We start from the raw sequence: 72,089 nt of genomic DNA, 5'->3' as shown, positions 1-72,089 counted from the left end.
TCTTTGATACTGTACAGCATTTGTCTGATCTTGCTCCTCCTAACCTTAATGGACAGTGTTTGTTCTACAACATACTTGTTTAGGTTTAACGTGCTCTCTTCTGTGCTGTCTTTAGGTGGTCATACACAGGCTAAGAACTCCATGTTTAAGTTATATAGAACTGTGAACTGTTAATTGTTTTGGGTTTTGAAACACAGATGTGCTTAATAAAAATGCTCTGTTGCATATTGAGCATACCTTGTCACATGGAGCATGCTAAGCACACATAAGCTGTGCTAAAAGTGCTGTGTGTTTTCAGCTGTGATGCAATGCTTATACAAATTTGTAGATGAGGGCACTTTTAAAGCTGGAATAGTAACCTTGACACCATCGTTTATCATAGTAAAATTAAATAAATCACATTGCATTGTTATGCTGTGATTTGACACAATTGTTCTGGGTTCCTACTTAATGAGTGGCTATTGTTTTGTGGGTTTATCTTTAATTGTTCTCCAGAATTTTGTCTTTTATATCTTAGCTTGAAATATTCCTCATAATGCACCTGTTCCGTAATTAAAACTGATACTAGAAGTGTAATGGTTTTACAGATCATGAGATTAATCATATTTTTGACAACTTACAGTGGATATTTGAATTGTTTATCATTGGTACCCTATCCAAGTAAAAAAATAATCCTTCCATGCTTAACCCTTTACAGTATGAACAGAATAGAATTCCGGACAAGAAACAATGAAAGTGCTTATATACTAGTATAATTTGGAGTTGATGTTGGAAGTGTAGTACACTAGTCTAATGTTCCAATCATGCTGAAATTATACAAATTTGTTATTTAATTAACACCCGTGATATAGACTGTTACAAAGTTTCCTAAATGGAATAAAAGTTGAATGTTTATGTAAAAAGCAAAAAAGTATTCAGCAACACATTTCCATATTTTCAAAGTGCTCTTTCCATATTCAATCTATAGACTTGTGACTATAGTTTTTATATATTATATTTTTATATATCCATATTATTTATGACAAAAGCATGACCAGGCTCAATATTTTGAGTAGTGGCTATTTAAATCCTTAAAGCTGTCTAAATATAATCTTGTTAGCGTTTATTTGTAGGATACCACAAAGTTCTGCAGTGTCGTACTTGGTGGTAATACAAACAAGGTAGACATAGGTCACAGTAGTACTGAGAAGTGTGGGTAACAAATAGAAGTAATACAAGAAGTGTAACCTTTATTAAGTCCTATTACAGGAATGGCAATGATACCGAAGATGACAAACAAAGCGATTGGGGAAGTGATGTACAGACAAAACAAGAGGGTGGATGGTCCTGCTGTTGAGTGCAAACAATCAAAGGGTGGAGGGGTTTCAGTGGAAGAGCAAGGGGGGGTTACTCAGAGTAGGGTGGGTTAGGCAGGTGAGTCTTTAGAGATCTATCTACATATGGAGCAATCTGGTGAATTAGTATGCCACTTTGTGCATGACCGTTACAATAGACTTTTATGTTTTTTGGTTCATGCCCAGAATACACTTATGTTGCCTAGAATATATGATATTTAAACTATGTAAATGTTACACATTGTGAAGCTTTATTTTCCCTCTAATTTTTGAATGTTTGTCAGGCTTCGCTACACTTGTAAAACATGACCAATGAATCAGTTAAGATGTCAATCCTATGCAAAGTTTTGGGTAGGGTGGGTGGTTATAGCACATTTTAGGATGTGGCTTTCTGGAGAGAAAACTACAGCACTCATGTTTATTGCTTGGAAATGGGTTGAAGTGTGTGAAAATTAAAACATTCTCTAGAAGTGTGGTGTGTGTGTTTTTTTTGTTTTTAATTTATTTTTTTTAAACTAGCTATTTTGCTCTTCTAGTACACTGCACATTTACAAATAAAATCTATTCTAGCAAAATCTCAGTTAATGCGTAAGAAATAGGATGTTCTATGTTCTAAAACTTGAAATGGGCCGTTTTTACAATGTAGTAATGGAAATGAGGTTTTTGCTGCTGAAAAGCATAGCAGATAGGTGTGAACAAGCCCTGGGGGTATGCAAGACTTTAGTGTTGATAACTGGTATTCAATGAAAAACACTGTTGAGGGGGTATTCAATTGTTAGCGTTAACGGGAAAAAACGAGCGCTCAAAAAATATTACCGTTTATACGGTAATATTGCGCTCGAAAAGCGTTAATACGGTAGTTTACTCGCGGAATTTCAGCTCACCGCTCAAGGGGCTGCGAGCTGAAATTTCGCGAGTAATTACCGTTATAACGCTAAGATTTTTTGAGCGCTCGTTTTTCCTGTTAATGCTAACAATTGAATACCCCCTGGTGTCTTCCAGTAGGGTTCAAAATGTGAAAGTGCTGCATGCACACATTTTAAAGCTGAAATATGTAGTCATCGCTACTGTGCTGTCTGGAGATGGCACAGTGCGAATGTTTATTGTAAGCTGAATTAAGACTGATTTAATATATTGCATAAAGAAAATGGTTTACTGGGAGTTGTCCTGTTAACTGCAATAGTTCATGTTGGGTCATAGCTGAATATTGCAATCTGTAATGGCCTGTGTAAAGCTGAGCCATTGAGTTCTAGGAATTGTTTTCTTCTAAAACGACTATGATAAAAACTTTTAGAAACATTCCCTGTTTTTGCTACAAAGCAGTCTTTGTGGGGCTAACTTTAAAACTACTTTGGCATACAATGACCTTGGAATGGACCTCTGATTTGTGGGTTTGTTATGTGAACCAGTCTGGCAAAATATTGAAGTCTGCATCTAGGTGGCCCAAAGAATTTGATAGAAAATATTTGTGGTCAGATGTTTGTTCACTTAGGTGTAAAGATTTTCAGTAGCTGTATATACTGGTGTTTTGCAACATATTTTTGGTACATTTGTCCAGTTTTGCTGGCAACTAACTTTAGAGCTATTTCCTCTGCAACTTTAATTTCAAATCTGGTAGCCAGATAAAAGGATTGTGGATGAACCATTGCATTTCCCCCAGATTTGATTTGTGATATACTGTGCATGTACTCAAGTGTTTTAAAAGTCTTTATAGTTCATTTGACCAGCAGACATGATCTATTTGTCATGTTAGTCTGTGTTCACCTAGTTATCATGCGTTCTGTTGATGATCCAAAGTGTTCGCAAAGGAAATCCCAGGTCAAAATCTAAGTGTGAAGTTTGACATTAAAAAAAATAGTTTTTCTAATGGGCTTTTGAGCAGCTCTGAAGAGATGATTAAATCAAAACTGATAATTGTAGTGATGTTGAAGGCAAGGCAGTCTAGATAATAGGCTTTTTTTGTATTGAGTGAGTTGCGTTATGGCAGATGTCCTGAAGAGAGGTGATCAGGTGATTTCAGCAGGGAGACCGTGGCAAATTCTGTTTATACTCAATCTGCTGGCTTTTCATAATTTCATTGCCGCAGAAGAGTATCTAGTCCAGTGATGGCTAAGCTGTGACACTCCAGGTGTTTGTGAAACTACAAGCCCCAGCATGCTTTGCCATTTAGCTAGTTATCTACTGGCAAAGCATGCTGGGGCTTGTAGTTTCACAAACACCTGGAGTGTCACAGGTTAGCCATCACTGATCTAGTCCCTACATGCTTAAATATACTAAATGTTCTTTTTCCATTAAGGTTAATGTTCGTGAAGAAATTGAAGAGTTTATTCCAAGAATGTTGAAGAGAAAGCAAGATAAAAGAAGGCTAATGAAAAGTTGTAAAGATCAGAAAATATCAATTGAATGGGGGAAAAATTGAACAGAAGATTGTTCAGATAGAAGCTCTTGAATATGTTTAAGGCTTTAATGAATTGGTTGAATTGGGGAAGAATACACCAAGTTGAAAAATGAAAAAAATGAAGAATGAAGAAAAGTTTAAAGCAAGAGTGACGTAGAATTAAAAGAATCTGGAAGAATGAATGGGTCCTAGGTTAAGTAAATGTATGGTTTATGTTCCCAGTGTCTGTATGATCAAATTAATGACGTTGCATGATTTTAGTTAACAGAAAATTTGGTCATCTGGTTCAAATAGGGTTCCACTAGAGAAAATTATATCATTAAGGGTTAAACATGGACAGTTAGAGGGTAAAAAAAGGTAACCTAACCCCTTGTTTTCCAGGTTTATGTAATTTGTGTTGTATACAGATAGGAATTTCTTAGATATGTTCTATTTTTAATTTACTTTATTCTGTTAGGCATCACGCTCCCATACCAAGTCGCCTGCTGAAAGTGCTGCCCGTGCAAAATCTGAGAGTCGATCTCGCTCCCGAAGTGGGTCAAGGGCTTCCAAGAGATCTGAATCTCGTTCCCGATCCAGGTCAAAATCTCGGTAAGTAAAATCTGGCAATATTTTTAGTGTTGATAAATATTTTGCTTTTTGGTTTGCATTTAGAATGAAGATAATTTACAACTTAACTTTCTATTCAATCCATTGTTACTTTCATACAGTACATTAGAGATCCCAAATGTACTCTTGATGCTTGGCCTAATTATTGAGATACCAATCATATAGTTACGTATGACAAGAAATTGTCCTGTACTATTGCAGCTATAATGCTGAAGCCTTTGCTCTGAAATGTGGCCAGGAGCTTCAGCAAGCTATACCTGGACCCATCCCTAGAATCTAATCACATTTTCAGAGCTATCTTGTGCAAATAAGTTAGGATATCTTGTGACTGTCTCCTAACTCTGTACCATTGGAAAGAAAGGGGATGAGTTATGTTGATTGGCTGATCGAAGTCATTCATAGAAACTGTTTAAATTTCCTGGCTGTCTTTTAAAAAATATAACAAAAAGTGTAAAAATACCATAGCGTGGAAAAGGATTTTACATTTTTTCGATTAGGTCAAGATCTAGAAGGCGCTCCCACAAGAGATATTCCCGCTCCAGGTCCCGATCCCATTCACACAGAAGACGATCAAAGAGCAAATCATACACACCAGAATATAGGCGCCGGAGGAGTCGCAGTCACTCTCCAATGTCTAACAGGAGGAGGCACAATGGCAGCAGGGTATGTGTGATGTATACCAATTTGTTTTCCAGTCTGTATATATTCCCATCTTTAACCACTTGCCACCTTTGATCAGTGTTGCGGTAGCTTTTCATTTCTGCACCATTGTTTTAAAATTGAGGCAAAAATGGTCATGGTGCAGACTTTAACCCCTGCTTTCAACCGGGGGACCAATGGGAGGGTGCATGAGCAGTTTATACAACTCCTGTTTGGAGTACATAGCGCTCATTGAGCTTCCATGTATGAAATCCTGTCCTAAGAATCCCACGCTGATGGCAGTGCAGGAGAGAAGAATCTGTATCTGGTCTCCTGTATGCTAGTACAGTGATCTAACTATTCTTAAATACAATTTACACATTAGTTCTGGCAAAAGGGAACAGCTATCAATCCAGGGTCTCCTCCAGTTAAAGATCATAAATAAAAAAAACCAGTGGGAATGGATGGAATACACGGCTATTTCCAAAGCTATGCTTTCAAAGTTAAACGCTTTATACGCTAAATAACTGGTAACAATTTTAGGTTTGTTAACACTGCAATTCCTTCTAAAAGACGTATGCTTCTGTAAAATCAATATTACTAGAAAAATATTGCCCCCTTTCCTTGTTTCTCTAACACCTGACCACCAAGCAGCTCTGTGACTGACTGACTCTCACTCAGATCAGGTTACAATCTCTTGTGTTGAAGCCGAAATCAATGCTTCAGTTTGTGACAGACTTTTTGCAGTGACGGCCATAGCAGCCATATTAAAATCTCCCCTACAGATCGATTTTGCAAAGGAAACACTGAGTAATAGGAGGACCTCCAAGAAAAATGACCATCAGCATCATGTTAAAGAGGTACAAAACTTGCTGTTTAAAAAAAAGTCTATGTGGGATTCCTGCTGTATTGGGCGTGCACTAATTATGTAAACTACCGAAAACAAAATCTTGAAAGTGTTCCCTAATTTTGCCAACTTTTCTATATAATAGACAAAAGGTATGCCAATTTACTGTCAAAAGAAAGATCTATCACAAAAATCAAGATTACATTTTACTTTAGTAAACTAACATTTTTGTCTGAAAAGGCACTTCAAAATTGAATAAACTGGCTAGGCCATGAAGAGGTTACAAACCAATGTAAACTTGTTTTGCATTTTGTTTTTCTTAGGCAAACCCAGATCCAAACACGTGTGTTGGAGTCTTTGGCTTGAGCTTGTACACAACAGAGCGAGATCTAAGAGAAGTGTTCTCACGCTATGGCCCCCTTGGTGGTGTCAATGTAGTTTATGATCAACGGACTGGGCGGTCAAGGGGATTTGCTTTTGTCTATTTTGAACGCATTGAGGATTCCAGAGAGGTAACTTGATAAATGCAAATATTTGTTAACATGTATGGCTGCGAGCCACTTTACATCCTAAATGCTGTAACTTGGTTATTGGTGTGACATGGATAATGGACTTTTGTCTTATTGATCAGCTGTGTAAAAAATGCATTGATGTCTGACTTCACATGGATAAATTATTTTTAAATATTCAAGGCCTTGACCTTAGACTCATGTCAGTGCTGGTATTGAACCCTAACTGGTGCATTATACTTTCAAGAGTTGGTATAGTAAACTTATTCTGCTATCAAACATAATGAAGCCTAAACTTATGTTTGAAAGTGAAATTTTTTTATGTTTATTTTTGCTGTACCAGCTACTATGCAGTTATCAGTCTTTTTTTTTTTTTTTCAGCCAAAATGTATGTTTGGTTTCATGGTGTATGGTGAATTATCCTTTTACAGTTGTGTATCTGGTTCTGATAAGCTCTTCAAACATAGATTATATATAGCTCTTATAACACTGCCAAATATGTACACGTAAACATGTATATAGTCTACTGAACCTTTTTAAGGTAGTGTCAAGTTTATGAAGTACAAATCTTTAAATGTATGCCCCACAAATTTGGCAAATCCTGTCTTCACTGAACAGACTCTTTAATCCTATAGTGCAAATGTCATTTAAGTGTGCATAGTACACTAATACTGCCGAAAGGTTTGGGAACATGCGCTATTAAAACAATGACAAAATGCTTGTCTATGCCTCTAACTGGTTTCTCAACTATAGTTAGTGTATACATTCCTGTCCCAATATTAGTGGAGTGTCTTACTTTAAAATTGCAACAGACTGGCGCAACTCTGGTTTTATGCAAGTGACATTTTTTTATGTCTCTACATATTTGTTTCTTATGAATGTCTGTCTTATGGGTGCTTAGGAAACCCTGACATATCCTAACTGACGTTTTAAGGATCATTCAAATAAGTGGTTTGTCGGAATTTGCTCACTGCATTCTGGATTTAAAACATGAACAAACTACTGATTTTGCAGATATTGGGTCATAGATGCAAGTGCCTTCATGACTCTGCTGTACGAACTATTGTAAATTGCAGGTCCGAGTAAAACTCAGGCAATGCATGTACGTAAAGTGTTTAAAATGACTTCACCTTTTAATTGAGATTCTGATTTAAAGTTCAGATTTAAGATTGCCCTGTCTGTGTATGTCCTCACTGTGCTTGTAAATAGTTCTCATCACAAAGGTTATGAAGCGGCCACTTCATGCAAATGTTAATCATGGGTAAATTGCTTTTGCTGTTACCTTCCCTTGTAATGGGGCTTTTCCTCTAAAACAAAACTGCCCACACTGTTGTGCACATGTTGGCAGTGTAAGCCTATCACATCCCACCTGGCTACAAAGCTTTTAGTAGTACAGTAGTTTAACTTGATTTTCTAAGATGGTGAGTGGCATGTGATGACTAATGATTATTATACGCACTAAAATTTATATACTATAAGTTGACTACAGTTCCTTCTTGAAGCACTCCTACCACAACCCCCTCCTTTTGTATTTGTGTAGGGCATGTAATTTTATGCAATGCTGTATTTCTGGCAGAGTATGGGGCCTGTTAATGAACGGAGCAAAACCCTGCTAATCATTGCAATGAATTTATTAAAAACGCTGTCTCAGTGATGGCTTTACTTGCCTTTCAAATCTAGTTACTATCGCCAAGTGACTTTGTGCATGCGCAACCTAAGGTCCCGCATGTGCATAGCTGCAGCAGGTAAGCTGCAGTGAGGGATCTGAAGATCCCTCTCCCAGTGTTCTCTATATGTTTAAATGGCTATTGGGGACAAATTCCAAGAACCTAAATTGTCCAGACCGCAGTTCCCATTTACTATTATGAGGACTGTGGTTAATGCAGTAATTTGCCTAATGCAAGCGATATCTCCTGTTGGGCTTTTCTTAAATTAATATTTTACTTAAAAATGCCTGAACCTTGAGGGGGAAAAAAGCAGTTGCTACATGTTAGGGTTTTATAAATAGGGCTCTAGCTGCCCACTGGAACAGCTGGACAGTAACTGACTGGTGGCCACAAATAAACTGGGATTTCAAGTCTCATGGTTTATATGCTCAGCTCACTTAGCTTGCTGACAGATTCATCATCATTATTTATATAGCGCCACTAATTCCGCAGCGCTGTACAGAGAACTTACTCACATCAGTCCCTGCCCCATTGGAGCTTAGTCTAAATTTCCCAATATAGACACACACTCACACAGACAGAGAGGGAGAGACTAGGGTCAATTTTAGATAGCAGCCAATTAACCTACCAGTATGTTTTTGGAGTGTGGGAGGAAACCGGAGCACCCGGAGGAAACCCACGCAAACAAAGGGACAACATACAAACTCCACACAGATAAGGCCATGGTCGGGAATCAAACTCATGACCCCAGTGCTGTGAGGCAGAAGTGCTAACCACTAGGCCACTGTGCTGCCCACACAGATTTTATTTATTCCTTTTGCATTGCTTTATTACAGTTTCCTGTAAACTACTATTTAGCATACAAAGTTACTTTGCAACCCCTTCTCCCAAGAGATCATTTTATGTACCTTGCTCTTCTGGACCAATTTCCTGCACACCTCGAGATCTAGGCAGCCAGTTTAGGAACATGACTGGCAGGTCAGCGCAAAAGTACAAGACGCCACCATGCTGTTCACCTTGTCTGTTTATGCATGCAGCGTCTTCAGAGCCATACCTTTTTAAAAAGGCCCTGTGTTTGGGTCAATATGTTGCTGTACTGTGGAGATAAACTTGAAGACAGTATATGAAACTTTAGTTAATTTCCATCAAAATCCATATTTAACTTGATAGAAAAGAGCTGCTGTATATCCAAAAATGTGTACAAGTGTGAAACACCTTTTCTGGGTTCAGTGGAACTGAAAGACCAGATTTGGGATCTCCATTCCACTTGCATTTAATGTTAACATAAGTAACTAGCATCCAGTACTAGACTTTAGATGAGATCCTTTAAGACTTGCATTGGCATTTGAAATGTTTTATGTTTAGCCGATAGATGAACCACCTCGGTTTGTTACTGTTGAGTACACAATATTTTGCAATGAAAACTTAGGACGTAATCTCTTATGGCTGGAAAGAGCTGCTTTGCAGAACTTGATTTCTTGGCTGCTAGTGCGCCTGGCGGCCACCAGGTGGCAGACAGCGGACGTGTTATCACGGCACATTACTGCGCGCTCGGTGCAGCGTGGTTATCTGCTTCCTGTCACACTCGTGTGGGGTTAGCAGCTCCACTGGGACACTACCTCCTGCGTGTGCGGCCATCAGTGCTGCGGACAGGCCGGAAGCTTTTGACCCTGGCCTCATGTTATGATTGTGAGATACGTATAGTGTGACCTCCGATCTTGGTACATTGGGGTGTGAGACACTTGACTTTGCCAAGCTCCTCATAGTCGGAGTTTTGACATGTAATGTGAGATCTTGGTGTACACGAGCAGAGCTAGTAAGCAATCTCCCACATGTCTCGCTGCTCACACTCCGAACATGGCGGATACCGTGCTGTATTACGTAACATACATATGGAGACACCTTTGGCGTACTCTGGGTGTCACATGAAGACTGATCAGTTCCCGCACAGGACGGCTGACATGGGACGTTACAACATGGTGGAGCTCCGGGCATGCCGCCATTTTAGCGCAGCAGGAAGAGGAGTGGGGGCGGGGAGCGAGCTGTGAGATGGCAGCCGCGAGGCGGGGAGAAGCGCCAAATGGCAGCCCGACCACGTGCACAGCTTAACCCCTCCAGTACCGGCGCGGATATTGTGCACCGCCAGAGGCAGTGTGTTGTGCGGCTGTCACCCGCGGCGGGGCCCGTACGGGGCCGTCTAGATGCGGAGGTAGTTAGTTTATAACAGGTCGTAAAGCGTGGTAGATGTGGTTTAAAAACGTCTCCACAGGTACTGCTTGCTTAAGTATGATTTGTCCTATTTTTAGCAAGTAATACCCTAATGTGCTTGTTTATGGTCTTGAGCTAGTTTTTAAGTCCTATCTATAGTAATGTTTCTGTTTGTTTTCAGGCCATGGAACATGCTAATGGAATGGAATTGGACGGCAGAAGGATCCGTGTTGACTATTCAATCACAAAACGAGCACACACTCCCACTCCAGGCATCTACATGGGGAGACCCACACAGTGAGTAGCTTTTACTGTCCATCTTCATTTTATATAAATGCTCAGGTCAGTGACTCCCAGAATTTGTATAGTTTACAATACATATGTAAATGAATTCCTGCCTGAGTGTTACACTATTCCAATCTTTAAACTCCTATTTCCATTTGCATCCATTTAGCCACTGTCTTAAAATTGACAATTTTAAAAGGTGCTTTGTCTCGATGGATACTACTATTTTTTGAGGCACTATCTTGCCCATAGTAATGAATATGGTACAGACTTTGGAGTAGGTCTTCTTAAAATTGTTGCAGAGACCCATATTAATGTTTATGGTTGAATTGCATCACACTTGGAATGGGTTTTGACATGCTTCTAACTGTAGGGTTATAAATTATTTCTGCAGTGGTGGAAGTAGCAGCGGCAGTAGTAGTGGAAGGCGTCGAGATTACTATGACAGAGGATATGACCGTGGTGGGTATGACCGATACGAGGAATGTGATTACAGATACAACAAGTAAGTTCTATGATCTCCTTCAATACTATGTATATTGTAGACTCTTCATTGTACAAACATGAGTGTTCTCCCCAGAAAATTCTGCCAGCCGGGTGGCATTGAGAAGCTGGCAGGTAGAATAATTTGCAATAATGAAAAATGTTGGCGGTTTTTGCCCAGACCTGTGTTCTAACACACACTGCTGGGCTGCAGTGCTCACATATAGTGCCTGTTACAGTAGGAGAAACAGGACTCTGTTGGGCTCTAAGAGCTGGGTGACAAGTAAAAACAGCTGGGTGGAGCACACAGAAAATTGGTGCTGGGGAGAATACTGATGAACACTAATCAAATTATTCATTGATATGCCCTGTCCTAGCTCCGTTTCTCAGGGTTGGTGGGGAGATATAGATATAGATATTTATTATAAATATTTATTTATTTATTTTTTGCAAGTTTTTCCTATAGCAACCAATCAGATTCTTGTATATTTAGAACATGCTAGGATCTGATTGGTCGATATAGGCAACATATCCACTTATTAAAACCTGCAGTTTAGCAAATATATCCTGAAGTGTTTGATAATTTGCGATGCAAAAGCTATGCAAGTTAGGTCATACAGGATCAAGCTCAATGGAGGGGGTTCTCTTAATGCATGCTTTAGTGCTTGAGGGGGGAAAACTAGTACAGTGCTTCCAAATAGGAACTTATTCTTGCAGCTTTGAGGTATGTGGGGGCCAGGTGTAGCCCAGCCAGTACTTCTATGTCCTTGGATTGGACAGTGTAGAGCAAAGAGCTACTTCCACTACTCCATTCAAACCCAGTGTTTTGTTTTGACGGCCTGTAATGCATATACATGGCCTCTTCCATATCAAAATGATGGAGGAAAGATATGTTTGTTATTTTTAGAGCATATTTGGCCCATAGATACAGATTAATGGTGTGGGGTTTTTCTTTTGTTTTTTGTTTTTTTTCTTTATACGGGGCTTAAGTCTGTTTACACTGGAGTATATTTGTTGGGTTTATGTAACTTTTCATTCTCAACTCCTAGCAGGAGACGATCCCCTTCACCATATTACAGCCGCTACAGATCCAGGTCGAGGTCCCGTTCATACAGTCCAAGTGAGTAGTTTATTTATTTTTGCAAGTACTATTATGGTTACTCGGAAGTACCATTTGAACATGTGTAAAGCTTCCATCACACAGTGGGAAAATAATCAGCCATATTTAAGAGAATAATCCCACAACTTCACCATTGCTTTAAGGAGGGCAGAACATGGAGCATCCTAATGTCTAGTGAAACCACAACCTAAAGATGCTTAATTGCATCCAGTCAACCTCATGTATATGCCAAGACATCAGCGTGGGTGAACAGGGTGGTATTTGGGAGGTGATGGACTTGACATGGTAACCCCTGCATTGTATGTACTTGGTGGTTTCAGGTGCACCTTTGGTGCACAGCCCTGTGCACATTCACAAGATGAATGCAGTTTGAAGGCTAGTAAGAATATTTGGTCACTCATTGTGTGACATGACATATTGTAGACCATTTATAATGGTAGACAGACCAAAATGTTGAATGTAGGGCAATGTGCCTTGAGCAGACAACCACTGGTGGGTGCAGTATGCTCACAGAATGTAGGTAAATTCCTCCATTGCAAATAAACCACTTTAGAATGTGACTTGCAATATTTTCTTTTCAGAATGCATGCAGTCTGTGTTCTGTTAATAGTAAATGTTATTAAGGCTCTTGCAGGTGGCAGTGTTGTGAAAAGCAGAACAGTTATGGGAAATACTCCTAACTGCATGCTGCTTAAAAAAAAATATTTTTGTAATCTAGCTTTCACGCAAGCCATGCTTTAACATACATGTAAATGGCATTTCTTTAAACAGTTTAACAAAAACAGTTTGTGCTTTGGCTTTATTTAGATTAAATGGGTGAATTTGTTTTGCTGTCATACTAAATTTTTTTTATCTCCTCCACCCCATTTATAGGACGCTATTGAAACTTACGAGATGCAGACTTTTTAATATCAACGTTTCCAATTGACAACCATTTTTAAGGATTTATTACACATTTTGAAATCTGTCGTTTTCTGTTGTTCTGTGAACCTGAAATTGATAGCAGCATTGCTTTAGTTTGGTGTAGTATCCAACATCCAGACAGATGCAAGTAAAATAACCTTTCAGAGATGTATCTAGTTGCTTTTCGTTTGTTTTTTTTCTGATTTTTGTTTTTTCTTCTCGGGAGACTTTAAAATCCAAGCAAAGAGAAATCTATTTTTTTTTTTTTTATCCCCAGTGCTTCTGTTAAGTTCCCATTTATTTTGTGAACAAACTATTTAAAGAGCATTCTAATTGCAAGGGAACTTTTGTTTTTGTGATGGTTACTGTGTATAGTAAAAAATGTAAAACCACTTGCAGGTTTGGTGTTTTATTCAAAGAGTCGGTCAGTTCACAGTATAAAGCACGATAGTGACACAGCATGGCTGCTATCGTCATAACGAGTGATATTACATAGCATGATTCGGAAGGCACAGCATTGCAAAGAAACAATTACAAATATCAAATGTTTGTTGAAAAGTAGAACTAGAGTTGTAGGTCAATACAGTAAAACCACCCAATGATAGCTTGCTAAAGTGCACTGACACAATACTGCTTAAACTGGATTTGGGTAAAAAAAATATGAATTGGAATACCCATTTTGCCCTTGAGCAATCATCTTTAACACCCTAACGACTGAAGGTATTGCAATGTAGGTTCACATGGAATAACACCTCTAAAGAACATGCTGTGAATATACTCGTGAAGACCAGAGCACAGGATTAGCCCCCACAGTCATGTTGGTTGCATTCCTCATCTAATAATGGATTTAGTACCAGTAACATGTGTGCTACTTGTAGTTTCAGCATGGATCAGGTATGAACTATTCCTCAAACTGCAAATAAGCCAGGTTTAACATGCAACTATATCCTATCACAAGATATAAGCGGTCTTCCTCCTTGGATGTCTGAATATCACTTTGAAAAAGAGCTCTGTCATTTCACTGGTTTTAATTTTTTGTTGTTTTGGGGGGGTGTTTATGTCTAGACTGGAATAGTCACATTTCTTATCCACGCAAGTCTGCTGTATATCATTTGGTCATTGCCAAGGGAAATGGAGCCAGATTGTTACTCCTGTACCGATGTTTATGCAGGAACTGACAACCACTGTGTAGTGCTGGAGGGTGAAACCAGACAATCTGGTTCCAGTGCTATAATCAAGGTAGTCTGCTGACTTAATAGAGCTGCCCATTAAAATGTCAGAGAAGACAGGACTTCCCCGGCTTAATAATAAAGTTCATATGGATGGTCCTGATCTCAGTAGTTTGAACAAAATGAACAATGTCATACGGTTGTTTTTAAGAATAGAACAGTGGTGGTCTGACTGAAGGAGCCTCTTCTGCTGTTATACTGAATTGGAAATGCTGTTTCCGTGTTAGACCAGAACGCTTCAGCTGCATGCAGTGTTTGCTCTCACAGAGAGCACGTTCCCAATTCACTGTAATGTCACTGTGGGTTCACTGGTCCCTTTATAAAATGCTACAGTATTCTGGTTGTCTACACTCATAAGTCTGTAGACCATTTCTCTACATCATGGTCAAGAACACATCATGGTCTTAAGTGTACAATTTAAGGTCTGTTTTAATGTGACAAAAGGGACTCTTTGCCTATAAATGGCTGCATGTTGCAGTGACCTCCCAATTCTTGGCAATTTCATAAATGGATGTAACAGATTTGTAGACTGATCTAATGGTGTGTATTTTGTGCCTATTGTCATGTAGGAGTGGTTAACAGAATACTGGTTTTATTGTCTCAAGACTGTCTCACATCCATAGAGCAAACTAATGAGAGCAAATACGAGTTGGTAAACATGGATGTTGCTGGCCATACATATAGTACAAACCATGATGGGATTTTTAAAATAACTGACTAAGGTCAAGTGGAAATGCTGTATTCCTTTCCTTTACTACACTACATCCAAGTACCAAACTAATTGAGGTACTAGCTTTTGAAACCCAGCATGATGGGTTTGTTGGTTTTACTTTTAGATAAGTGTGGTGGTAAAAAAAAAAATTGTATCCGTAAATAGAAAAAGGTAGGAAACGATAGGCAATAGTATGCATGCTATTGAGTGTTTAGCTTAAACACAGCTTTTCTTAATGTATCATGGATGGTGAAGTAACTATGTACCCAGCCTAATGAAAACTGGTAACGCTTAATTAAGTTATGCAGGAACAAATGCAAACTAAATTAGTTATGTACAAAACTAACAGGTTATCATTGTACATGAACATATTAAATGAGTAATTACACCTCAACCATGACCCTCCTGCACTCCCAACTGGTCATGGTTTAAAGGTTTCCATTAAAGTACAGATCATAGTGGTTTGTAACGTGTTGTTTTTTGTTTGTTTTTTAATTCATATTCCCCACATGAGTGGATTTTCTGTTCCTTCCTGGAGACACCTGTTACTTCAATCCTCAGCATAAGACTGCTCTCTGCTGCAGACTGTAGTACACACAGCTGATAATACTTATGCTTCACGGTAACTACACACCTCCCCACCAGAAATACAATTGTTTAGGCTGCTGCCTTTATAGTAAGTGTTTCCCACACATCAAATATTGGATCATTTTTACCTTTTTGTTTTATGTCTTTGTAATTTGTATCATAATTCCCTCAATGTACAATGCTGCCACTTTGTAAATGGCTCTATGAAAGATGTTACATAGAGGGCTATGGACCATACTACTTAAAAAATAGTTTGAGGCAATGATGGACACACTGCTCCCAATGCAATTCCAAAACTTTTTTTTTAACCTAGGCACTTCTTTTTCTAGACTGTTCAATGTTAATATTTGTTATTACCCTTGATGTATCACAACCATGCTGGATGATTACTAGATCTGCTGAAAAGTCTAAATGTGGTATAGGGTGCTGCTTGACTGTGAGCGGCATAACACACCCCCCCCCCCCTCTAAACCAATAAATATATATATATATATATATATATTATATTTTTAAAATTGGAAGTGTTTTAATCTGAATGCAGTTGTGTGAGGGGCATTATCAGTGACAACTCTAGTACTAAGCAGCCAAAAAACAATGTGCTCTTTGACTCTGGGCAGCACACCCCCCTATAAAAATATTTTTTTAATATTTTTTTTTTTTTTTTTTTTAAGAAACAGTTGTCTGAATTATAATATTGTGGAGCAGAGTCAGAATTGTAAGGTAACAAGGTAAAGTCCTCTCCCCCCCCCCCCCCCCCCCTTTTCCCCATATTGTCGAGCGTTCACCTGGTGTGGCAGCTGCAAGTTGTTTCAATTTCAAGTAGTTACTTCTCTTGTCAACCATGGATTGGTCTACATATCAAGAGCATCTTAGTACCAGTATTGGCAGTAGTAGTACCTTTGCAACCTCTATTAGTAGAAAAGGGAATGTGGGAAGAAAGTGTAACAAAGCATACTCAAAATCCAAACACTCAATCTCAAACAAAAAATAAACTTGACGCAAGCATTAAGGGAAACGTTTCTGATGCAGTGATCTGTCCAAAAAAATTAAGAGTTAACATTCCATACACCACCTACAGTGGCCAACAAAAGCTAACCATGCCCACTACTTGCTCGTAGGGGTTCTGTTACTAGTACACATACTGGCGTGCCCAACACGGTCATGCATCTTCCTTAACTTCCCGTGCACCACCTTCCCTCTCAGAATGTAGGTCTGTCACATACAAAGCAGCCACATACACCATGAGCCTGTAAGACAATTTGGGCGCTTACAGAAAAAAGTCTAAGGGTGTCTTGGGTGCTATATGTGAGTCTGACGTTTAAGGTTCGAACACTAATTCTAAAGCAACCTAAAATTTCTCAACCATTTGTAAAAATGAGGATGAGTAGTAATGAGAGTATGAGGGGATAATTGTGGATCAGAAAATGAATCTGTATTTGATAGATAATGTGGAGAATGATGATGATTGTGTTGAACTAAGGCAAACACCAGTGGTACCCCTTTATGCCCAGGGTAAGCGCATTGTCATGCCAGGACATAAGACTAAAAAAACACTTATATTTTGATCATCTAGGCACCTCCTCCCTGTTGCACCATTTGCAGCGAGTTCATGCAAGTAGTTTATCAAAAGGTGAAAAACTGTATAGTAACAAGCAGCCCAGCATCAGCTAGCAGCTGAATGCATAGACTCCTCATGCAATCTTCACTGTCAACACATTCATCAGCAACCTCATAAGTACATGGCCCAGCATCCAGTTTTCAAATTCAAACTGACTCTTCTAATACAAACCGTAGTTCCTAAGAGGCATCCTGCTGCTGGCGATACTTCTATACAGAAGGGGAGCAAAAGAGTAAGCATAGTTTTAGACAACAGTTGTCTGTGAACCAAGCGTTTGCAAGAGGAACCAAATATGACAGCCAGCATCCTGTTGCACAGCTGATCACTAAAGCCGTGACAGCTATGTCCGCATTGGATGTGCATCCAATTTCCACCATCAATGCATCAAGTTTTAGCAGATTAGTTGAGGTCATGTGTCCCAAGATACCAAATTCCATCTTGATTCCATTTCTCCCGAACAGCAATTCCTCAGCTGTACAGGAAGATTAAGCAAAATGTAATTCAGTCACTAGAAAATGCCATAGTACCAACTGTTCATTTAAATACGGACATGTGGACAAGCGGTACTGGTCAAAGAGTACATGACTGCGACAGCCCACCTGGTAAGTGTATCATCAACAGCGCAGGTAGCTTCATCCTCCTCCTCCTTTCAGCATAGTGATGCTAGCACACAGTGCTAGGTCATTCACAGGCAAGCTACTCTTTGAACTCAGGAATGTCAAAGCAAAATGTCTCACCCCGTTAACTCTCCTCAGGATTCCTCATTGCCGATAACAGCAAAAATTGTGTGTGCATTACAACTGGGTGAATTTCAGTACGTCTCAATCTGATACAACTTGTGTTAGTAGAATTGTAGAGGATTACTTTAATGATAATGTACAAATCATCACCTCAGACTCTCTCTTTGAATTCTGGGAGTAAAAAAGGCAATTTGGAGCTCCTTGTACAAACTAGCTATGGTGTGCTGGAGTGTGGACAGCTGAGAAAAAGACACAGCTTCCCAAAATGTAGAAAAACTGGTGTTCATCAAAATGAACTACAAATTGTATGAGGGGTACTGTTGTTGCCGTCGATTACAAACACAATCTGTAACGCTATATTTCAGTGGGGACGAACTGATGTTGTATAGATGTTCTTGAAATCATTGACAAATCAAGCACTCCAGCCACAAAAGCATTCCCTGTTGCTGAAGTGCTTGGTTTGTGAAACTAAGCATATTCTTTTTAAAATATGGGTGGGCCCAAGGACAATTCCATCTTGCACAATTTACATTATGGCCTTGGTCTATCATCTTGTGTAAAATGCTATGCGGTCAACGGCTAAATATTCATTTGGTCGACAATAATATTATTCGGTCGACAATTCAAATGTTGACAGTATTATATGCTTAGAGTTAGTGTTAAGGATATTATTGTTGAGCTAATACTTTCTACATTTCAGTTGTCGATCTAATACTGTCGATGTCATTAATGTCGACTTTCCAACTCTGTCTATATTAGGGTGTCCACCATATAATTGTGAGTTATGTAAATGTAGAACATATGTATAACACACGGGTGGGAGGGCCCAAGGACAATTCCATTTTCCACCATTTTACATTATGGTCTTGGTTTATCATTTTGTGTAAAATGTCTACTGATGTCACCGCTGTCCGTCTAACAAGCTCTGAATACTGCTACTGCTGTTCTTCTCCAATGTGTCACACATGCTGCCTAATGGTTGCTCATTTGGTGCATCTTCTTTTCTAAAATAACATTTTAATTGCACTAGACAAATGTGATGATGATTATGTTGATGATATTGTCACCATTGAGAAAGATGACCACTGAGGAAGATGTTTGCCAAATGCCCATTAGTTGATTGTTCAAAGCAGGATCAATTTTCTGGTTTGACAACCAACAACTAACCAAAATGTTTGCTTTTGTGGGGGCCTAAAACAAATCAAGCACCTCAGACACAAAAGTGGCATTCCCTATAGTACTTGGTTTGTTAAACTATACATGTCAATTTTTACATTATGGCCTTGGTCTGTCATCTTGCGTACAATGTCTACCAATGCCGTTGCTGTCCATCTAATGAGCTCTGATTACTGCCTCTTCATTTTTCATGATGCATGCTGGTTTACATTAAAATATTGTGTTTGTGATCTGTCTCTTACCATTTTTCTTCTGGGTGCAGCCCACCTTCGACTATATACTTGTCTAAATATCTAGTGATGTTGCTGTCCATCTAATGACCTCTGATTGCTGCCTCTTCACTTTCCATAATGCATGCTGTCCAATGTTAAAAATATAGTGCGTATGGCCTTTCTTTCACAATTTTCATTCTGGGTGCTGCCCACCTTCGTCTATCTTCTACCATCCAGTGCTCTGCCACTATGTTTCATATGGATGGTAGCATGCTTTGCACACAAAGTCTCTGGTTGTTCAGAATGTCTTAAAAAAATATGAGAGGTCGTTGCAGGAGATGCTGTCTGCGTCCCATAAAATTTTTGGGTATTTTTGGCATTCAGAGATTCCATGTAGATCATAGCAGTAGCTTAAAAGAACCTAATTTTTTTGAGTAGTGTACAAATGAGATTTAATTTTGTGGAGTGAGAGCATTGAAGTGAAAGATATTAAAAAGACCCCAAACTATGGACCCCATACTTTGTTCCGTGTTATACAGATGGGCCATTCTCACTCTACAGAAGGACTATTTGCATCAGTTTTGAGATGTTCAAGTGCACTTCAGTGGAGATTTGCACTTTTTCTGTGTCCAATATGAAATACCTTAACCACACAAAAGTGCCACATGTAACAAAAGCAGTCCTGATACCAAGCAGTATTTTAACAGAAAAATTTAAAAAAATGTATTTACTGATTGAAGAGGCGGCTGTGCAACTGTCAAAATTCCAGCCTCCTGCCACCACAAATTCTTTTTATCTCTCAGCCATACTTGCCAACTTGTAAAATCTTCCTTCTTGATTATCCTGGAGGCAAGGTCAAGTGGCAAGTGCGAAGGGGGTGTGATGATGTGATTTTGGCATTTCACAGCAGGAGGGGGGGGGGGGAGGGGCAATTAAATGAATCACATAATTGAGGGCCCAGTCCCACACATTTCACTAAGAAGTGGGTAAAATCTGGGAGAAAGGCTCACGGGGGTACGTGAAAGCACTCTGAAATTCGTGAGTCTCCTGGACATTCTGGGAGAGTAGCCAAGTATGCCTTCTGCAAACCTTGGCGCACTTTGCTAAGGCAGACCATCTATGGTAACAAGTGCAAAACCAAGGGCTTTTTGCTTTGTAAATGAGACCCACTGTATGTGGAAAGACATTGGCATTGTAAAGGGAAGCTGTCTATGAGCACATTTAGCAATACAACATTCTCATGTTTGCTTGTCTTTTGCTATCTGTCTACCTGCTGCACTGGCATGGAAGCAGAATCAGAGAAAGTAAAATGACCGATCAACACTCTCATACATTGTGCCAGTATGGTAAAACAGACACAGTGACACCTCAAGCAAGATGGACCTGGATTACCAAGCTACAAACTCTGCATTTGGATTAGTTATAGGCAGTGTAGGAGAAATTAATTGAATTTCAATGAAGGAACAAATTCTAGAATTGTAGCATTTCATCAATTATTATTATTATCATCATTTATTTGTTAGGCGCCACAAGGTTTCCGCAGCGCCGTACATAATACAAACAGGAGACCATACAGGGTGACCTAGTACAGAGCAATAAACACAAAGTACCAATACTTCAGAACTCCGGGCAGACATATGAGCGAAGATGGAGTAGAAGAACAGGTATGGAGACAGGAGGGGAGAGGGGCCCTGCTCATACGAGCTCACATCCTAAGGGAGGGTGGACAAACAGGCACAGGAGGGAGCCATTAAAGTAAGGGAGAGAAAGGCGGGGCTGGTGGAGAGAGGGGAGAACGAGAGAAGGATGTTTGCGAAGGTGCAAGAAGGTAAGGGTTAAGTGGATTGTTGGTAGGCTTTGAGGAACAGGTGAGTTTTAAGTGCCCGTTTGAAGGAGCACAGACTGGGTGAGAGACGGATGGAGCGAGGGAGGTCGTTCCAGTGGAGGGGAGCAGCTCGGGAGAAGTCTTGGATTCTGGAGTGGGAAGAGGTGATCAGAGTGGAGGAGAGGCGACAGTCATTGGCCGAGCGCAGTGAGTGGGCAGGGGTGTGAATGGTGAGGAGGTTGGAGATATAGGGGGCAGTAGACTGGGAGAGGGCTATGTAAGTGGTGGTGAGGAGCTTGAAAAGGATCCTGTAGGGGAAGGGGAGGCGGAGGAGGAGCGGCACGAGAGAAAGATGAGTCGGGCAGCCGCATTGAGAACAGAGCGAAGGGGGGCGAGGTGGGAGAGGGGGAGGCCAGTAAGGAGAAGGTTGCAGTAGTCGAGGCGGGAGATGATGAGAGCGTGAATGATGGTTTTGGTGGCATCTTGTGAGAGGAAGGGCCGGATGCGGGCAATGTTACGCAGCTGGAAGCGGCAGGTTTGGGCTAGAGATTGGATGTGGGGGACAAAGGAGAGAGAGGAGTCAAGGGTGACACCCAGGCAACGGAGCTGGGTGACAGAGGAGATGGTTGAATTATTAACCACGATGGAGAGGTTGTGGTGAGAGGGGAGCCTGGGGGGAGGGAAGACAATTAGTTCAGTTTTAGAGATATTAATTTTGAGAAAGCGCGAGGACATCCAGGAGGAGATGGCAGAGAGGCAGTCAGATACACGAGAGAGGAGAGTGGGAGAGAGATCAGGAGAAGATACGTAGAGCTGAATGTCGTCAGCATAGAGGTGATACTGAAGACCGTAGGAGGAGATGAGAGTCCCGAGTGAGGAAGTGTAGAGCGAGAATAGTAGGGGGCCGAGAACAGAGCCCTGGGGGACTCCAACCGGGAGAGGGGAGGGGGTGGAGGCAGAGCCAGATGTGGAGACAGAGAAGGTGCGGTTGGCGAGATAAGAGCAGAACCAGGCGTGGACAGAACCAGAGAGGCCAAGAGAGAGAAGAGTTTGCAGAAGGAGGGGGTGATCCACAGTGTCAAAGGCCGCAGAGAGGTAGAGGAGGATGAGTATGGAGAAGTGACCCCTGGATTTGGCTGAGAGGAGGTCGTTGGTGACTTTGGCCAGGGCGGTTTCGGTAGAGTGGAGGGGGAGGTAGCCAGATTGGAGAGGGACAGTTCTAGTAACCTCGGTAAAGGACTGTAGTGAGCCTGGATTTTGATAGTTTAGAGTGGTCATTTGGCAGCCCACACATGCAATATCTGTCCATTTTGATTAATAAAGACCAGGGCAGCTATTACCTGGCAAATGGAGACCACTGACATCTTGTCTGCCCTTCCGCTAATTCTGATGGCTAGTTTACAAAACATAGCTATTACTGGAAGCATCTATACTCAGTTTAGACCATACTTGCCTACTCTCCTGGAATTCCTGGGAGGCTCCCGGGCTCCTGGAGGAGTAGGCAAAGCTCCTGGATTTGCTGAAATTCACGGCATTGAATGGTGTGGGTGGGGCTTAATCGTGTCATTAAGACCTGCCCCCGCTATTCAATGCTGTGAATTTTGGCATTTTATAGTGAGGGAGGGGCTATGGTGACACGACGACGACACCACGCCCCCTCCTACCCCCTGTCACATGACTTGAGTTTGGAAAGTTGGCATGTATGGTTTAGACAATTTTGATGGCTAGTATACGAAGCAAAGGCAATTGTAAATAGTGTACAAAGTAGAGTTCTTTATGGTCTACAGAGACTTTATGGTGGCTGCAATCTAGCGTCTAGTTTATATATCAGACCACTAATCTAGTAGCTAGTGTATAAAACAGACCTTCAAACTGGTGACAGTTGTATAAAGGAGACCCCCAATCTGAGTAAAGCGAGCCTATGCCCATAGAGTACTCACCCAGCCAATGCTGGTTCTGACCCCCATTATGCTGCTTGTTACATGTGTATATCCCCCAGGAGCTGCCATTAACATATATCTTTAAGCCCCCAGTGCTCTGATTTATTAATAGAAACAGACAAGAAACAATTAGATGTCAGAGTTTACTGTATAAGAAGCTTATACAATATAAGCGTGGCACTTATACAATGTAATAACTATCTGATAGATATTAATGGCATGCCAACAGCAAACACTTATACCCAGAGCCCTCAATGCTAGCCCCCTCCCCCCCAATGGCAGCCCTCATAATGACCATATTCATGCATGTGATAAGCAGCTAAATTCATTACACAAACATTTTATCCCACTGTTGCCTGTCAGCTCCAGTGACAGTGAATATAATAGAAGGAATATTAAAGTCCCTAACTCACATCATTTACAACTTCTCATCTCCTATCTGTCACTACTAATGAACATTTTGTTCCCTATTTATCAAAGGATGAAGAGCCCCATTATCGGCGAGAACTGGTGTTTTCACCAGCAAGAGGGCTGTTATCGCATTACCCTATATATTAAAGGGATTACTACTGAAGTGTTGCCAACGAAGTCTCACCTAAATAGGTTTGAAGGTGAGCCTATTTAACAAGTGCAAATACCACCGTAATGCCATCTCAGAAAAAAATCATTAAAAAAATGCTTTATTTTGAGACTAAAGCATTTTGTATATAGTACTGTTTAAATAATATTAGTCTAATAATTTAAATAAATAAAATAAAGTTTATTAATGTATGTTAAGACAATAGCATTATATATAATTTTTATGTTACTATTATTATTATAATTTATAAAGAGTTGATCATATTACAAAACATTCTACACAGACTAGGTAATCATTCACATTAGTCCCAGCCCCACTGAAGCTTACAGTCATCGCATCGCATGGGTGTGGCCAAGATGAAACGATTCACAGCTAATCGCATCATCAATGCCCTTGTCCTGACCACTTCACTGTGACATACATATAGAACTGTCTGCACTACCATTAGACAAACATAGGCATTTGCATAAGGGCTCCAAAATTTAGGGGACACCTAAAACATTGGAAAAGTCATGAGAAGGATTGGATAGAAATATAGAATAGAGAGAGGGAGAAATCGTGATGACAGATGAAATTAGAGCAAGAGAGATTGACAGAAAAGGAAGAAACCATTCATATACAGAGAAATTATAAGGAGATTTAAAAAAACACCTTAAAGAGAGGGATTCAAGTAGAGTTGGATATACTTTTTTATGTGTAAAATACATGTTTCTGTACTTTGCTCGTGCACAAAAAAAATGGTATGGTCTGAATTAGGTGAATAATATACTGGTGAATGAGGGAATACGTGGGTCTTTATTTAAATAAAATATTGTTCTGCGGTGTCTGTGTTTTGTTTTGTTTTTATAATATTTTTTTTGTGGCACTGGAGGCCTGCAGCAGCATGCTTGTACTCAGGGCCGGTGCTAGCCTCCATGGCGCCCTAGGCATTTTTACAAAATCGGCGCCCCAGCCCCCGCCCTCCTCCCCCCTCCCCCCTCACCCTGTCTTTCCTTACCTCACCACCGCCGCCTCTCTGCTCCGTCTCCTCCCCTCCACTCACTGACACTAGTGAGTGGAGGGGAGGAGACGGAGCAGAGAGGCGGCGGTGGTGAGCAATAGCCTCTTCCCCCCTCCCCCGTGCATCTGAATGCTGTGTGGCCGCCGTGACAGGTATGGTCAGCGGTCGCCCTAGGCAAGTGCCTAACCTTGCCTAATGGGAGCGCCGGACCTGCTTGTACTTCTACAAGTGCCAGTATACCCAAGCAGTTTATGGCTGCCATGGTTTGCTAGGACCAATAGTGCCACAAGAAAATATGCTATTAATCCTCTGTGCTGAACAGGCTGGGGCTGTGTCACATTAGGACAGAGGAACTCCATGTGGGTTTTCCTGTTATATTGTGGCCAGCCCAGCCTGTCATAGCCTGGTGCTGGCTACAGCTTTTGCAGGGGAACCCACCGCTACCCATCATGAGAGCTAGTGCTTAGGTACATTTTCTTTGCAGGGATGCCATTTTTAGAAAATTTCATTTATTTTCTTTTTTTTTTCTATTTCTACATTAAAACACCAGACTGGTGCCATTACCGCATCATGATTGACTTAAAGCGTATTGAACACTTTAAACATATCTTCATACAGCATATGGCATTGTATAATGAGTTGTATATATCTTAATATATGTACAACTCAGCATAAACACGTTATTGCATTTTTTTCGGATCATTCTGAACTTCCAACTCTACATGAGGCCCACACAGAACAAAGATGGAGGGAGATATTAATCACAAAGTAGAGGAAGAAATATTGAAGAGAGTGGATTAGAGATACAGGAGTAAAACCGATATTGATAGACAGAGGAAAATACATTTCTGGAATGAGGAAATTAAAGAATACATTAACAGACAGTGAGGTACCAGAGAACAGTGGTTAGAGTAAGAGACACAGTCTTAGCGCGTGGAGACTTAGACAGAGAGGAGAGTGATAATAACTTAAGGAGCATATTTTAGTCAGAGAGTAAGGTCAGTTAGGGAAAGCATGGTGACAGGCAGAGTTGCATAGTGATGGAAAGCACAGCGAGAGGATTAGTGATTTCTGAATCGAAAATTAGCAGCATATAATAAAGTTCAGGCAAGAGAAGAAACAAGAGCAGGAGGATCAAGGAGTGGAAGCAGATGCAGCAAGATTTCAGGACTACAAGAAGGACTTCAGCCAATCAAGTTCCCAAGAAGGAGGTCAAGATTACCCACTTACATTCCTTCATAAATAAGTCTATCTGGACTGAAAGTAGTGCAACCAACAGATTCTCACTACCAATTTGGGACTCATAAGGAGCAGATAAGTGGTACCACTTAATATATCACTAACCACAAAGAAAGTGTAATAAAAAGACTTACATTGGGGGAGGATCCAGTCACTTTTCAGTAGGGTTACTGAGAGAGAGTTAAATCTAAATCCTTCTTAATTCCTGGTGCAAGATTACTTCAGTAAAACAGTTGCTCCGACACAAAAAAAAAATCTCCCGGGGCACCCAGTGGTGTTAAAATGCTCTTGGTCCCAATCTGTACTTCATCATATTCCAGCCATCTAAATGGATAGCCTGTATGACCTCCTAAGATCTGCATTGGTGCAAATTACTGTGCAGTGGTGACAGACACCACTGTAATTGCTGATTGTGAGGGACTAACCAGCCAGCTGTTTGGGCAAATACCCGCTGCTAGGGTGAGACGAGCAGTGGAGGTTTCCTCTCCTAGTAGAGAAGTGACTGTTAATCTGTCTGGGGGTAAGACTTGCTGCTCACTCTGGTAATGGCAAGGGAGCCAAAACCAGAGTGAGCCCTCTCCGTATAGGCTGTGTAGTGGTGAGAATCCTAGTGATTTGTCCTTCATGACTGCTACACATTTCCCTAGTGGATTGTAAGACCCTGGGACCTACTCATGCCTAAAGGTTATGGGTAACCCTAGATTCAGCCATCATTGAACTGTATTATTTCCCTCTACATGCTATCCCAATTGCTGATTGTAAGGGACCAGTTGATCAGCTGTTGAGAAACATATGTTGGGGTGTTAATTATAGACATGGGTAACCCCATATATAGCCCTTCTTGTACTGCTTCCCCAGACAGTCTGTGCAGTCAGATCCACTATTTTGGGCAACACATTATAGGCATTGCGAATTGCACTCCTAAATTCAAGTTGGTGAGTGCTGAAAACAGGACTGATAACATCAAGGGGCCTTATCGGAAGGACACACTTACCCCTCATAGGTCCACATAGTGACTCTAAACATATGTGGGCACTCACAATACTAACTCAACCCAATACTGCACAAATTGCAGCTCACCCCCTTATACAACTAAGAATGTATACTTGTGAAATCTTGTGGAAACTTCTCTGAGTGGCTTATAGATTAACCTGCAGTGCACATGAGGACTGACACTAGACTCTCCATGACAACTAACATACCTACCCTGTGCATAAAACAAGTTTACTATCCTAAATCTGCATGAGCCTTTATTACACAGCATTGCTGAATAGTTTAAGTCCCCCAGAACAAGTTGTTGATTTGGAACTTGCCCGGTGGAGTGAACAAAATATGGTAGGAGGTAGTGAGCAACTAGAATGTTAACAGCAGAACTCAGAGCCAGACAGGCAGCGGTTAAGGTTAATGCAGGGTAATAAGCAGGCCAAGGTCTGGAGTAGGAGAAGACAGCAGAATCGTTTTAGCAAGCCAGAGGTCAGGGCAGGTAGATATATGTATGCAGATCTGATTAACAAGCCAAGGGACAAGAGTGGAGATGACAGCAGAATTCTTTAAACAATCCGGGTCAAACACTGATAACAGAACAGGTCAGGATACAAGGCACACAGGGTCAAGCTGAAAATATCACCAGAATTGGTATGCTGCCTGGAAGAGGTCAATAAAAGCCGCAGCACCAATCAGAAACTGCAGGATAATTAGCTGCATAGGTGTGGTAAGTTATAGAAAAGCTGATGCTGCCAGAGTGTTAGTTGCATAGAAGATTTTTGCTATTTACCTAGCAACCAGTGAACTGCATGACTGTAAGTTCACACATGGCTGTAGCAGTAATGCACAGATGACAGATCAGACAAACATTTGTTCAAAAATTTCTTAACAATTGGAGCACTCTTGCATATGATTTATATGGAACCCCAGCGTACTCATCCCCCTTGTCTATACTATAAATGTCCCAAGTACACACGAAACAGAGGAAAACATTTTCGTCAAGCTTCAAGGTCCATCATGAGAGGCCACATAATCAATTATGTCTTGCGGAAAAGTAAAGAGTCTAAGGAACACTACAGATCATTACAAAAGTCTTTGTTGAGGGTCTACAAAGACTCACAGAATGATGACACCTTGATGCATTTTAACTGTAAGCATTTTTAGCCCAATAGCTGCTGGATGGTTTCCCTCTCTATGTCAAGTAGGAGATAGAAGGAGGAGAGTCTGTCGCACAAATGATGGAAACAATATAGCCACTATTGCACAATTAGACAGATCTAATCTTTATATTATGTTATGTGGGGTGCCACCCATTACTGTAGTGGTATCTAACAAAAACAGAAAAGAGGTAGGTAAGGTGCATTAAAGGTCTTAATTTGTTAGGTAAGAACGCAGTGGAGTATAGGTTAAAGCTTAACCTTTATTAATTAAACCAGCAATATATAAAGGTATATATTCGATATTCAATAAAAACAATTGTGTGTAATTAAAATTAGCTGGATGCACCAGATGCCATTGCTTCAATTATAGTAGGGGATTATAATATATATTGAATAGGTAGGATATTTTCATATATCAGTTTGTTTCCTCCAAATGAATCATATTAAATTCACAATCCATATACCACGTCTAGTATTGGATAATCTCAATAGATTAATATATGGTAATAGCGTCAGTGTTGTTTGCTATCATGTTAATTTTCAATTCTAACCTATGTCAAACATAAATATTATAGATAAGAGAATAAAATAGGAAGACTACAAGCTACCATGTTGAGAACCTGGAAAAAGAAAAACATTGGGACAGCCATTAAAGACCACTCATCAATGCAAATTCAAAACCATTTTCATAAATATTACTCTGCCCTATATTAAGAGGATCCACTGGACCCGTACTGCAGGAGCAAATGCGAAAAGAAGCCTGAGTGGTGGGGGATAAACCACGTTTCCCTTCTATGTCATATGTATAATGCTGCCTAGTGTGGTAGTACTAAGTGTAAGGGGTGGGTCCCTTCCCTTCCCCTAATGGTCATATAGTAAAGAAGCAGTATTCCTTGGCGCAATGGATGTGGAATGGGTGCAAAAATTTATTCAAACAGAAGAATAATAAAACATATATAGCATATATGGTCTGGACCAAACAGGAACTCGGTATACATAAATTTGCAATAATGTAATATTCAGAATGACCAAATTCCAATAATAGTCCAACAAGTTCAATACTCAACATATACATTCTCTCCGGAGGTAAAGAGAAATAAATAGAAGTCCAACATCTCAACAATAAAATATGGCAAGTTCAGTAAAGATAGGTTTCCAATGTATAAGCCCAGAGTCCAGTTACAGTAAATTAAAAAGGATAAAAATCATACCTTAAGTGAGAATGTATAATTCCCACTCACATGTTGAATAGATTTGATACTGTAAGCAGGAAGGATGCGGTCAGATGTTTTCCTTAGCGATGCTGTATCAGGGTAAAGAAATGCCACAGCCCTGTGTGGAAGTAATTGGTTCCGGTTTGTCCCTTAGTGATCCGAAGTGTAACATTCACTACTGCTAGGGTTCTTCGTCCTCAGAAATAATGATATAGCGATAAACCAAATAAACTTGAAAGGTAGATCTCCAGGGCAGTCAAAGTAACGTCCTTAATCATCCTCCTATTATCTACCCATAGTAATGTGTTGCTGATGTTCGGGTGATGCATCCGCGTGCGTATGTAGCGGTGTTGGCAGTTTCTGCCCGTACAGGAGTCCCTTGTTATTAGCTCCACGTAGACAAATAGATGCACGATGTATTTACGTGCAGACGCCCTTATCGCCATATAAGCCTGCTCATAACGGATTTCAAGATGTTAGCAAAAATAATGGCCACAAGGCTTCAATTGATCCTACCAGACCTTCTCATTGACCACCAGTTAGGATTTGCAAGGGGCTGTCCCTCGGTGAGAGACATTAGCACAGCTATCGTCGCAGCTGTAGTTGTGTCTCAGCAACCTCACCATGAAAATATTATTATATAAGAAAGCATGCAATACGGTTGTATTTACTGGCAGTTCTAGAACAAAGAGCTTTTGACCGGGAGTTGATTCAATTAATTCAATACTTCTACAGGAACCCATCCACGACACTACTACTGATTAGGACTAGGAAAAACAGAGTTGAAATGGGTATGGTCAAGCGACTAGTTTGCCCTCATCACTGCTTCTATTCAAACTGGCATTAGACCCATCACTACAAATACTACAACAAAGCCTACATTTGAGAGTATACATATTGGGAATATAAAAGTAAACATATCAGCCTTTGCAGACGACATCCTGCTGTACATAACTAACCCTGACAAATCCCTTCATGCACTTTTTGAAGAGATCAGAGACATGGAGTAGGGACATCTCCTTGCAGTGGACAAAAAAGCACATTACCTTAGTTGGGAGATATTTTAAGACAAGTGAGGAGATATATGTTGGTGCAGTTTTGTTGATGGCCTTCTGTGTTAGTAGATGTATTTTATATTGGATTTGGTGAAAGACAGGCAACCAGTGTAGAGACTGACAGGGTGGATCAGCAGTGGAAGAATAGTTTGCAAGGAATATCAATTTAGCCATTGCATGCAAAATAGAGTGTAGGAGTAATAGTCGAATTAGGGGTAGACCAGTTAAGATGGAACTGCAATACATTATACATAGGATTCAGCCCTGCGGGTGTTTGAGCACCCCCAATATTTGTGCTACATCAGCCACTAAACTTGTCTAGGCATGGTATTTATCAGTCATATGGGGGAAGTAATGTGAGCACTCCCAAAGACTTTAAAAAGTTGGTACCTATCAGGGGCTGGCTGGGCTGGGGGGCATTCGCCCCCTGGGCAGGTCCCATTGTAGGATACCTTGGGCTGGGTTACTGGCCCACCTGCAGTTTTTTCCTTTAAAATAGGCTACTGAGTCGAGTCTTGCCTCCCGGGCTAAAATTTGACAGCTCTCCCCTAGTTCCTATGATATTTTATATTTAGTAGCTGTAGTTAAAAAAGGATTTCATGCACAAAGCAAAGACTGAAAGCAAAGTTTTGAAAATCAGTACATTTATTAATATATCTATACATGTCTATCTCTCTCTCTCTCTCTCTCTCTCTACATATATATATATATATATATATATATATATATATAGACAAAAATATACATGAGGATGTACTCAATTCACAATAAATATGTAAGTAAATCAAAACTTGAAAAGCTGCACATAGCCCATAATTAAAAAAACAGAATCCATAGTTGTTCAACAAATGAACAGTCCAGCACCAGCAATAAGAAAAATTGCACATTTAATAGAACAAAATAGAAAGATACATCACAATAGTATGCCCTGCTATGGGAATCTCCCCTCAACTCTCACCATAAGCCCCCTCCCTCTTTTTTTTCTTTTCCCTTCTCCATTGTTCGTCTTACCTTTAAGAAACCTTGATATAAACTTACCCCCTGGTATAACTAGGTTTCTAACATCTAGTTAAGCACTACAGTTTGATCTTGTTAATAACCACTGTACCACAACTCCTGTTGATTTACTGTTGGTTCTCATGTTTGTACCTCGACTAAAACCAATAAAAAAAGTTTATTAAGAAAAAAAAAAAAAAGAAAATGCTACTCTGCTGCTGCTCCAGACTGTGTAACTGTGGGGTAGCAGTGTGTCTATCCACACAACAGTCAATTGAGTCATGAAGTGAGAGGTGGTATAGACGTACACTTTGATCAAGAATATCGAACAGCAGGAAACACTCAGCTGAGGGACTGGTTGATATCCAAATGTAATACAGCTGGCAGACAACTGCATGATATGTCTCCAAACCTATCCTGGTCTTTTTAGTAAAGTAACCAAAAATCTCATACATTGCTAATATTGTCTGCTGTTGAAATCAGTCAACACGGTCAGAAACAAAATATGTGGAATGGGAAATTGGCCAAGCAGTGCGTGTAAATGCTCAAGGAGGACCATTGTGAAACTTATCCTTGGTTGTGCTGAAGTAGATGACAAACCTCATCCAGCACTGGAACCTGAAGACGTATGTACAAATTCATTCAGAACAGATCGCTGCTCAGCTTCATATTCCGTAGCCTGGAATTGTTCAGAGGAAGTAATTGTAACGCTCCGGTCCCACAGATAGTACCTGTCTCGTTACCTGCAGTCCATTCATCTGCAAACTGCCATGTCCCAGCATCAGACATTCTCCAGTTCATTCATTCAGCTATATTCAGATCTGTGCAGGAGCAAGCCTATTGCACTTCAGGACCTCCTCCCTCTTTTTCAATGGCTAAGCACTTCTGGAGCACTATTTAAACCTCCTGGATTCACCTGTCTGATGCCTGTTCTTCAAGCTCACTTCCTACAGCCTGTGGTTCTGGTTCCTGTTCTCCTTGTGGTTTGCCTGTGTTCTATTCTGCTCTCGGTTTGTGGTCTATGCTAAACCATCGCTGTTCCAGTACCTCTCTTACCATCTCCAGTGTACTTCATTGTTACAGCTCCGGTTCTCTCATCGCTACCACTCAGAGCCGCTATTACACCTGTGACTCCTCAGCTGTTACCACGGGTTACCTCCACTACTCCAGCCTGCTCTCAGTCTCTGGCCGCGTTGAACTATCGCTGCTCCAGTACCTCTATTACCATCTCCAGTGTACTTCATTGTGACAGCTTCAGTTCTCTCATCGCTACCGCTCAGAGCCTCTACTCTCTCTGTGACTCCTCAGCTGTTACTACGAGTTACCTCCACCACTCCAGTCAGCCTTCAGCCTCTGCCTGTGTTGAACTATTGCTGCTCCAGTACTTCCATTACCATCTCCAGAGTACTTCATAGTGACAGCCTCTGTCCTCTCATTGTATACCACAGAGCACCTATTCTCCTAGTGACTCATTGGCTGCTGACCATCAGCCTATATTATTGTTGTGCCTGTATTTATACCACTCATCTGTGGACTCCATCGTCTCCATCCACGTCACCTGGCTCCCCCACATCATTCGCTGTACACTCACTCACGGGACCGCGACCTGCAGACTTGGTGCATAAGACCATACCTCCTTGGGGGGGTTCCTGGTGAAAAACACCTGTCTGTTAGACTCCACGCCCGTGGATGGGCTTAGAAATGTTCAGCAGAGCCTAGGGATCAATTTCCTGTAAGCCAACCGTGACAGTAATGCACATGTGTTCTACATGATTGTGCAGCAGCATATTCGTATCCCTGTAACACAAGACACCCTTTAATGTCAGAGACACTAAACAGTCATAAACATGGGTGCTAAAAAGGGGTTGGAACTACTTTGGCCGATAACTTGCCCTGCTCGGCACTTCTAACCTGCTACCCAGGTTTTGGTTGGGGCAAAGCGGATGGAATAGAAGCCACCAATGTTGCATCGCTGGCAGTGACGCTCATAGCAGGCTGCATCCATCATTTCATCAGAGGTGCTATCCTGTTAGCGGTTTTACAGTGGTATCGATGTCAGTGCAGTCAGTGCCACCAAGCACATGCCAACCTTGCCCAGGTCCATCCCTAGCACCCACCACAGGTGTTAATGGAGGACAGAGTTGTTTACCTACTCTAGTGTCTGCTACTGTTGCAGCCAAAAGCGAAGTGAATTGGTTCATCATCACTAGTAAATGCGTCAGGAAAGTTTCTACACTGTTCCAGACTCACATGGATGTCATAGCTTATACCATCATCCTTAAAACATTGCTCGCCAAAACCTAAGCCCATTCCAATGCTCTATATACACATAGCAGCCTCAGGCAGACTGATTTACATGTACAAATTTTATTTGTAAAGTTTGAGGCAGAAATAGGGTGAATTGTGACAAAATAAATGTTTGGGTCTTCATTAATCTCTAGTTCTGATTGTTATTTAATAATAGCTCCCTGGCTACATTTTAGGAACCCATGGCTACATTCACCTTGTTAATGATAACCTGCTTACATCTACCATGTTAATGTGAATAAATGCGGGTTTGAAAAAGTGGCTTATAGCAACCAATCAGATTCTAGATGTAATTTTGTATGCTAAATAAATGATAACTAGACTCTGGCTGCTATAGGCACCATCTCAACTTTTTCAAACCCACAGCTTGATAAATTTACCCCCAAGAGTGAATGATGCTTATGTGATACCTGAAGAGATCATTGCAAATGTCTCATACCAGGGGGGGGGAATTTGAGAGAAATACTGGAAAACTGGTGGAATTGTGTATATTTTTCCCAGAGCTGTCTATTAGAGTATTTAGAGCTTCATTATATTTGCTTTATAATGGTACTGAAAGAGTGTTTTGTTTAATTTGAATCAAAATATCTATAAAGGGACAGGGGCGGATCTAGAAAAGTATCCTACCCCGGGCGATTTAGGGGGGGGCGATTTAGGCCCTGCCCCCTTTGTGACTTCAAGGCTGCCGGCGGCTGCACAATATATGCAGGTCCGCTCGGCAGTGACAATGTGCTGCCCGGCTGCTCTGATTGGGTTTTAAACACAATCAGAGCAGCCAGGCTGCACACTGTCACTGCCGAACGGACCTGCACATAGTGTGCAGCCGCCGGCAGCAAGCCCCCGCTAGGGGGGGTGATTGCCCCCCCCCCCCTGGATCCGCCACTGTAAAGGGAGTCCTGGAATGGATGGCTGTGTAATGGGTGAGACAGCCAATTTATTGCCTGCAACTTTTAGGCCTATAAAAGTTGAGGCTAGTGGGAAACACTTTGTTCTCAGCCTGGGGAGAAGAGGTTATATTGAACTAAGAGACCAATTTGATCAAACAACTGTGAGTAAAAGATGTATTTGTGATTGCAAATGTCATTTTTATGTGCGCAGGATGCAAGGCCCACTGGCTGTTAGAGAACTGTTTTTTTTTTAATAAAAGCTAGACAAGCAAGGATTTTGTGTATGTTTTATCTTGCCTAATTCCTGTGGGTAAATCTACGTAAATCTACACCTATTTCCAGCAAGACTAATCTTCCTCTGTCATTGCTCCACATCTACCATATCACGCAACAAGTCCTTACACTGGCTCCACATATCCTTCAGAATCCAATTTAAATTATTCACTCTCCCATACAAAGTCCTCAACAACACCACCGCTTCATACATCTCCTTTCAAAATACTCTCCCTCATGTTCTTTGATCCTGCAAGACTTCTCCCGTGCTAGTATCGACTTATGGAATTCCCTACCACACCAGATCAGACTTTCCCCCAGCTTCCAAATCTGTGAACAATCTCTGAAAACCCATCAATTTATTAGAGTGCACCCTACACATACTAGTGGTACTCCCTCACCACTATCCCATCCTCCACACTGAGACACACTCTTGTCTGTATTGTGTCCTTTTCCCATTATATTGTATGCTCTCTCATGTACATGGCCCTCCATACCCTTGGTTTTCATGTTTGCATTTATTTTGTCTACATTTTATTGTCCTTGTTTTACGTATATCCTACTTTCTCCACTGTGCAGTACTGCAGAGCTATGGTGTGTTACAAATCCATGATGATGATGATAATAATAATAATACCATTGCTTAATAAAATTATCTGTGAGCTAGTTAAACTTAATTGCTGGACTATTTTCCTGTGTACCTGCTTTTGTATACCTGTCATTCTCAGGAGACAGTGATTCTGTTGGACGTACAACCTCACAGCACCTACACCTAATGCATCACATTTGTTTCATACACCTCTGGTATATTGCCCTTCACTGTGTTCATACAGGTGTTCATACAGGTGTGCACCCAGGGGTGGGGGGGTGGGGGTTCCTAGTCCCCAGAAACTACTGTCCTACCTGGGGTGCCCTATACTTACAGTGGCTGGCCCCTCTCCCGGGACCAGCCACTGCTGCTTGTAACTGCAATCTATCACACGCCCCGCGGACGGCACCGGCAGTGTTACCTCTCTTGTAAGCGGTGACCCAGGTGTTCTGGTCACATCCATAGATGGCGACCGCCATCTTGCCTCAGGTTCTGCGCATATGCAATTCGGCTCTCCTCTCTTCAGACCTCCTACTCGTCCTTATTGGTCACAGCATTCTGGAGCGGTATTTAAACCACCTCCTTCCTCCTGTCAGACGCCTGTTCTTCGAATACATTCACTCGCTGTGAGGATCTGGCTCCCTTCGGTCTACCCGAGTCTCCTGTTGCTGTGCCAAAGCCGTGCCGGCTGTAGCTCTACCTCTCTGCAGCATCCGCAGCTGCTACTGCTGTGCCCAAGATTCCATCTCCTCTCCTGAGTTCATCTACATCTCTGTTGCTCATACTGAACTACCGCTGTTCCAGTGACTCTCCTGCCGTGGCTCTGAGTTACCATCATAGGGTCAGCTATAGTTTCACATCTCCATTGCTTATATTTAACTGCCCTTGCTCTGACTGCTATCATCAAGTCAGATATAGTTCTGCACCTGCATTGCTCATATTGATCTACTGCTGCTTCAGTAACTCCTCGCCTCTGCTGGTCACCTCCCGGCATCAGCCATCTTCTGCTCTCTCCGCTCCTGGCTCCTCCTACCAATCTGCTCGGCACCCACCCAGGGGACCGTGACCTGCGGGATAGGGGCAACTAAGGTCATAGCTCCTTGCGGGGTTCCCTGGTGAATACCACTTACTCGTTAGTCTCTGCACCCCTGAGTGAGTAATGCCAAACCTGGCAGATACAAGGGATCCATTAAAGACTCTCAGATTTCGTGATACAATCATCTCCCAGTCCCCTCCACTGCTGTGAGAGCTCAGCTCTCTGCCCAGCAGTCTGGCCCCGCCCCTTCAGTTTACATGTCGTGTGTTTGATCCTATGTGTGTTTGTGTGTGTGTGTGACAGTTTACATGTCTGTGTGTTTTATCCTGTGTGTGTTTGCAAGTATGACCCTATCCTGCCTTAATTGGGACAGATAGGAGATATGCATTTGTAATATAGTCTGACTATGCCAGTTAGATAATTACCAGTTGAAACAAGCCACAAAACTCTGTAAATTGCTAATCGGTTTGTGCCAAAAGCCTGTTTAATCATTTAATATTTTTTTTTCCATGTGGCAGCAAACACTGAATATCATTAACATGAGCATACAAAACAGTATATTGCCTAAAAGTACAATATAGACCACCTATGAGTGTTTTTTTTTTTTTTTTTTTTAAACTTTTTATTTATAACAGCAGATATGTATAAAGCACAACAGTACATCTCATACATAGTGTCCAAGAACTCGGGTTACAAAATACAAAGTTTACAGGTAAGAAAAGTAAAAAACTTATAGGAATAACATAAAAGATATGTGAATACTTTTCACATCACCTATGAGTGATTTTAATGCCTGTACAGTATAACATTTGACCATGTCTGAAGAATTCAGCTTGTGTGATTCAGCAATGATAAACAGACAAGCATCTTATTATATAGGATTTTACTTAAGAATACTCAGTAAACAGGGTTTGTGACTATGGGAAAAGATACAGCACATGACGTTTATGTTAAAGAGCAATGCTGTAAAGCCTACAGGAGCGCGCTGGAATTTGTTGAGTTTCAAGAATCATTCTTTGTATGCAGCTTCTCAGCTGTTAAGCATAGAAGCATTTAGTTGTATGTATAACCAGAATAATCTGCAATAATCTCTCAGTACAAAGCATAATGTATGATGTTTGGCCACATTTACTGTGACTGCACAGTGTCCCTTGCTTATCATTTATTGTAATTATAGCTGTTTTTAATTCCGTTCTTAGTGTCATGTATTTAGCAGCACACTAGACATAGCAATGCATACGCATTTTGATGGACCAATGGAATGTTGTGCCTTACTGATTATGTAAAATTATAGCCACGCCCCTACACATGCTGCTCGCTCCCACTGGTGGCGTGGCGTGGAAACCCCCTTCCTCAAATCCTGTGTTTGCCCCTGACATACTTATGTTTACCTGCACAACACAGGATATCCCATCACACATAGCTGCAAAAATATTTTGAATTCATAATTCTTCTAGTGTTTTTTTACCATAATTTTGAAACGTAACAAAAAAAAAAAAGGGGGGGGGGGCACCCATCAGATCTGAAGTTTGCTTCGCAATACAATAAGGCAACCTATTCCAGTCTTGACCTGTAAATTTGGATTTACAAAGAGTTTAACTGATGGGAAAATAAGATTTTAGGTGGAAAAACAGGAATGTGAGCTGCAACACATGGAAGCAGAGGTGTAACTAAACATTTGGGGGGCTCGTAGCAAACATTTGGTAAAGGAAAGGTGTCTGCACATGTAGGCTAAATAACAGCAAAGCACATGTAGAATAGATACAGCTGGTGTAGCGGTGTCCAGGTACCAGTGTTGAAATGAATGGGCACCAGGCCATCTTATTTGATGAAAATGAGGTAGATCTTTATGTACTTTAGTCTCCAACAAAGTTCACTTAGTTACATAAGTAGTAATGTCATTTGGCATAAAAGCTGACCACTCTTGTATAGAAATGGTTACCGCTGGGTATAGCACTGCTATCGCCGGAAGCAAGCTCCACTAGCAGACAGGCTGACCGGCAATAGCTTATTCATGCCTATTTGAAAAGGACAGATATGGTTCATCTCCACATGACGATAACAGAAGAAAGTCATTGATAAAATGCTTTATGCTTTGAAGATTATTTATTTTTGGCATATTTTTATCTATTTTTCCATTTTATTTGTTTTTATTTTATTATGTCAACTCAAAGCCCAAATGTGGCTAGCTGGCTCACGTATGTGCGTATCTACAGAGACTGGTCTGGAAAAGGGGTAAGTTAACCGTTAGGGGTATATTTACTAAACAGCGGGTTTGAAAAAGTGGAGATGTTGCCTATACCAATCAATCAGATTCTAGCTGTCATTTTGTAGAATGTACTAAATAAATGATAACTAGAATCTGATTGGTTTCTGTAGGCAACATCTCCACTTTTCCAAACCCGTAGTTTAGTGAATTATCCCCTTACGGGCCAGTATCGCCGGGCAGCTGAGCATTGCTCAGTTGCTACAGAGAAGTTGCCTTGATATATTGGGGTGGTAAACATTTTTGCCTCATTTTTTTAAAATATGTCCAATATGATTATACCTAATCATTTCCTTGCTAAGCAATCAATGTGTCAGAAAAAAATATACAGAGAAATTAACTTCTCTGTCCCTATTAGGTTATACCTATGTGTTTTACTGAACATTTATAGAAATCTAGAGAAACAGTAAACCTTATAGAAAACTAGAGCATCATCAGACCAGATTATGGGGCCTCTGTTTGGTTCCCTGTTTCATAAATTATGCCTTTTCGCCGATGATGTCCTGCTGTTCATGTCGAATCCTTAGACCTCTTTACCGGCTCTTCACCATGTTCTTCAGGAATATGCTGAAGCATCACTATATAAACTTAATAAATCTAAATCCAAAATTCTTGCCAGAGCCACTCCTCAAGATTCCCAGGATATTCTCAAAACACAATTAGAGTATAACTGGCAATCTTTGCCTTTGAATTACATGTGGGGACAAATATGTAGAAATCCTTCTGATACGGCAACTTGTAATTATTCCTCCATTTTGTCGCAATTCACCTCCTTGACTAATATGTGAGCTATCTACGAGGTCTCAAGGTTGACCAGAATTTTCCAAAATATTTTAGAAATGTCCAAATGTATTAATCAGTCTAAAATGCTTCTTAGGCTCATTCATAGAATGCACCTAACTCTTGAGAGACTGCATATATTTATACCTACTGTATCCAAATTTTGTTGGAGGAATTGAGGTGAAGTTGGGAAATCGCCATGTCTTTTGGAGCTGTCCTTGGCTTCATTCCTTGTGGTCAGAGATTTTTGTACCGATACGTAATGTGGTAATGTGGTATATTACACCCTTTTCCTGGGGTGGCTCTTTTACACCAGTATCCTTCCGTAAACCAAAGTTAAAACTTATATGTTCTGGGCCATATTCTTCTAGTCACAAGAGCTGCAATTTTTTAGTATAGGAAATCTCCCCCCACCCCCACCTGTTTCTTTGATAATTGATAAAATCCAAAAAAGCTTTTATTTGGAAACCATTGGGTTCCCGTACCCCACCTCTCCTTTGTCTCCCTTAATTGAATTGGAGCAATTTCTATTTGAAACTCTTAGCCTCTCCACCTTTCTCCTCCATCTGTGTTTGCATTGATTGTAATGTTTTATATTTTATGTATTCATTTTTCATTTTGCTGTTGTACTTAAATGGTAATGTGTTATCTGTTTCCCCTCCCTGATTTCTCCCCTCCCTCCTTTCCTTTGTGTTTGTTTGCCTTATGTTTTTGTTTTTAACCCTGTAAAATGTGTGAAATTCAATACAAATCTTCTATTGTTAAAAAAGAAAAATTAGAGCAACAATAAACCTTGTTTTCTAGTATAATTATTACAGGTTCCTTACTATAAGAATCAAATGCAAAATGTTTTTCCTATCAAATTCTTATTTCTTGGTGATGAGTTTCCTTCCTATGTAAGATTTATTCATGAGATTACCCCAGGCATGAAGTAACAATGAGAGCAGATGTCTACATTTCAATTCATGACACAATCTTGGAGGTGCTAAAAACACCAGTGAAACTCAGCAAACTTTGTAAGATTAAAGAGAACATCAATAATCTGTAAATAAGATGTTATGGTGCCAGAACTGGAACTATCATGTATGGGAATCATATGTGTGAATATAGGAATAGGCGCGCATACAAGACAACATGGTTTTACTGCAAATTTGAGTGAGCCATTGAAAAACACTTTGGCTTGCTGTGCCACCTATACCAGTGCCAACTGACTTATATGGGTTCACACTGTGATCTCAGTCATCAGCAACTTTCAGTTGTCTGCCCATGTCCATTCTCAAGGTGCAAAACACTTTCATAATGACACTTAATAACATTAAATAAGGCAGAATGTTTGCTTGTAGTACAAAAGTACTTCTGAGTCTGTGAAACTGGTTGTTCTTCCCTGGGATCAGGGCCAGATTAAGGGCCATATGGGCCTGGAGCTGAAAATTCCGAAAAACCTATTGTGAGAAGCGCTGTCCAAGTGGAGCGGGTGTAGCTAGTTATGAATATATGTGGCCTGTAACAATGAACTCTAGGCCTCCTAGAATGATGGCAAAGGAGGGGGACAGAATGATGGCAGAGGAGGGGGACAGAATGATGGCAGAGGAAGGGGACAGAATGATGGCAGAGGAAGGGGACAGAATGATGGCAGAGGAGGGGGACAGAATGATGGCAGAGGAGGGGGACAGGATGATGGCAGAGGAAGGGGACAGAATGATGGCAGAGGAGGGGGACAGAATAATGGGAGAGGAGGGGGACAGAATGATGGCAAAGGAGGGGGACAGAATGATGGCAAAGGAGGGGGACAGAATGATGGCAGAGGAAGGGGACAGAATGATGGCAGAGGAGGGGGACAGAATAATGGGAGAGGAGGGGGACAGAATGATGGCAGAGGAGGGGGACAGGATGATGGCAGAGGAAGGGGACAGAATGATGGCAGAGGAGGGGGACAGAATAATGGGAGAGGAGGGGGACAGAATGATGGCAAAGGAGGGGGACAGAATGATGGCAAAGGAGGGGGACAGAATGATGGCAGAGAAAGGGGACAGAATGATGGCAGAGGAAGGGGACAGAATGATGGCAGAGGAGGGGGACAGAATGATGGCAGAGGAGGGGGACAGAATGATGGCAAAGTAGGGGGACAGAATGATGGCAGAGGAAGGGGACAGAATGATGGCAGAGGAGGGGGACAGAATGATGGCAGAGGAGGGGGACAGAATGATGGCAAAGGAGGGGGACAGAATGATGGCAGAGAAAGGGGACAGAATGATGGCAGAGGAGGGGGACAGAATGATGGCAGAGGAGGGGGACAGAATGATGGCAGAGGAGGGGGACAGAATGATGGCAAAGGAGGGGGACAGAATGATGGCAAAGGAGGGGGACAGAATGATGGCAGAGGAGGGGGACAGAATGATGGCAGAGGAGGGGGACAGAATGATGGCAGAGGAGGGGGACAGAATGATGGCAAAGGAGGGGGACAGAATGATGGCAGAAGAGGGGGACAGAATGATGGCAGAACAGGGGGACAGAATGAAGGCAGAGGAGGGGGACAGAGAGCAGAGGAGGGGGACAGAGGGCAGAGGAGGGGGACAGAGAGCAGAGGAGGGGGACAGATGGCAGAGGAGGGGGACAGATGGCAGAGTGAGAGGGATCGTAGCAGAGGAAGGGGACAGAGAGCAGAGGAGGGGGACAGAGGGCAGAGGAGGGGGACAGAGAGCAGATGAGGGGGACAGAGAGCAGAGGAGGGGGACAGAGAGCAGAGGAGGGGGACAGTTGGCAGAGGAGGGGGACAGATGGCAGAGTGAGAGGGATCGTAGCAGAGGAAGGGGACAGAGAGCAGAGGAGGGGGACAGAGGGCAGAGGAGGGGGACAGCGTGAAAGAGGGCAGTGTGCCTGGATGCAGAGGGGGCAGTGTGCCTGGATGCAGAGGGGGCAGTGTGCCTGGATGCAGAGGGGGCAGAGTGTCTGGATGCAGAGGGGCATTTTTGCATACAACTAAATAAGTATTTCTGTCGTGACCTAAATACTTATTACAATTTTTTGACCCAACTACTTCTAAAACAGGACTGCTCAGTAATTATTTTGGAGGGGTGCCTTGAAAAAATTTGGAGACTCTAAGGGTGCCGCGAACTGAAAAAGTTTGGGAACCTCTGAACTAGAGTGTTGCAAGTGGTAATGTAACAACACCAAAAGGGGTATTGAGATCAAACCCTAAGAGATTGTTTGAGATGGCACAGGGAAGTTGAGAGATCTGGAAAATTGAAATATATGTGTAAATGTAAGACAGGACTGAATTATTGCAGAGTAAAGAAATGTTTAAAATGTGGAATGCTGCAAAATTAACGACCCAGACAGAAGGTTAAAAAATGAGTTAAAAACAAGTTGTAATGAAGGGTTAGTTGCTGTCACATATATAGGAAAAATAGTTTAATGGTCATTAAGTATTTTGAGCATTTGCATAAGGCAGACTTCTAACAAAATTACCTTCCCTGTAACAGGTACTTTTGATGTTGAAATTCAAAGTTATATAATTTGTGCACTGTAAATATATGTGTATAGGAGAAACATTGTACAGTGTATGTCTGATGCTGCGCAGCTGAGAGAATGGAATCCCCCCCCCCCCCCCCTTTATTCTCTGTAAAGGACTTCAATGTGTGAAGAAAGCAAGGGGGTTGTGGTTTTGATTACCTGACCATGTATGTAAAATTGATAAAAAGATTGTTCGAGTATGCTTAAATAATTCCAAGAGTAATTTAAATGTTTCCGGAGTGGTAACAATACATTGAAGCATATTATTTAGTTTAATGCTGGGACTTGTAGTTCCACAACCGAAGGCTGGAAGATATCATTTAATTTTGCTTCCTCTCTAAGGGCCTGATTCATTAAGGATCTTAACTTAAGAAACTTCTTATTTCAATTTCCTGGACAAAACTATGTTACAATGCAAGGGGTGCAAATTAGTATTCTGTTTTGCACATAAGTTAAATACTGACTGTTTTTTCATGTAGCACTCAAATACTTGATAGCTTATTGGTACACTGAAATTTAAAGTTGATATTTGTGTGCTACATGAAAAAACAGTCAGTATTTAACTTATGTGCAAAACAGAATACTAATTTGCACCCCTTGCATTGTAACATGGTTTTGTCCAGGAAACTGAAATAAGAAGTTTCTTAAGTTAAGATCCTTAATGAATCAGGCCTTAGAATCGTTGTCAGACATAGCCATGGATCAGAACCAGAAATCAGACACAGGATAATACAGCACAGGAACTAGGACGCTATCGCTAAAAGCAAAACACTATCACTAGCAAAGATGGAGGCCTTAAATAGTGCAGTCAAGCAATCAGGAAAACCTGCGATGCAGCTCAGCCTAATTAAAAGTAGAGATCTTTCATACACAGGTAAACAACAGCAGAATCAGATCACAGACGCAGAATCCTAACACAGGATCTCAATTGTGGTTTGACCGGACCCCACTTCACAGTAGCTAGTTAATGTTACCGTGGTGAAACCAGTGGCTTTATTGAGGAGCTCACCATAAACTGAACACAACCTTCAGTTAATCTGTACACAGGAGATTACCACAAGTGGTGCTTGTGTGATTGGCAAGCAAGGTACTCATAACTGTAGCAACACCCACTACCCACATGTACCATCCTTAGAGACCACCATTGAACAATTCCACCTCTACCCCTCCTCTTTCAAGCATCCATCTCTTGTAGCTTTTGGTGTATTGATAGTATTTTTTTTGGATGCAACATTATTAGATAACAAATTATATTCTAATACAATTGTTTGTATTATTTGTGTCTGTTTATATTTAGTATTGCTCTTGTGTTTTTCCATGAAAAAATAAACTATTATTTTAAAAAACACAAAATAACTTTAGGAGGCAATCTCTTTCAAGCTATTTACATTATCTAAATATGTTTTCTTTACAGAACAAGACCCACAAGAATGCACCGCAGGAAAGAATAGTCCAGTGGTAACAATTATAGTTAATAGTTTGGTTCTCTTTTGGTCAAAACATTTTTTTTCTCCATATGCAAGAAATTAAGATTAGATTGCAAACAGGTCACATATACAAGAAAGAAATCTGTACACGATTGGAAAAAAAGAAGACACACCCCCTCATAAATGTTTTACATTAGGACACCACCAACAACCCCCCTGTTCTCACAAAATCCTAACACTCTACAAATCGATGTCATGTGACAAAAAGCGAACACATTTTATCATTATTTACAAACGAGTAACATGAAACAGGAGGTTAAAATGACCCTGTCCACGCACACATACTAGTTTCTATTGCATCGTGAGGACCCATGTCTGGAACATGACTCATAGGGACATCCCTTTATTAATGCCATGTCAACAGGACAATCACGAGTATGTGTATGAGCTGTTTGTCACCAGAGTTACCATTTGAGGTTTACAATTTGCCTTTGCTCAAAGTACTAATATGGACTGCATGATGGGGAAAATTTCATGTATTTTGGCCATCTGAGGACATCCACACGCCTAGCCATGGAGGTGACAGCCCTGGTCAATAACTGTGTATCGTTTCAACAAGTTTGATCCCTCTTTATTAAAGCTGTTATGCGGTTTTTTATGTAGAATTTCACCCACTACCAGTTCCGACTATTCAGTGCTGATGGTTCAGTCATGAGGCATGCGAGACCGTTACGCTTTCCAGGCACCCGCCATGTTTGGATAAACTTTATCATGTGCTTCTCCACAGCTTGGATCATCTCTCTGTCCCAGTTTTTTTTCCACACTTCTGTACAACCTAAAAGGAAGTAGAGCGGTCCATTACGACACTGCAAACTACAGAGCAGGCAAAGTGCTTTTGCCTAATGAAACTGTGTGCTACAGCGACCTGTGGAAGCCTTGGCTGGGCACTGATCCTGTGTTGCCGGGTCCTCTCATCACCTCCTTTCTGTTGTGGAAGTGTCAACCAAACGCTTCACCACTTGTCCCTCTGTCACAGGTGATTGCTCATCATTCGAACTGTCGCTCTGTAGCTGGACCAGTTCTGAAAAGAAACAGATTTGTAAATGGCCGAGGTAAAAATCAAAAGCATACATCAGACAAAAGATTTCCAACTTACTGTCCAGATCAATGTGTATCTTGCCCAAATTCTTGCCTTTGAATTCAGCCAGTCTGCTACTCTTGAGAGCCATTAATGAGCGTGGCAGACTAGTTGAAGGGTAACTTCTTGGACGCGGTAATAGTGCCGGTGCACCATAATGTCGTGCCCAAGGAAGTCCGCCAACTGATCCAGTTCTGTGCCGTTAAGGTTGAGGACGTTTGAGAAAGTGGCAACGAGTTTTCAAAGGTTCGTGGAAGACAGCTTGTGGAGATGTTTCGCCCCACACTCTCGGGCAAACAGTCGTACGCAATCGGAGTCTCTGAAGTGGGACAAGGAAACAGATCTGGCAAACGTAGACATTTCAGGTAGCCACTCCACATTCTTCATGCTTCTGCGAGAAGTTCCGTTGCACCTTACATGGCTGGTGTCTGCAGGATGGATTCTTTTCTATTTCGCTGTCCCCAGATTTTAATACGAATGAAGTGCCAGCAGAGCTTCTTCTCAACCTTGGAAAGCATTAGGACCACATCTTCGTGGAGATCCGGAGTATCTCTTGAGAAGGTAGTCAACAACATCTTGAAAACTTCCCCGTCCCTCCTTCGATTGAACAAGATCACCTGTGCCAGGGTGACTTTTACAAGCAGTGTCCACTTCAGTAGGCTTGCTGCTTCTCATCAAGGTACAAGTCCATCTTTTTCACATCTTCCATGAAAGGTAAGAGCTGAGGCATGTTCCCCTTGGACTCCTTAAAAGTTTTCAAGGCAGCCGATGAGATCAACTCATTCCATCTTGCCTCATAGATCATCCTGAAGTTGCAAGCGTTTTCAACCACAGCAGTGCAGCCCTCCATCATGGCTCAGCACTCCACAAAGTCTAATTTAGTTGCACATGATGTCCCTGAGGAAAGTAATATATACTAAAATGTTGGAATGGATTAAATACACCCTTTTGGATACAAACTACAATTTGTCTTAAATCCTTTAGTGTCTTACACATAATATAAAACAGCAACTCACAGATGGTGCAATACATCACATTTTCTTTTCCCTGAGTTGTTTATGTGTTTTATATATGTGCATAAATACCTTAATGATGTATGTGTTTGTGTAGTATATGTATGTATATGTATCTAAGATTCCACTATAATTCCCACTACAATTCTCATCATTAATAACTCACCACATAAGCCATTTGCTCTCCAATGTATCTCCAGTATCATTATTATATATTGCAGTCTCTACATCAACCTCAGCACAGTATTAAGTACTAACTACAAATACTAGTATAACGCATAGCACTGACTCTACTGGATCCTAGTAGTAACTACCATCACTGTTACTACACGAACACACGCTGACCTTCATGTTGCTTATTCATTATTACACACAGTACCAACTGAAGCTCTCATTATTACATACAATATTCAGACGCCATATTATGCTATATCACCAGTGTCTATATTGTCCTCATATGCATCTCATATGTATCAGAAAATATCAAACTCCAAGTACAATGTATCAATCACAAACACCTATATGCATATAGTAACACTCCAGACTCTGCAGTACACCACGGAGTCCAGGGCACTCTTCTTTCTATTTCTGATGGCGGTTTCCCCACTCCCGGTCGCTGCTGATGTTACATGAAGATGTTGGTCGCCATCGTGGATTCTTGGGCATGCAAACATGTGCATTTACCTTTTCTATATGAAATATGTGCACTCACTCCTGGTTTTCATCTGTGTTCCGTTCATCTCCAAAACTTGTGCAGATAGCCGCGACCTGTGGAGGAATAGCAGCTAAGCCCTTCTTGTGGGGGTCCCTGGTAAATACCTACCCTTTAGTTGGACTCTATGGTCGGAATTCCTCAGCACATTGTCGCTGCGCATGTTTACCGTTACTACGATAACATCTCTGCTCATTTTTCCTCTTTGGGGTTCGAGTAAATATCCTGCGGCTGCGATGTTCTGAATAACATTGAGGCTAATTAAATTCCCCCGCTTGCCGCCAATTCAGGTAGAGTGAAATCGGTCTGACTGAATCCTAAAGATCATATGTGATTCCTGACACATATCCACAGTAGGGATGTGCACCGGCGACTTTTGAGGTCTCGTGTTTTGTGTTTTGGATCCGGATTTTCGTTATTTTTGAGGTTCGGATTTGTCTCGCAAAACACTTGACGAAAGGTCTCGGTTCGGATTTAAGGTATTGGATTCGGATTTTTTTTGAAAAAAACATAAAAAGTTTAAAAATCAAGTTTTTGGGCTTATTTTCACTCCTAGGCTATTATTAACCTCAATAACATTCAATAACAAGCATTTCCACTAATTTACAGTGTATTCTGAACACCTCACAATATAGTTATTAGTCCAAAACGTTGCAACAAGGTATCTTTCTGGACTGCGTAGAGGAGTGGGTCACCACAATATATATTAAAAACCCTGAACTTTTATGATTCGCACCAATAATTGTACCTGGACTGCGTAGAGGAGTGGGTCACCACAATATATTAAAAACCCTGAACTTTTATGAATCGCACCAATAAATGTACCTGGACTGCGTAGAGGAGTGGGTCACCACAATATATATAATAAGAAAACCATCAACTTGTTTGATTCGCACCAATAAATGTACCTGGACTGCGTAGAGGAGTGGGTCACCACAATATCTTAAAAACCCTGAACTTTTATGAATCGCACCAATAAATGTACCTGGACTGCGTAGAGGAGTGGGTCACCACAATATATATAATAAGAAAACCATCAACTTGTTTGATTCGCACCAATAAATGTACCTGGACTGCGTAGAGGAGTGGGTCACCACAATATATTAAAAACCCTGAACTTTTATGAATCGCACCAATAAATGTACCTGGACTGCGTAGAGGAGTGGGTCACCACAATATATATAATAAGAAAACCATCAACTGGTTTGATTCGCACCAATAAATGTACCTGGACTGCGTAGAGGAGTGGGTCACCACAATATATTAAAAACCCTGAACTTTTATGAATCGCACCAATAAATGTACCTGGACTGCGTAGAGGAGTGGGTCACCACAATATATATAATAAGAAAACCATCAACTTGTTTGATTCGCACCAATAAATGTACCTGGACTGCGTAGAGGAGTGGGTCACCACAATATCTTAAAAACCCTGAACTTTTATGAATCGCACCAATAAATGTACCTGGACTGCGTAGAGGAGTGGGTCACCACAATATATATAATAAGAAAACCATCAACTTGTTTGATTCGCACCAATAAATGTACCTGGACTGCGTAGAGGAGTGGGTCACCACAATATATTAAAAACCCTGAACTTTTATGAATCGCACCAATAAATGTACCTGGACTGCGTAGAGGAGTGGGTCACCACAATATCTTAAAAACCCTGAACTTTTATGAATCGCACCAATAAATGTACCTGGACTGCGTAGAGGAGTGGGTCACCACAATATATATAATAAGAAAACCATCAACTTGTTTGATTCGCACCAATAAATGTACCTGGACTGCGTAGAGGAGTGGGTCACCACAATATATATAATAAGAAAACCATCAACTTGTTTGATTCGCACCAATAAATGTACCTGGACTGCGTAGAGGAGTGGGCACTGGGCACCACAATAAAATATATAAAAAACCTTCAACAGGTCTGCATTACACTACACATACGGCTGCTCCTCCATCCTCTCCATCATATACATGTTGGAGTTTTAGCATGTGACAACCTCTTGTTTTTGATAATGTCAGTGCATTTTGAATATTTTTCAATTTGCCCCACACCACTGAATGTACTTTATCTATGATACGCATCTATCTATCTTGACTGCGTAGTGTGGTGGCCCCGGTACACAATTTGGTACCGGGGCCACAATAAAATAAATACACCCTCCACGTGTCAGAATTCCACCAAACAAGTATCTGGACTGCGTAGTGGGGTGGCCCCGGTACCCAACTTGATACCGGGGCCACAATAAAATAAATACACCCTCCACGTGTCAGAATTCCACCAAACAAGTATCTGGACTGCGTAGTGGGGTGGCCCCGGTACCCAACTTGATACCGGGGCCACAATAAAATAAATACACCCTCCACGTGTCAGAATTCCACCAAACAAGTATCTGGACTGCGTAGTGGGGTGGCCCCGGTACCCAACTTGATACCGGGGCCACAATAAAATAAATACACCCTCCACGTGTCAGAATTCCACCAAACAAGTATCTGGACTGCGTAGTGGGGTGGCCCCGGTACCCAACTTGATACCGGGGCCACAATAAAATAAATACACCCTCCACGTGTCAGAATTCCACCAAACAAGTATCTGGACTGCGTAGTGGGGTGGCCCCGGTACCCAACTTGATACCGGGGCCACAATAAAATAAATACACCCTCCACGTGTCAGAATTCCACCAAACAAGTATCTGGACTGCGTAGTGGGGTGGCCCCGGTACCCAACTTGATACCGGGGCCACAATACCTCCTCCAAACATGCTCCAGACAATTCGTCATTGACAGACCCCAGACAGACAGGGTCGTAGTGTTATTGTTTGACTTTGTAAACCCAAAAAAATGTCCCTGTTGCACTTGCACATAGTCGTGCAATCAAGACTGACTTTTTCATTTAAAGGCACGATCTTTCAAGTGTAGTGTTTGTAAGTCTAAGTCATATTATACTTTTGGTAAAATTGGTTTTTTTGGTTCCTCTTTATGGTAATTAATTAGTAATAGAATTAAAGTAGGAAATAGAATTAAATAGAATTAAAGTAGGAAATAGAGTGGTATAGAGTTGTAGTGTGGTATAGATAGAGTGGTCCACACAATATAATAATAAAACCCTCAACTGGTCTGAATTCCACCAAACAAGTATCTTGACTGCGTAGTGTGGTGGCCCCGGTACACAATTTGGTACCGAGGCCACAATATAATTAAAAAACCCTCCACGTGTCGGAATTCCACCAAACAAGTATCTGGACTGCATAGTGGGGTGGCCCCGGTACCCAATTTGATACCGGGGCCACAATACCTCCTCAAAACATGCTCCAGACAATTCGTCATTGACAGACCCCAGACAGACAGGGTCGTAGTGTTACTGTTTGACTTTGTAAACCCAAAAAAATGTCCCTGTTGCACTTGCACATAGTCGTGCAATCAAGACTGACTTTTTCATTTAAAGGCACGATCTTTCAAGTGTCAGAAAGAGAGAGAAGACACAGGAGAGGAGAGTTGTAGCTGGGGACCTGGGGTGGAAGCTCCCAGGCTCCCCCAGCATTGCCTGGAAGTCTGAGCGTGGTGACTGAGCCAGGGCAAGGAATGTGTGCCCTGGATGAGGGGGAGAACTCCATGCCACTATAGTGAACCCAAGAGAGAGGGGGACACTGCACATGGAAGAGGCCCTGGAGTGAGGGCTGCTACAAGAGGCATGGTAGCTGTAGTGTCAGATCCTGAGGCTGAGAGTACACAGAGTGACGTGTCAGAGCACAGGAGACATTATCCCCGCAGAGGAGGGATGAGCTGCAGTTGAGAGGTCTGCTGTTGAAATAGGACATGCACACTTTAACAAACCAATCATTTCAGCGACAGGGCCTACCAAACAACTTTGACTGAAATGATTGGTTTGTTTGGGCCCCCACACCAAAAAAGCTATTCATCTCTCCCTGTACAGACTAAACAGGCTCTACTGAGGCAAGATGTCGTCCTCATCCTCAACCTCTGATTCCTCTCCCCCTACAGTGTCTACTTCCTCCTCATCACACATTATCAATTCGTCCCCGCTGGACTCCACAACCACAGGTCCCTCTGTAGTATCTGGAGGGCAGTGCTGTACTTCATTGAGGAATTGATTATTCATTTTTATAAACATCATTTTTTCAACGTTGTGAGGAAGCAACCTCCTTCGCCGCTCACTGACCAGGTTCCCCGCTGCACTAAAAACTCTTTCCGAGTACACACTGGAGGGGGGACAACTCAGGTAAAATAGAGCCAGTTTGTACAGGGGCTTCCAAACTGCCTTTTTTTCCTGCCAGTAACAATATGGACTGTCTGACATGTCTACTTGGATGGTGTCAGCAAAGTAATCATCCACAATTTTTTCTATTGTGACAGCATCCAATGCAGCGAGAGTAGACATGTCTGCAATGGTTGGCAGGTCCTTCAGTCCGGACCAGATGTTATCAGCATCCCCGCCAGTGCCTCTTTTGGGAAAACTGAGCTTTTTCCTCGCAGCCATAGATGTGGAAGAAAATGAGGGTGGAGCTGTTGGCATGTCACGGTCCTCTTCAGAGGACAATCTCCTGACCAGCAGGTCTTTGCACCGCTGTAGATTTGTGTCCGCCGGAAACAGAGACACAACATACGCTTTAAACCGAGGATCGAGCACGGTGGCCAGAATGTATTCCTCTGACTTTAAAAGAGTGACCACCCTCGGATCCTGGCAAAGCGTACGAAGGGCTACATCCACAAGAGCTACATGCTTGCTGTAATCGCAATGGCTTACCAGCTCCTCCCTCACTTTCTCCAGCTGCTTCTGCAACAGCCTGATCAGGGGAATGACCTGACTCAAGCTGGCAGTGTCGGAACTGACTTCTCGTGTGGCAAGTTCAAATGGCTGCAGAACCTTGCACAACACGGAAATCAGTCTCCACTGCGCTTGACTCAGGCGCATCCCCACTCCTTTGCCTATGTCGTAGGTGGCTGTGTAGGCCTGAATGGCCTTTTGCTGCTCCTCCATCCTCTGCAGCATATAGAGGGTGGAGTTCCAGCGCGTCACAACCTCTTGTTTGAGGTGATGGCAGGGCAGGTTCAAGCTTTTCTGATGTGCCTCTAGTCTGCGGTAGGCACTGGCTGAATGCCGAAAGTGTCCAGCAATTTTGCGGGCCACCGCAAGCATCTCCTGCACACCCCTGTCACTCTTGAGGTAATGCTGCACCACCAAATTAATGGTGTGGGCAAAACATGGGACGTGCTGGAAATTGCCCATATTTAATGCCCGCACAATGTTACTGGCATTGTCTGACACCACAAATCCCCATGAGAGTCTAAGTGGGGTAAGCCACTGGGAGATAATTTCCCTCATTTTCTCTAATATGTTGGCAGCGTTGTGCCTCTTATTAAAGCCTGTAATGCACAATGTTGCCTGCCTTTGCATGAGCAGCCATTTTGTAGATGCTGCTACTGATGCAGCTGTTGCTGTTGCTGCGGAAGGGGATGCATCTACCCAGTGGGCTGTCACAGTCATATAGTCCTTCGTTTGCCCAGAACCACTTGTCCACATGTCCGTGGTTAAGTGGACAGTGGGTACAACCGCATTTTTAAGAGCACTGAGGACACTTGATCGTACTTCTCTGTACATTTTTGGTATCGCCTGCCTAGTGAAGTGGAATCTCGAGGGGATTTGGTACCGGGGACACAATACCTCCATCAACCCTCTAAATCCCACTCCACTGATGGCGGACACCGGGCGCACGTCTAACACCAACATTGCAGTTACAGCCGCAGTTATACGCTTTGCAATAGGGTGACTACTATCGTATTTGGTGGTCATGGCAAACGACTGTTGGACGGTCAATTGTTTGGTGAAAGACTTAGCGGTCTTACGACTTCCCCTCTGGGAAGATGACCGACTAACAGCAGCAACAGCAGCAGTGGCAGTAGTAGGCGTACCGCTGCAGGATTCCTCGGATGAATCCCGTATTGAGGAGGACTCAGTCTGGCTGGTGACTTGGGCTGCAGGACTGAATCTGATGGAGATTGTGGAGGAAGTTGACGAGGAGGGTGTTGCTGGTGTGTATCCAACTGGACCACGGGATTTAGGTGTCCCTGTACCGATGAGGGTCCTAGCCCCAGTTCCTGAACTAACCACTGAACTATGAAGGTTATTCAGGTGACGTATAAGGGAGGATGTTCCTAGGTGGGCAAGATCCTTACCCCTGCTTATTTGAGCTTTACATAAGCTACATATTGCCATACATTGGTTGTCTGGATTTGGATAAAAATAACTCCAGACCGAAGAGGTGCATTTTTTGGTCTTCTGACCAGGCATGACGATGGGCTTTTTCATCCCATGGACATCAGCTGTTTCCCCCCCTGGTGCCTCATTTACAATAACCACATCACCATCCTCATCATCAAGTTCCTCCACAGCGCCAGCTACATCATCAATAGCCTCCTCCCGAGCCACCTCTTCCCGTACAGTGATGGGAAGGTCAGGCTTGACAACCACCAACACGCTTGGACTCGCCTTGGGGATTTGTGATAATTTCTCTTTAGAAGGCAGAGTTGTTTGCTGTTTTGTTGCTGACAGCATAACTCTCTTCAATTTTTTGTAGGGGGGGGGAGGAGGAGGAGGGCTAAGATCCGTGGGTGAAGCTGAACCACTAGTCATGAACACGGGCCAGGGCCTAAGCCGTTCCTTGCCACTCCGTGTCGTAAATGGCATATTGGCAACTTTACGTTTCTCCTCAGATGATTTTAAGTTTCTCTTTTTGCTACTTTTTCTTAACTTGGGCTTTTTGGATTTTACATGCCCGGTACTACGAGATTGGGCATCGGGCTTGGAAGACGACGTTGATGGCATTTCATCGTCTATGTCATGACTAGTGGCAGCAGCTTCAGCATTAGGAGGAAGTGGGTCTTGATCTTTCCCTACTTTATCCTCCAAATTTTTGGTCTCCATTATATGTAGCACAAGATACTGCAGAATGTGTGAACTTGGTAATATTGCAGTACCAATGGACTTATAATGCTGGATTGGTTTTGCAAATTTGGTTATAATTATTATATATATTTTTTTTTTTTTAAATTTTTTATTTTTTTTTACTTTTTTTTTATTTTTTACAAACTTGGGAATAATGGGGAAATAACTATGCCCTTAGAAGCACAGAGCACAGGACACAGCACCACTGGACTGAACAGGACACGGCACAGGACCCAGCAGCACTACGGAACTCAGCAGGACAGAGCACAGGACACAGCACCACTGGACTGATACTGCAGAATGTGTAAACTTTGTAATATTGCAGTACCACTGGACTTTTACTGCTGAATGTGTGAACTTGGTAATATTGCAGTACCAATGGACTTATAATGCTGGATTGGTTTTGCAAATTTGGTTATAATTATTATATATATTTTTTTTTTTTTTAATTTTTTATTTTTTTTTACTTTTTTTTTATTTTTTACAAACTTGGGAATAATGGGGAAATAACTATGCCCTTAGAAGCACAGAGCACAGGACACAGCACCACTGGACTGAACAGGACACGGCACAGGACCCAGCAGCACTACGGAACTCAGCAGGACAGAGCACAGGACACAGCACCACTGGACTGATACTGCAGAATGTGTAAACTTTGTAATATTGCAGTACCACTGGACTTTTACTGCTGAATGTGTGAACTTGGTAATATTGCAGTACCAATGGACTTATAATGCTGGATTGGTTTTGCAAATTTGGTTATAATTATTATATATTTTTTTTTTTTTTTAATTTTTTTATTTTTTTTTACTTTTTTTTTATTTTTTACAAACTTGGGAATAATGGGGAAATAACTATGCCCTTAGAAGCACAGAGCACAGGACACAGCACCACTGGACTGAACAGGACACGGCACAGGACCCAGCAGCACTACGGAACTCAGCAGGACAGAGCACAGGACACAGCACCACTGGACTGATACTGCAGAATGTGTAAACTTTGTAATATTGCAGTACCACTGGACTTTTACTGCTGAATGTGTGAACTTGGTAATATTGCAGTACCAATGGGCTTATACTGCAGGATTGGTTGTGAAAATTTTGTGGTAATTAAAAAATATTAAAGTAGTTTTTGGTATTTTATAAAAAAAACTTTTTTTTATTTTTTTAAACACAGGGGAATATTGGGGAAATAACTATGCCCTTAGAAGCACAGAGCACAGGACACAGCACCACTGGACTGAACAGGACACAGCACAGGACCCAGCAGCACCACTGACCTCAGAAGGACAGAGCACAGCACACAGCACCACTGGACTGATACTGCAGAACACAGCACAGCACAGCACAGCACAGCACTAAACAGCACAGCACTAAACAGCACAGAACTAAACAGCACAGAACTAAACAGCACAGAACTAAACAGCACAGAGGACCACCTAACACACCCTCCCTCTACCCTGATCAATGCCCGAGTGAAGATGGCGGCGACTAGCGGGGAATTTATAGGATCCGAGTATCGCGAGATCCGACAACGGGATTATGAGTCAGAGCCTCAGTTTCACTTTTGAATTTGGCGGGAATACCCGGATCTGTCTCGGATCCGACTCGGATCCGCAACGTTCGGGTGGGCTCGGATTTCAGAAATCCGAGCGCGCTCATCCCTAATCCACAGTGGTTGAAGTGGGCTGGTATACAACGGTATGCAATACAATTCTTTCCTATAGTGTAATCCATAATCAGCATTTATTGTGCCACCATTATTCATGCCTTCTGGGGGAGGGGGTAAGAAAGAGGATGAACGAAGTGAGTAGTCCAGTTGGAAGAAAGGTAGATAATCAGAAAAAACATTAGTTGGATACTTATTTTTACAAAATTGATTCACTAAGCTCAGTTACAAATTGTTAAAAATGCAGACCCGCACTGCTGCTCTATTTGCAGAAGTGCTCCTAGTTGTTTGACTAGTGCATTCCAAGGTGCACGCTGACTTCCTGGGCCTTGGAACTGTCCTGACAAAATCAACCTGCACCTAGCTTTGTAAAGTTGCAGACAGACTTGAAAATGTGCATGATGGAAAGAGTGAATTGTCACTTTTGTGTGTTTGAATGTTGTGCCGACCTATGTACTTTTTCAGAGAAAAGCAACTTGAAGGTTCAATATGGTGAAAGCATTTGCACTAACACAGATGCTGCAACCAACAAATACATGTGCTTACCTGTAGAAAGGGTGCCTGTGCGCAAAAATAGGTTACCTCACAGAACAGCATTTGCGCTGCTCTTTTACACTATTTTATAAATTAGTCTTCTTGAGTCTCTGAAAGATGACGTTCTCTCAAAGCAAAGTTACTCCTAGAAGCAAGTCCTTGGCATGTCCCACAGGGGTCCCACCTATAAGCTTACCTTAGAATCATCAATTGAACACAAGCAGGAGTCACAATCTTCTAAGGCACGCGAAGACTGAATAGGTGGAACTGCTGCATAAACTTCAAACATATCATTACATTTGTAAATGTGTAGTGAGAGCGGCATGTGATTGGATCTTTGTAACACCTAATGATCAGGTGGTTGTGAGTGGACACTACCTCTTGGCAACTGTTAGAATTCCTTATACATATGGGCTTTGAAATTGGCAAATACTACCTCTATTAAAGCAGCAACTGTAAGATAGTAAACAGTAGAGAGACCATTAGAAATTACTACTAGTGTAGTGAAACAAAAGTTCACAAGCCTATAATCCTCTAATGGAAAACTGTACTGTATGATACCATACGAACGCGAAATAAGATATGTAAAAGAGGATAGCTTGACTATGTAATTCTGGCGTTCCTTTTGTTTGCAAAACCACATGGTACAATTAACTTGAGAAATCTGGAATCTTGAGGAATTTTAACATGAGGCATTGTGATCAGATTGGATAGAGTAATAAGTCTAAAACCATATGCTCACATAATATTTCTAAGTTCCACTAAAGCTAGGTTTAATTGATAATATGGCAGTTTTGTCTTCTAAAGTTATTGCTAGAGATGCCACCATTGTGGCATTGAGTAGAAGATTTTGCACATAGAACAAAGGAAAATGACTATCAGAGGTGCTGGTACGGAATTTGCTGGCGTTATATAAATAAATGTTGATGATGATGGTAGGATGAATTTATGAGAAATGGCATGGGTCCTAGATACCAGACAGCAACTATCCTGCTAGTTTGGGGAGGAGGGGGGCAGGGGGAGGTTACCATGTAATTCATGGTCAGAGTGGAGCTCTCCTTTTAAATAGCTAAAATATTTATCAGGAGTGGTTATCACTGACCCTTTATAATGCCAGCTTGTGAAAAAATATACTCTTGGAGCACTCTTGCTTTCCAATCATGTCACAGATTCCTTAAGTTAGCTTATTTTACAGGTTTGAAAATACATGCAGACGGGTTTTTAACTAGGGATGTGCACCGGCCACTTTTGGTGTCTCGTGTTTTGTGTTTTGGATTCGGATTTGCTTGAGGTTTTGGGTTCGGATTTGTTTCGCAAAACACCTGACGAAAGGTTTTGGTTCGGATTTAAGGTTTTGGATTTGGATTTATTTTGAAAAAAACATAAAAAGTGCTAAAAAACAGTTTTGTGGGTTTTTTTTTTTCACTCCTACGCTATTATAAACCTCAATAACATTCAATAACAATCATTTCCACTAATTTCCAGTCTATTCTGAACACCTCACAATATTGTTTTTAGGCCAAAAGGTTGCACCGAGGTAGCTTGAGCACATAATGCCAAAAAAAGAGGTACAAGATGGAATTGTTCTGGGCCCTCCCTCCCACCCCTCGCGAGATTCGACGCGAGACTTGGACGACAGAGCCTCGTTTTCAATTTTTTGCCCGCCGGAAATATCTGAACAGTGCTCGGATCCCGTTCGGATCCGCACTGTTCGGGTGGGCTCGGATAAGCGGAATCCGAGCCCGCTCATCTCTATTTTTTAACACATTTGCAGTGTAGACAGGGAATATTAATTGACCTGCGTTACAGCTTTCAGAAGTCCTAAAATGACAACACACGCACCTCACACTTGTGATAATACTAATGCACACTTTGTTTGCAGGCTGTTTACATAGCTACACAGAAGTCAGTGAAACACTGAGCAGTGCAATTGTTACATATTACAGTATCCTCATATGCAACCAGAGGCGGATTGAGACCTTAGCGTGGCCCTTGAACATATTCGAACAGTAGTCCATGGTGAGGCCATTGAAGCTGTGAGGCCAATATGGCAGGAGGAGGGGCCAACACCATGAATATGCAAAATGTCCTCTTTATCCCAGCAGCTAGGAATCGTCAAGGTAACACTGGAGGAGCATTACACTAGCTGGGTCTAGGAACACCTTGCTGCTGTGTGTAACCTTGCCACAGGAAGTTACAGAGCCCTCTTACCTATCACTCAGTGTCTGATTAAATTCCACATGAGCCTGGAGCTGAGTATTGTAATGCATACTTGCCACTTTCCGGGAGACTCCCAAAATTCGGGTCAGTCTCCCGTGAGAGTTGGCATTTCTCCCGCATCCCGGAAATTCCCTTGTTAAAATGGCGCGATTCACAGAGAATCGCATCATTTGAAGTGATTTTCTGAATTTTGCCCCCCGCGCGGAAAACGTCATTTCCACCGCAGGGGGGCGGGGCCAAAATGCCCCTCCTGCCCGCCAGTCACGTCCCTCTCCCAGAAACAAGTTTCCGAGAGTAGGTAAGTATGTTATAATGGATCCATTGCAAGCAGCAGTGTGTTGCTGGTTAGGAAGTAGGTAATACTATAGGAGTGTATTGAACCTGAAGTCCTCTCACATGGGATTCTAAATGCTAAAAATCAGAGGGGCTGCAGAGAATAGTGGCAATAACGGTTTCTCTGCAGACCATCCATTTTCTGTCTCCATCTCAAAACAAAAATGCATTGAGGGAGACACAGATATGGTGATTTTGAATCTTGCGCAGTGAATAAGATCAATATGACTGCAGCTTCCTATTGGAGGTGCGGAGTCTAACGTGCCCCTGGTATTCACCAGGAACCCCCGCAAGGAAGTATGGACTCCGCTGCAGGGACACGCAGGTCGCGGTCCTTCCAGGAGTCAACAGCGATATACAAAGAGGTGTCAGACAGGCCGGGTCGGTAACGTTCTGGTAGTACATGGTACACAAGGATATCCAGAAGAATGATGAGACAAGCTGGGTCGATAACATTCAGGTAGCGCAGTACAAAGGGAGAATCCAAATAGGGGTGGTCAAACGGTCCGGGTCAAAGGTCACAGGCAGAACAAGGATAGTCAGGAACAATGCAGAAAACTGGCAACACACACTATAACGCTGGAGGCAGGAAGACCTGATACTCTGGCACAGGTGTCATGACAAGAAGTGCCTTATAAAGCCCATGGGACCAATAGAATTGTAATGGGCGGCAGAGCTATGCTTAGCTGCCGCCACGCTATCCAATAGCGTCACGTTGCCTAGCAATGGGACGCGCATGCGCAGACGGCCGCACCGGGCGGCCGGGACTTCCGCGTCTGGTTGCCTGGCAATGACGTAAGCGTCTGACAAAGTCATCAATATAATGCAACCTTAATATCCTATTTCAGCCTTGCTGCACTTACAGCCTCTGGTGGTCTGCCACCCATACACAGCGCTATAAGTTCCACCTGGTGTTGCTGGATTCATCCCCTACGGTGTTCCTTGCACAGTCTCCCTGAATCTTTCAAAAGTAGGCATGTGTGCTTAATTCTGACCATTCACTCTGTCCTCCCATTTAGTCATTCATTTGTTTTCAAGGACTCAGCGATCAAAATTTTTTACACTTGGATAGTCCTGTTTGTGAATGATCTTTTTGATTAAAACCCTTCGAATTTGATCTTTTTTAGAACTTACTCACATGTTGCAGAGCTCCCCTTTGCCGCAGGTTATGTATTAGCAAGTAAACAAGAACAACTTCTACTGTAACAAGGTCCTCCAGTTGATATTAACAGCAAGCAGATTAAGTGACATTTAAAAGATTTAAAACCAATATATTTAATGAAACATTCTTTCTTTCAATTTAACAATAATGAATGAATAATGAAGTGTAAACATATATGTAATTAACACTTACTACCAATAATAGGTAATGTTTCACTACTCTCCACCACTAGAACCTCTCACAGTATCCAGTCCTTGTGATCTTTTTTACCCCTAGATAAAAAAAAGGTCAGGGAAAAAGAAGACAGTGTCCAGTGTTGCAGAGCACAGGTACCCTTGTTTTGTTCTACAGAATGATAGTGTTATACACAAACAAATGGGGGAAGTGTTTCAGCAATTACCGATTGCCACTCCCTTAAAGAATCAGGTGTTGATTCTTGCAGATACTGTCCAATGAGGTAGACAAAACCTTGGGTAGAATGCCAGCCTGGTTCTTTTAGTCTGTGGTCCATTCCAAGGTATCTAAAGTTTGTACTGTCTGTCTGGAAAGTAAGGTAACAGCACCCAGACATGAACTTCCAGCCTCTTTAATCCCCTACCCATTGGTCAGAGTTTGTCTGAATGGATAGAGGTAGTTGTGGTGCATCCTATAGGGCTCTCATTAACAGGCTATATATTTATACTACTGGTGGTAGACTATGCTATTAGATATTCTGGACTCCCATGGCCTGACGGGTAAATCAATCAATCAATCAATCAAATTCTTTATTTATTCAGGTGAACACCATTAAGAAAGCTCATTCATAAGCTAGACCTGTATTAAACAAGTGGTCACGTTCCCCTTGAGCATGTACTTTTTATCCCCATATCCCCCTAGAGGGTCTGCCCCAGCACACATTATGACTGTGTATTCAGTATGTATGTTTTCATTCCCATAGCATGTCTGTGCTCACCCCCATACTGTGTTATTATATATTAATAATATATAATATATTGTATTATGTTATCTATTACATGGTAGGTGAAATATTCGTGTTAATCTGAGGGCTTCCTATTGTTCACTTATGCCAAAGGAGTAAGTCTATGTGTATTTTAGATCTGTAGACACATACATCAATAATTATATTATCAGGTAGACCAGACTGTGTGAATAGTCACCATTACATTATGCTCATAGATTGTGTATATTTAGCCCTGCTATTTACATTACTAGTTAACCACACATTACAGGCAAAACTGAGAAGCTGCAATGTTCTGCTTTTAGCTACATCTGTAGGCAAATGAGATAATGTTTAGTAGTATATTCACAAGCCAGACATGGTGGCTTTCTGTGTCTGATTTAAGCACCTTAATTAGGAAACGTGTATTGTATTCCTATGTCTTAATATCCTAAGACACAGCAGACAGTCAACACACCCCTACAGTCTGAGGCTATTCTGTGGGTATAAGAAAGAGCAATGGAGGGTAAGTATTTACCCATGTACAGGGGAACTCGGTAGGCTGTTCAACCTTGGTAGACACCGTTTCCTCACACAAGTCAAGTAACAATGCATTTATATTAGAGATGTTCACTGACCCCTGTGTTTTGGTTTTGGTTTTGGATTAGGATTAAGTTCGTGTTTTGGTATTGGCAAAACCGCCCTCGTGTGGTTTGGATTTGGATCTGGATTTTTTAGAAAAATTGCTACAATATGCTAAAATCATATAATTTTGTTATTTTTTTGCTCCTACAATACTGTTAACCTCAATAACACTAATTTCAAGTAATTTGCAGTCAATTTCGATCACCTCACAGATCACAATATTATTTTCATACAATTTCAAGCAAAGACTGCAGCAGTTCTTGCCAGTGATAAGAAGAAGGCCATTGTCATGCCTGGGCATAAGACCAAAAAATCCACCTCTTATGTGTGCAATTATTTTTACCCAAATCCTGAAAACAGTTGTCTAGCCATTTGTAGCGTTTGTAAAGCCACAGTCAGTAGCGGTAGAGACCTTAACCATCTAGGATCCTCATCCATGTTACCGCATTTGAAGCGAGCTCATGGAAAGCTCTTGGGAAAATCAGAAACTTATGCTAAAAAAATAACAACAAGCAGTCCAGCATCAGCTACCTCCCCTCTCTCAGCTAGATCCCAGCACCTGCAATCTACACCCCAACACCTTCATCATCAATATCCTCACAAGTGATCAGAGTTAGTCCTGCATCCAGGTTGCTAAGGCTAGATATCTCCTCCCCTATCCAGGACTCCTCAAAAGAATCCTTGTGCGTTAGGACCACTGTTGCTGTTCCTACTGCTAGGGGTGGATCTTCAACCCAGAACTAGTAGTTTACAACAATTGACTGTTAAACAATCCTTAGCAAGATTGAATGCTGTCACCCAGTCGCAAAGCGGATCACAGAGGCCATGGCGACTATGCTAGTATTAGGTCTGCATCCAATATCCACTATTAATGCAGCTGGTGTTAGACAATTACTTGAAGTCTTGTGTCCCCGTTAACAAATTCTATCACAACACCATTTTACTAGAAAAGCTATTCCTTACCTCTACTAGAAGGTACGTAAAAATGTAATCATTGGGCTACAAAATTCCATTCTACCCACTGTACACTTAACCACAGATATGTGGACAAGTGGAACTGGGCAAACTATAGATTATATGACTGTGACAGCCCACTGGGTTGGTGATTCTCCTTCACCAGCAGGAACCGCAGCAGCATGTACCCAAGTACGTCACTTTTTTCTGAGGCAGGCTACTCTATCATCTGCTTCACTAAGAGGCATATATTATTATTATTATTATTATTATTATTATTATTATTATTGTAGATTTGTAAGGTACCACAGTGCTCTACAGCACCGTACAGTAGGGAAGACAAGGGCATACATAAAACAAGACATATGTAAAACAAGCACAGACAAGGCAGACAAAATGAATGAAGACATGAAAACAAAGGGTATGGAGGACCCTGCTCATTAGAGAGCTTACATTCTAAAGGGAAGAGGGCACAGTTGAAACAAGAGCAGCGAGTGTGGCTCACAGTGGAGATTGGGATAGTTGTGAGGGTGCATTAGTGTGAATAGTGTTATCAAGGATGAGGTCACCTCTAAAAAAGAGATGGGTTTTCAAAGAGCATCTAAAGATTTGAAGGCTGTGGGAAAATCTGATTGAGCGTGGTAGGGAATTCCATAAGTGGGGAGCAGCATGGGAGAAGCCTTAAAACGGGAGTGACTGGTGGTTATCAGAGACAAGACAAAGCGCAGGTCAGAGGCAATACCTCTGACAACCTGTTTGAAAAAGTAAGGGATGTCATTGCAACATGGCTTATCCTGCTTGGACTCTTCTAAAGATATGTGATTTCTGCTAACGCCACCAATATGGTTAGAGCATTACAGCGGGGGGAATTCCATCACATTCCCTGTTTTGCTCACTTAATCAACTTGGTGATACAGAACTTTTTAAAAAATGACAATGACATGCAGGAGATGCTGTCTGTGTCCCGAAATATTTAGGGTCATTTTTGGGATTGTGCAATAGCATGTAGGAGAATGCAGCAGCTGCAAGAAGAATAACATTTGAGGGGGAATGTACTTTAGTCCAGCAAAGTAGTCGCCTGTGAAGAGAGTGCAGACACTGTTAGCTTGAGTCAAGTGATTCCCCTAATTAGACTTTTTGAGAAGCAGCTAGAGAAATTGAAGGAGAAATGAAACAAAACAAATTCGCTAACTATATTGTAATTGTAGATTAAGTACTTAATTTGCCTCGCCAGGATTCAAGAGTTATCAACATCTTGAAATCAGATCACTATGTTTTGCCAACTGTGCTTGATCCTAAATTTAAGAGCAATGTCTTTATTTCCCACTGTCCCAGGTCATAAGAAATGCAATGAGCTCCTGGTCAGCAGGCTGACAGCTCAAGTGGTACATGACACAACAACGACTCCTGCTTCAGTTTCTCTGCCAACTGCTTCTAGGAAAAAACTAAGCTTTCCCAAGACACCCAGTGGTGATGCAGATGAGTCAGCACAACATTTTGACATTTGGGCTGGTCTAAAAGAATTGCCGTGACAGCTCTGCCATAAAATGAACTACATATTCCATGAGGAAGGCCATTATCGGCAATTACATCAAAGTACACAGACTTCTGTGATGGTGGATTCCAGCGGGGATTAATTAGTATTGTTTGAGGAAGATGTACACAATGATGAGGGTGAATATGATGACAGTGTAGATTGCAGGTGATGAAATCTAGCTAAGAGAAGGGAGATACCTGATGCTGGCATTCTTTGTAATATTTTGGGAATCTTGGCAATGTTATGTTTTTCTACAGTAAACTTTCACCTTAATTAGAGAGGTTTTTTTTCTTTAAAAGGGTACAAGCTTTTTATTTACATTTTTGTTTCCCTGACTTAAAACCACTATGCACTTTTACATAGGCTTTAGCACATGAGGTAGAGGGATTAGTATCATCATGACTGAGACTGTAGAGTGACAGCAACAATGTCGCCCCTACTGTTTCTATATGAGCTATGGCACAGTAGAATGTCACTGGAGACTTTTAAGAACACGGACAGCCCTATAATTACAATTTCTGTTTCAGCACTGAACCCTGCCACCTCTCCTGTTTCTGAGTGAGCTATGACTATGGTACAATAAAATGTAACTGCAGATTTAGATCAAGCCAGCCAGCCCTATAATTTCTATTTCAGCAATGACAATTAGCAATTTTGCAATGGAGCTCTCCTCTTTGTGTGTAACCTATGTAACACCGTACAATTTGACTGCAAATTCAGAAGAAAAGCCTGCCAGCCCTAGTATTTGTATTTCAGCAATGACAATTAGCAATGGAGCTCTCCTCGTTGCGTGTAACCTATATAACACCGTACAATTTGACTGCAAATTCAGAAGAAAAGACTGCCAGCCCTAGTATTTGCAGGGACAGGCTGGGCTGGGGGCAGGGGGGCATCTGCCCCCCGGGCCAGTCCCTTAGTGGCCACCTGCATTTTTTTCTTTTAAAATAGGCTGCTAAGTCGAGTCTTGCTCCCTGGGCTAAATTTTGACAGTCCACCCCTGAGTATCTGTATTTCAGGAATGACAATTAGCAATGGAGCTCTCCTCTTTGTGTGTAACCTATATAACACCATACAATTTGACTGCAAAGTCAGAAGAAAAGCCTGCTAGCCCTAGTATTTGTATTTCAGCAATGACAATTAGCAATGGAACAATGGAGCTATCCTCTTTGTGTATTACCTATATAACACTGTACATTATGGGACTGCAGATTTAGAAGACCAAGCCTGCCCTATTAATTCTATTTCAGCAATGACAATTAGCAATGAAACAATGGAGCTCTCCTGAATGTCACAGTAGACTTTAAAGAACACTGCTACCCCTCCTCTTTCTATTCTACCTATGTTGCTGCCCAACTGCTCTACAGACTGTGCTACCCCTTCTGTGTCCCTCTGTGAAAAGACGCTGGAACGCCGTGGAGGGCGGTGCTTATAGAATCCAAAACTTCCGAGATCCGATGATGTAACAATGACGTTTTGCCTTGTTTTCAATTCTGAATAAGCGCGAAATTACCGAGCCGGCTCGGTACTCGGATCTGCTAAGTTCGGGTATGTTTGGTTCTCAGGGAACCGAGCCTGAGCATCTCTAATATATATAATTGATAAGTAAGCAAGAAATGGTAACATTTAGGTAGAGCAATAGGTAGTAGGTGATTCAGGGGCAAGTTATATACTGACACACGAAGGAAGGGGATGGAAAAAACAGGGAGGTTGTGGAAGCAGAGTGTCATAAAGTGGCATCTTGGATGCAGTTTCAGGCTTCTGGGATGTATTTGTTGAAGTTTAATAATTGGATGAAAGTGTAATCAATATATTCTGTACACTAATGTTGGCTGTACCCTAGTCTCTCTCTCTCTCTCTCTGTCTGTGTATATTAGGGAATTTAGACTGTAAGCTCCAATGGGGCAGGAACTGATGTGAATTAGTTCTCTGTACAGCGCTGCGGAATCAGTGGCGCTATATAAATAAATGGTGATGTTGATGAGTTAGACCCTAAATTCACAGAGTGTACCCCTTGTAGGTCAAGCCACGCAGACAGGAGACAGAGAAAGATACAACAATATCTTTATTAGAGATTTGTCTAATACAAGGTCCCTAATTCAGTAAGAGTAAAAAAGCATTTGAATATAAACCAAAGTCTGCATGTCCGAGAAAAGCTTGTAATCCAGTAGTCATGATACTTCCAGGCACAATCCTCAGCACACTGGAAGAAGCCGCGACTCCAATGTCAATAGGTTTCAGAAGCGACAACACACACCTGGAGCTCCCTTGCATCCTCTTTTTTAAAAGGGTTTCAATTCCAGCGACCAAAGTCCATCCTGCAAAGGGTCGTCCTAGGAAAACGTCTCCCCTTATTGGTAGACTTCTATGCGGGGCTGTACAAGAGAGTAGTCATGTCTTAGGGTCAATATGAGTTCCCCTGCTGTTTTCATGCCATTCAGTCTGACTTCCTGTTTTAACCTCTTCTAATCATTTGTGATGTCAGAAAGGCTCCAGCTACTCCCAGCTTCCTGTCCTTAAGGTCTTTATAGGAAGTGACTGGCCCAGAATAAAACATCACACCTGGACCTGCTTAAGAACAACAGTTGACCGCTCAATCCTATACTCTGAGTGACTGCTGGGAAATAGCAATCTTGCTTACGTCCATTCATCAGTAGTCCTGGTGGTCATCTTTAAACACTGACAGAACTGGCTTGGGACTGTCCATTCTGTCACAATAGGTTCCAGGCATTGGAAGACAGTAGGGACATATCTAGAGGGAATTATCGGGATGATTGTCCACACAGCAAAAGACAGTTCAATTGTAATGTTTTTAGACTGTACACTACATGGCTGCACCTAGTGGCCCAGAAGCAGACAGAGGGAGATGCCAGGCTGGTTGTTTGTGTTTTAAACATAAGCTATGGAACTATTGGGTAGGATCCTCTACCTGCCTCTCAGCCATCAGGCACATCTATGTAGTGCGCAGTAAACATTATTAAAGCTGAACTGTCCTCTGCTAGGATGGGCGATCGCCTGGAAGGTCCCCACAATCTTGATAATGACACTCTTGACTATTGACCAATCAGAATATGCAAATAGATAATTGTGCATCTTAAATAGCTCAATGTATAATCTGCAAACAGATTAATTTTCACTTTATTGATGTCTGAGTCTATATTGTTTATATAAATGGCAAATAGGAGCAGCTCCAGGATAGATGTCCTGTGGGACGCCTTCTTTTTACCAGGCTTGAGGGAAAAGTTCACCTTTGACCTGTCGATGCCTGTAAAAAGGTTCTTGATGAATCAATGCAAGAACATAGAATTTAGACCAATAAGCTTTTAAAAAAAAGGAGGAGGCTATGGTCAACATTGCTGAAGGCCTTACTTATGTCTATGGACAGATACATTTCTTCACTATCTGACACTGCCAGTCATTTCCCACCTTGACAGGGCCGTACTTGTACAGTTCAGAAACCAGATTTTTTGGGGTTTAGCAGATTAATAAAATATATGTTCATCTGGACATTCACAATTTGTTCCAGATGTTTAGATTGCACATAGACAAAGGAGATAGGCCTGTACTTGATTTGATCACAGAGGTCTCCAGAGTTAAACAACACATACCCAACAAATTGACAGAGCTCTTTTCCAGAGTGCGTCTACCTGAAATTGTCCTTATTGACCACGGTACCAATTTCATGTGCTGGAGCATCACTGCCCTTGCTCCAGACCTGCACATTCTCAGTAGAGGCCCCTGATCTGCTCTTCTGAGAGCAGAGAGGGGTCATTGTGAGGGTGACTCAACATTTTTGGGACCCGCTGCAGTGATTGTAGTTCTACCCCTGGGTAAGGAAAAATACCACAATGTCTGCTTCAGAGGTCTTTTCCTTTAGATACATCTAGTTAAATGCTTATAAACTAATCTATCAAACACTTGCCTTGGGTTAGTTTTATATTTAAATGGTTTAGAAAATATACCAGGAAATACTATTCATTATATACATGCATAACGTGTAACCAGGATGAATGAGCATGCCTAGGGGCAGCAAAGACGGAGAGGTGGGTCTTTCCCTGCACAGAACATCTGTCACTCTTCTTTTTATTTTTTGTTTGATCAGCAGAGATTAATGAGGGAAGGATCAATTGATGTAGGTTAACACACAATGTTCCAGGGTGTCATGAACTTATGTGGGGGGGTTGTTGACATATAATCACAAGTAGAGTGCACATGGATTGTGCAAGACAGAGTGCCAGTAAACTGCATTGCAACAAAACCAGCAAGGTTTTGTGTTAACAAGGTGTGGCTAGTAAATGGTGTGGGGATTAGTGTGCCAAAGGTTGTGTATGTGAAGATCTCAGTGGTGTAGCCTAGTGTATGTCTGCATACTCCCTCAATTTATTTTTGTCTTCAACATTTTTATTTTGCATAGTCACAGCGTCACTTTAATGTTTCACTTAATTACCGACCCCACTTCTGCATTGGAGCAAAATGTTTTTCTGTCTTTCTCTGTAGTAGTAAGCCACTTCGATTCAGATTCAGGGGAGTATACACGTGGGTAAAACTATTTATATTGCAAACCTTTGATTTAGAGCTTTAACCAATGGGTTTTTAGAGCATGACAGATGTTTGTTCTAACAAAGAATACACACCTACCTCACAACCTATGTAATGTTTGTTAGGACTCCTCAGTGCAGAATAGGATTTTCTGGTCAGTGTATTTCGCTTAATAGGCGTGGCTTGTTTGTATATTAAAAAATAGGGGGTAGGTTGCAAATCTCCAACACTAGTGACTTTGTGCAAATGAGGCAATCTTCATGACAGGAAATACAGAGTGAGAGAGTACAGTTAGCTGCTGTGACTGTGTGAGTCTGTACAAACTGAAATACTGCATATATTTCTGTGTGTAATGAGAGCATGTCTCACAAATAGCATTGTGTAATACAAAGAAAAATAAATGCAGCAAGATGACGGCTGCTCCAGTAAAGAGTGTTATTAAGTTAGACAATGACTGCAAATGCATGATTGGTAACTATGGTTTTAGTGCTTATTTTAAAGCTCAATGTATTTAGTAGATATATATACAAATGAACGTGATAAATTACTTTTTGTTATATATTATCCATGTTGTAACTCCTACTCTGTTATATATGCTGGGAGAAAACACACTTACATTATGGCATAAATATTTAACTTCAATAATCCATTTTAATAAACTATGACATGTAAACTGGTAAAGAGGGCTAAAAATGCTGATGTAGCATACATTATTGCTATAAATGTTAGTTTGGAAATGAATGTTAGTGACCTGTGATGTGAGACAGGCTTTTGCAGAAATATGGGAGCGTTCAGTTAACTACTTCATTTTCTACTTATCCAGAGCTTTTCTTACATTTAAGGAAATGAAAGATGGCACAGTTCAACATTCTCTGCTAATCCATTTTGGATTTGGGAAGGGGGAGAAGTTCCACTTTCATTGACAGTTTTTGAAAAATAGAAATAAAAGTTTTATAAATTTTAGCTTCTAACCATTACAGAGCTAAAATTATTAAGAAACCATTAGGAAAACCTATTGCTAGTGGCATTAGTAAGCAGCTGAGAGCAAAAGAGAAGGGCAAATTACAACTGCTAATATTTTAAATATTAAAACTTTTTTTTTTAAATAACTTACGTGAATCATGTCCTGAGCAACACTGAATTTCTAACATTTTAATTTAATGACAAAACCACTGTATTATAAAGCCACAATCTTTATTAGGCTGATATCAAGTAACTAACATGTTAACTAAATGACATGACAGATATCGCTACCCCAAGACATATGATTGAAATGATTGCTCCTGGTGTAACTTTACAAATGTTCCTGGTGTAACTTTACAAATGTTGAATGTACAGCTTTATTTAGCTAAAAAAGCGAGAATTCTTGTTATGCCTGACAGCCCTGTTATTCTGGTTCCCAAACATGAGAAAAGGTAGCGGAACATAACACAACCTCAATAATACACATGGGAAGTTATTGTTTTTCTACCTTGGGTTTGGTTAGGCTAGATTAAAAACAACTATTTACAGTACGAGTTTTCTAAGTTTATGTAGTTGAGTGTAGTTAAATAGTACACAAGTGACTTATAACATATGAACGCACAAACCAATGACATTCCTATGACTTGTCATATTTGTATGAGTTCAACATTTTCGAACCATTTTTTTTCTTGTGTTAAGGTCATTTACATAATGCAACAATTCAAAACCACAGCGCAAATAGGACTTAAATTCTCTACCACCTCTGATGTACTGATAAGCACATTCCTAAGTGTACTTTGACCAATATAATAAAAACCTTTAAGCACACAAAAGTGACAAATGTAATAAAAACAGCCCTGATGGTCCCTCACACTGATTATTATTTAAGACCCAGCATATTTGCAGGAGCAATTAGGAGATCTAGGTGCAGATTGCTTTCATGGGGGTGTTTTCAATAAATGCACAGTAAAATGTGTTACACCATGAAATGCGTTAGTGGGCTTGTACACATAAAGAAACTTCTCCTAATGTGTGTGACACACTGGTAAGTTTCCTTTGAATGTTTCAATTCTTTCTTATGTAGACACAACAAGCAGAGATCCCCCCCACAACACAACTAGCAGAGCCACAATGATGGAGGAGTCCTATGGTTCTGCAAGTTGATTTCAGTAAAAACTTAATTTAGACCAGATATTATCCTTAAAGGATATGCATGAGTGGTAACAAAAATAACTGAAATGATGATTAATTGATCATCGCTTGATCAGGAATATATGTTGTTAATTGGGTGCCATAAAATACAGGCTTGGAGTACATCTACAGCCATAGTTTTAGTCTGTGCCCAATATTCTCCTTATTTCCACCTGAAGCACACAAGGGGGTATATGTATCAAACTCCAGTTTCTTCAACTCACGGGAGTTCGTCGAGATGACAGGTAAAATTTAAAGCAGCGCTGCCTTGTAAAGGGAAACTTACCTTTACAAGGCAGCGCCGCTTTAAATTTTACCTGTCATCTCGCCGAACTCCCGCGAGTTGAAGAAACTGGAGTTTGATACATATACCCCAAGGGCTGTGTTGAATGGAGAAGGTAGAGGGCCAGGAGGGACATGATGTCAAGGCCGGGATCCCTGACAAATCTGAGTCCACAGTTTGGGGAGAGAAGGCGCACATGTGCAACAGTCAACAGTCAAGTTAAACACACGTAAGGTGATGGTCAACTAACAAGATCAATACGTCAGTATAACTTACAAAAGAAGGTCTGAAACACCTAGGGAGGGGTCCCTTTGGGGGATGAATTGTTATTGATGAAACAATCGCAAAAGGCCTGAGTATATTTGTGGGATTTGTTATTTATGTATTCATGGTTCCAAATACTAGAATTTATTAAGGATTAATATGGGAATTTCCAATAACTTGCAACTAAGCATCTATCTGCATTAAGAATTTGCATGGAGAGCTTATCAGAGTACTTATCTCAACCTTTTAGTGGGGAACTGAGAAGAAAGGACCAGGGGCAATTAGAGATTGGAATTTTGATAATATTACCCTGCACAAAATGTTTTGGTTGTATGTGTAAATAACATGAGGCACATGTGCATTTAGTTTTTAAAGGCCCGATCAACCCAACTCATCCCATCATTCTAAATGATACACCTCTTCAGAAGCTGCAGTTTTTAATATGCAAACTGCATGCATGTCAGAATTATTGAGCACACTTAATTAAAAAGGGCACATAGGGGGGTTTGGCCTATAAGCTCTGAGAGACGGACATGTCTGAGTGAGCGGCTCTCTTATAGATATTATAATTGCATATAAAACAAATTAAAAGCCACTAACTGCATGTAATAAATATTATATATAATAATCACCTTAACGCAAGACAACATACAATTGAAACGATACAATGAGCTTTGG

At 41.5% G+C, this 72,089-nt stretch overlaps 1 protein-coding gene and 1 long non-coding RNA gene across 5 annotated transcripts in view; both read left to right on the top strand.

Annotated features, from left to right (window-relative positions):
* The window catches only part of TRA2A (transformer 2 alpha homolog), a 14,576-nt gene extending 1,182 nt beyond the window's left edge, over positions 1–13,394 (top strand). Inside the window, exons 2-9 of one of the 4 annotated variants that reach the window (XM_075212231.1) lie at positions 4,190–4,323; positions 4,839–5,004; positions 5,766–5,840; positions 6,151–6,339; positions 10,393–10,508; positions 10,891–11,001; positions 12,032–12,099; positions 12,973–13,394. In XM_075212231.1, coding sequence (XP_075068332.1) covers positions 4,190–4,323; positions 4,839–5,004; positions 5,766–5,840; positions 6,151–6,339; positions 10,393–10,508; positions 10,891–11,001; positions 12,032–12,099; positions 12,973–12,983 — 870 coding nt within the window. In that variant the 3' untranslated portion in view covers positions 12,984–13,394. Of the gene's footprint in view, positions 1–4,189; positions 4,324–4,838; positions 5,005–5,765; positions 5,841–6,150; positions 6,340–10,392; positions 10,509–10,890; positions 11,002–12,028; positions 12,100–12,972 lie in introns of all 4 variants that reach the window. The other 3 variants (XM_075212230.1, XM_075212233.1, XM_075212232.1) reach the window with 3 other exon arrangements.
* A 9,554-nt stretch (positions 13,395–22,948) lies between these two features.
* On the top strand, positions 22,949–46,581 carry LOC142158346 (uncharacterized). The gene is made up of 2 exons (XR_012692754.1): positions 22,949–23,653; positions 44,336–46,581. It is a non-coding gene; the product is annotated as an uncharacterized LOC142158346 (long non-coding RNA).
* Positions 46,582–72,089: the final 25,508 nt, after the last annotated feature.

This window comes from Mixophyes fleayi, chromosome 5, assembly GCF_038048845.1.
Source record: "Mixophyes fleayi isolate aMixFle1 chromosome 5, aMixFle1.hap1, whole genome shotgun sequence".
NCBI classification, from domain to species: domain Eukaryota; kingdom Metazoa; phylum Chordata; class Amphibia; order Anura; family Limnodynastidae; genus Mixophyes; species Mixophyes fleayi.
This window is presented reverse-complemented; position numbering and strand designations above follow the sequence as displayed.